Source organism: Gobio gobio, assembly GCF_949357685.1.
Source record: "Gobio gobio genome assembly, chromosome: 21".
Classification (NCBI taxonomy): domain Eukaryota; kingdom Metazoa; phylum Chordata; class Actinopteri; order Cypriniformes; family Gobionidae; genus Gobio; species Gobio gobio.
The window spans coordinates 44,775,149-44,830,576 of record NC_137117.1 but is presented as its reverse complement, the minus strand read 5'-3'; the positions used below and the strand labels follow the sequence as shown (position 1 = coordinate 44,830,576).

General features: G+C 42.7%; 2 protein-coding genes across 5 annotated transcripts in view; both read left to right on the top strand.

The window, feature by feature from the left end:
- Window positions 1–3,359: 3,359 nt before the first annotated feature.
- On the top strand, window positions 3,360–43,086 carry iqsec1a (IQ motif and Sec7 domain ArfGEF 1a). 3 transcript variants are annotated; one of them, XM_079803124.1, is made up of 13 exons: window positions 3,360–3,670; window positions 19,299–19,578; window positions 20,430–21,619; window positions 26,565–26,726; window positions 26,889–27,011; window positions 27,200–27,366; window positions 27,535–27,674; window positions 27,905–27,934; window positions 28,392–28,517; window positions 28,644–28,743; window positions 29,907–30,068; window positions 30,694–30,873; window positions 42,876–43,086. In XM_079803124.1, the coding sequence occupies exons 1-13, from the start codon at window positions 3,606–3,608 to the stop codon at window positions 42,929–42,931; spliced, it is 2,781 nt and encodes a 926-aa protein (XP_079659250.1). In that variant the 5' UTR covers window positions 3,360–3,605; the 3' UTR covers window positions 42,932–43,086. The 3 variants fall into 3 exon arrangements, with proteins under 3 accessions (XP_079659250.1, XP_079659251.1, XP_079659249.1); XM_079803125.1 differs by lacking the exon at window positions 42,876–43,086 and adding an exon at window positions 38,742–41,703; XM_079803123.1 differs by lacking the exon at window positions 3,360–3,670 and adding an exon at window positions 15,834–15,940.
- Window positions 43,087–50,595: 7,509 nt separating this feature from the next.
- The window catches only part of gp9 (glycoprotein IX platelet), a 6,214-nt gene continuing 1,381 nt past the window's right edge, over window positions 50,596–55,428 (top strand). Inside the window, exons 1-3 of one of the 2 annotated variants that reach the window (XM_079803140.1) lie at window positions 50,596–50,757; window positions 51,142–51,279; window positions 54,740–55,428. The exon at window positions 54,740–55,428 is cut by the window's right edge and continues 728 nt beyond it. In XM_079803140.1, the coding sequence (XP_079659266.1) occupies window positions 54,741–55,428 (688 nt within the window). In that variant the 5' untranslated portion in view covers window positions 50,596–50,757; window positions 51,142–51,279; window position 54,740. The remainder of the gene's footprint in view (window positions 50,758–51,141; window positions 51,280–54,739) is intronic. The other variant, XM_079803139.1, reaches the window with a different exon arrangement.

Sequence of the window (55,428 nt, the reverse complement as noted above, 5' to 3'; positions counted from 1 at the left end):
TGGAAATTTAACATCACGATTATAGTGACCCAAATTATCACGGTTATCAATATTATCACGGTTTTGTTCAAGTTTTATATTTGAAAATCAACAAACAAACTAAAGCAGCTCTATGCACTTTTTTAAGCAAGATTCTGTGGGATTTTCTTCCTTATAATGGCCGTCGTCAATATAGCAACGCATAAATAATAATAATTTCTCGTAAATATAATCTCTAATATTATCTCTGTAAATATATTCTCAAGCAATATTCTCATCAGTGTTCTATCAGACACATTTAAATCTAGCATGTTTTGTGTAAGAGCCCAAACAGTATCCTAGAGAAATAATGCATATCCATATTTCCCTATGATTTGACAGTTTATTTTATTAAATATCAAAATGATTGCATCATACCTGACACCTAGATGATCACTTTACAGCCAGTTTTATGACTGTCATTCTCTTCAAATGCTATTGAAGTCAGAAACGTGTATAACGCTACCAATGTTGTGTGTAACTTTAGAGACGGTCCCTAAATTCGCCAGCGTTATGCCAGTCACATCAGATGCGCTGTGGTTCTGCTGTGTTTGTTTGAAACTATTTTCGCTGCTGAAATAGAACAAAAACAGTCAACCTCTGTGTGATGAGTGAATCTCCTGCGTACATCACACACACATCTCTGCTTTTAGTGTAGATTTCAGCGTGTGAGCGGCGCACGCTCTGAACAAAATTCCGGCTAATCTGAACGCCTCTGATTATGAGATATTGCATTCATAAACTCAATATAAACACGTGTGAGTGGTTATAATGCGCAACGCGATTATAACAGATGGCTTTTGAGAAGACTATAATAAGTTCAACAGCCAGAGTGGCTAGTGTGCAGCCGAAATAACGTTAACTTACACCCGCAAAGGGCGGTTGTTAATGTCAAGCCCTGATTATTATCCCTTAATGTCGCCCTAGTTTTATCTGAACTTGTTCGTTCACTTCACGTTATTATTTCCCAGACGTAGTTTTGGTATTGAGGTCAAAGTCCACTTGCCTTGCGTTCGTAGTTTTGAAGTGTTTTCCCTATTACAGCGACTTTATTCTGGCATGTTCTGCAGACAGGGTGACCATCTGCGATTAAGTTTCCCTCAGGACTTTTGTAAAAGCCAAAATATGACAACGCCTCAGATTGGGTCCTTTTAGAGGCTGAACAATCCCCCGAGTGCTGTCACTGCCTTCTGCCATTTCTCCTCATTCAGAAAACAGCGGTGCGCCAGACTGACGCTGACTGGACAAGATTTACCGTGAGTTTTAAAATCGTGATAATCACATGCGGTTTTAATGATAATTAAATTTTATACGATATTACTAACCGTCACTAAATTTTACCGTGGTTTATCGTGAAACCGGTAATCGTTTCATCCCTAATATGTATGTATTAATAAGTTACTTTAAGTAGCCATCCTTCCGCTAGAAACATTGTAAATGTTAGACTAGGGTCTGTTTTATTTATTTTAACACAGTATATGATATTTCTCACACACGTGCATCTGCTTATCTTTCAGCATGAGAAAAAGTTTGTTTCCTGTCTTTTAGTTTGAACCAGACCAGCTGCACAGTGAGAGTTTGCCTAATAAGACCCCAAAAGGAAGTGTCACAGGAAGTGTCCTCATAAACCATGTTTACGCTGTAATACCCATGTCATTACACACACAAACACACACACACACACACACGTATCTCTTGCATGAGACGTTTACAGGGAAGGCCGTGGCTTCAAAATTAAAGGTGAATGACACAGACATTACGCCAACAGGGCTTACTCATACTTCATTAAATAAACAGTAGAGTTTATTTATCTGAAATACACATGGAACAGTTTTGACAGTATATTGTTTGTTTATGTTTCTATGGGTGTTGTGCAGCGGTACCAACGTTTCATTTAAAACCCGTTAACTGTCACTGGCCCACCGGTGGGCCCATTTGCCACTGCATGTTTAAAACAATTATATCCTATATTTATTCTGATCTAATGTTGACAAACTATATATCTTTCGAAAGCTTACGAACTCAAGATTCATCCTGTGAAAACTGTTTTGAAATCGGATTTTGCGTTACCATGGAAACGGTACTCTAAATTCTTCTAGCGGCTCCTCCCCTAGTGGGCGTCGTCATGTTTCATATTACAACATTTATTTTAAAACCTTTTCTAATCTTGACAAAACACATATCGCCGGAAAGGTCTGAGTCTCACAGTTCTATATCTGCCCACTGTTTTATTATATTTGGACAAAAATATATACATTTGTTACAGGAGATACAGGAGTAAAAATAAGTTAAAAAAAAGATACAGGAGTAAAAAAAATCAATGGAATTTCAATGACACCCGGTGGCTATTTGTGGTACAGCGCCTAAACAAAATCTCATGGGAACTTCAATTTTTGTGATGTCAACTTCAAATTTGGAACACAAATTGGTTAGACATTTGGCTTTTATGTGATAGTTATTTTAGAGTACAAATTTGTAACATATATATTTTACATAAAATATAAAATATTTAGTACAGTACATTTGATTAACAGTAAATTTAAACTTTCATAACTTTTTCATACTTTTATTTTTTGAAGAAGCCATTAATCTGCTGACTGTCTTCTTTAAAACGAGACCAAACTTACGTCTATATTCCAAAGCATTCTTGAATTGCAACCATTTAAGTTTGTGTAGTGCATTTTCATGTATATTTTCAAAAAGGGGGGTGACAGTTAACAGGTTAAATATCCTATTTGAAATCACCAATGAAATCTTGTCTCATAAGTGTTGTTTCTTATGCTCAAATAGCGTTAAAAAAGTATTTTTTTCCAGGCTAGATCCGCCAATGCAGCCGCAGTAACACAGCGACTTTATCAATCAGTGATTGCTCTTTTATTTATAAGACGGGATTTATTCTGCCATATTGTGCGTTGCACTTTCTCCCTTTTATAGAACAATGAGTGCACTGTCTTTCGATATGTAAAGTCTTTGGTGATACACTGATCTGTTCAGTGAAGTGGTCATAACCGTGCTTTATCCGCAATAAAACATGGCTATTGACCAATCAGCATCAAGGACTGTAATGTTTTATAAATTCACATATAAATTCAAAGAAAGGTCACTCAAGCAAGGTCAAAGTCGACTTCTCTCTAAAAGCATGCAGCATGTTTTTATACTGCAGAGAAAGAGTGTGTGTTTGTCTTTCAGAGTCTAAACACACGAAGCATGTGTGCAGCAAACGCTGGATAGTTTGAGCAGGACAATCTCTCTCTCTCTCTCTCTCTCTCTCTCTCTCTCTGAAAGGCTCTATTAATAGAGGTGCTTCCACATTTTCCCACTTGCATTCCTCTGCCGCCCGTGCAGAAGTCCGTGTTCGTCCTTCTCCCTGCTTCTTTCAGAAGTGCACCCTCTTCCCCCTAAAGCAGGGTTTGCGTTTCATCAGATCTGTTGGTGTAATTCCTCTGGGCCGCGGTGACACACAGAGCTCTCGCTGAGGGACGGTTCGCGGTTCGGTCCTGTTGTTGTGCTGAGCTCAGAGCTGAAGAGCCTTCGGATCCAGTGATGGTTGAGTCCGGTGTGTTGTGGACGTGCATTCCTCCGCAGATATGTGGTGTTTGCAGTGCAACTCAGAGAAAACACAGTCTCTGCTTGAACTGGAGCTGGACAGCTGGTAAGACTGCACTATAACTAGTGTTTGTGGGATAGTTCAGGTCTGAACTACACTTTGACAAGAAGCATTTAAGTCAAGATGATTTGTGGCTGAAGTGGTCAATAATAGTTTCGCAAAAGCAGCAGAATAGTGGAATATACAGTAATGCATTGAAACCTTCATAAGCTGTTGGTTTCTGTAAATTTAGCACCGGTTCCCTTCATTCTTCGGGCTCTGTAGCATTGGTCATGTGTCCTGACAGAGGCATTGCTCTATATTTACGAGATGATCACATTAATGTGTTTTATTTAGCCCGAGCTGAGAGAAACAGTGTTACATGACAGTCCTTCTCTAACACACGGGAAGAGTTCTTCACCAGGACAGTATGAAGCTGAATATAAATATGGGTTATTTATTAGTCCTCAACTGAAGTTATTCGAGGTGTTCGTGCAGAGGAGCACTTTAAAGGCTCATGTTATGGTTTATTTATAATGTCCACTGTTGTTGTGGAAGGTCTGTGCTTCTCTGTTAAATATTGAGGGATTCTTGGACTGTTTTTATCCTGATGGAAACCGGGGCCTGAGATGTCAGTCGTGTAGGGCTCTTGTCTAGTATTGTGTATATGTCACATGTCTGCAGTGTTGAACTAGATAACAGAGTAACACCCGGAGAGATCAGCAGGCACCGGCTGCTTCCTCTGCTGGAGGACACATCAGCCGTCTCATTTCCTGTGCCAACAGTCCCACCGTCAGCAAACTCTTTCACTCGGCAACATTGCTGGTTATTTGAGGGATTCTGATGATTGCCAGTGATTGTATCATCCAATAATTCAATGATCAATGACAAGAGGTCTCATATATAGAGGCTTCAAAGTATTAGAAAAATGTTACTGCATTAGAAAACCACTGTAAAATCCAACAGTGATTCTAACTAACACTTTTTAGTTAACTTTACTTAATGTCTTAACTTGATTGTGAAAATCTAGTAATCTGTACTATTCACATACTATTCCTTGTTTACTCAGAAAACCCAAATTAAGATTAATTGATTGGTTTGAGTGCCATTTTGTGATGGCAAAAAAAAACTCACCGTTATGGTGATCAGTGTTCACTTTGGTTGGGCAATTGGAACATTCATATTATTATAACTCTCTTTTGAAGCAGCGATGCAACAAGAAATCAGTTATTTGGTTTCAAAGAGAAGTTATAAATAGGTTGCTTTTTAAATTATTTTAAACCTTTTATTCACCTTTTAGAGTTAACCTATGTAATATTTCCCTTTATGTCATATAACGATCGTTTTCAATTTTATTGCTAACACTTACGTCATAAACACCTGTGGAACTTTTAAATGAGTTGATATAATCCCTCTATATTTGTAACAATATCTTGCAGCTGATCATGCTTGAGTCACACACACACACACTTCAGTATTCAGCATCAAAACACAACAATGGTAACAACAATGGTAGCTATACTAAGTCAAGAGTAAATCTAAAGTAAAAGATCAAGTACTCTCTACAGTTCTTTTTTAGTTACTAGAACTCTTGTGTAAGTGAACTATACAAATTCAGCATTTGTTAGCACAAAGTACTACTTCTATTTCACTTTACTTGGTTTTTTTAAGGCAATCGGTTTGCATGCTTTTTTTAAGTAAGCCTAACTAATTCGATTTTACAGTGAAGCAAGTGGCATCTGTAAACTAATTCTGCTAGAGCTTTTCTCTTTCTCTTTTCATAACCACTCTCGCAATGAGCAACTAGTGTCAAGCAGATCAGGCAGTTCATCACAACACAGCTATATATGGACACGCTCCACCAAACCAAAAAAGTGTCACAATCAGTAGCTGTGTTCACATGGACCCATATAATCTGACTGCAATCGGACCACTAGCACAGTCAGAATAGAAAAGAGTCGCATCAAATTTCATCGGGATTGTACAGGGTGGGGTTTAATCCTTTTGTAATCCGATCGAGAGGACGTGTAAACACTTGATCGGATTGAAAGTTCTGTGCATGTGCAATGATGTAGAGATGGCGTAATGAGCTGTTGTTGATGAATGAAGAGTCATTAATGAGATATTGTCATTCTGAAACTCTCCTTCTACTCATCGTCTGTGAAGTGGAGCAGGACAACGTCCCACCAGGCCTTGTTTTGGACTCTCATCTACAGACGCCTTGTATTGGGCTTGGGAAGGGGCGTTGTTACTGCTTGATGAATATACGCAGCACGGCATAACGGTTCTTGTGCTCATCGTTGCCTAATCAGGACCCGAAAGAGATCAATATTAACGGTCCCGTTTTTCCTGTGTTTTTGAAGCTTTGATTGTGATTACAGTGTGCAATATAACATGTGTTCATGTTTCGCGTGTAAAAAACACAGTATTTTTCACACAATGTACTGATCTGTATACCGCTGTTTTCACTGTCCTCAAAACGCCTCAATGATTTCCCTGTTCTATGAAGTCCCTCCTTCAGAAATACGTAACGAGTTCTGATTGGGCCAGCGGTTCCCGTGTTGTGATTGGACAGCAGCTTAGGGCACGTTGCCCGGAAAGGTCACGCCTCTAACCATAACGGGGAGATGAACGCGCTCAAACTACAGCGTCCCTGAAGGCCAAACAAAGCTGATTTGACTCCGGGATGAAAATAACAGCGTCTGGACGACATGGCGACAAACAAACTCTACAAACGCAACCGAACGCAACACTTCCTCTTCTCCACGTGGGAGAGCAACAAGACCACGCCCCCTTTTTCGCGTATTCTTGTGGGCGGAGTTTAGTCAACAAACTGTTCTACTGCCGTCATTAAAGCAGGATGTACAGGGATGTAGAACAAACCGGCTGTTCGCTGTAGGCTTTGAAAGGGAACTTCTATTAAATAAAATATCTCGCTTGGCATTGAACTTTGAGCTTTATAACTTTACAGGTATTATTTATGCTCTAACAGCAACATTACACACTAACTAAAGTTTGAAAAATGGGATCACGAAAAACAGGACCTTTAAGGCCTAATCCCAATTCTATTTTATACCCCTTCGCCTACCCTTACCCCTACCCTACTAGGGGTGAAAATATTCCCCTAAGATATGGGACAGAATTACACGTCATCATATCGCGTTTCTTTTATTAGTGCCCTGTAACATTTAACCAGTATGAACAGCAATGAAGTGCACATATCTGACAGAAATCAGGCACGAGCACGTTTACCAGATTACTCACTCCCAACACTGTTTTGCTCTGTATTTGGACTTCAGAAAACGGCGCTTGCTTTCAGATCGAAAACATACGAGCCTTCAAGTTTCCTAAGACGATACAGAACATACATGACTGGTGGAGCATCTTTCCATCGGGCCAAACTGTTCTCTTTGTTTATTAACTGTTCCAGAAATGGTTTTGTTTTCTACTGTGGTGCTGCGATAACAGAGCTCTTCGCAATGTAATACAAACGAGTCAACGTTACTTGGAAACGCAAGAGTTTATAGATGAAACGTGATGTAAACAGAGACTGCGTTATGGACGTAGTGTCCGCGACGTCACCCGTAGGTTTCTGAAGAGCAAAAGCGTAAAAGGCCCTGCCAAAATAACACACATTTTACCCCCCAAATGCCATTTTCTTTCCGGAAAGCTATTGGGCTTGTTTTAGGCTAGTTTTGAGTAGCAATTGGGCTGATTTTGTTGTAAAAACTTGGCAACCCTGCTGCACGCACGCTGGTATAAGCAACGTTAGAAGAAAAAGATGAGTGTCAATGATCTTTGCCGGTGTTGTAAAAAAAGAATTTAAGGATATGCAGAGTACTTACCAACACAATCATCATTTCTGAGAGAAATAGTAAAGGTGAATGCATATACGAACAAGTTCTCCGTTTAGGATTAGAACAAATTCAACCCAAGCGCCTTTGATGACGTGGATGATTACGTTACTGTTGATCATCTGTCCATCATCGTCTAAAGCCCGCCCTGATGATTTCATTGGTCCGAGCAGTTCCTGTTCGGGCATAATTACTCCTCTACAGATCAAGTCCAGACCGAACTGCCCGAGCTCAAATGTTGTGGGCGGGGCTAAGTCCAATGTAGATGTTCACATCACTCAAATAACACGTTTAGCAAGCTACAGAGAAACTGGCAGCCACGGTCGGTGCATGCAGGAAAACTCCTCATACCCCTTTGTTCAAAGTGTGGTCCTGAAAAATCTTCGTTTGAAGGGCTATCTGGCCCTTAACCCTACCACTCCAGCCAAAAGAGAACCGAGACACCCCTACCCTTCATCTGAACGCGCAAAACATAGGGGAAGGGCTAAGGGAAATGGGATTGGGCCAAGCCTGTAGCACTCCTGTCAGAAACTGAAGCCTCCGCGCCTCGATTGCCCCCCGGTGGCCGGTCCCAGTATAGCTCATAAACCCCACCTCTTTATGTATTCGAATGGACGCGAGACACACTAAACAATTCAATTACACTTCAAATAATTGTTTCCTAAATATGGTTTCTGTCATTTTAGGCAGTTTTTATTACGATGATTTCATTTCAAGTGTTCGTTTTTTAAATAAGCTTAGTTTTAGTTAGTTATGTGATGCTATAAAAACGGGGGGTGTGACGTCATGATTGACAGCTGAGATTGAGTGAAGTTGTCACTGAGGCACTAACAGACTTTTTTCGGGATTTTGGGGAGGAGATTGGAGCTTTAGCTTTCATTTCTACATAACTGTTTATTTCACACCAACATAATGAATTGTTCTGCATCTGTGAGAGTGTGGGTGGGCTTTTGATAATCGCGTCCCAAGATGTCAGCGCCGTGTGCGGGCCTACGAAAGCTTCAACTCTGGTCAGCGGAAGTCAATTAAGTCGGGTCGTCCATATTTTTTTACGGTCTATGGATTGCGCCAAAGCCTGCTCTTTAAAAAAGAAAATCAGCAATATAGGAGAATGGTTAGTGTGCGCAAACAGAGGGGAAACTATATTCGTGCAGTGAGCATATGTCAAAAAATCAATTCCGCTTTGAAGCTTGGAACATATAAACGCGCACCACTTCATATAGCGATCATGTAAGCTATGTTCGGATTCATCAATCGGAATGAATTTATCCGATTGAAACAAAAGGTGTCCATGTAAACGTAGCTATAGTTGGGATACGCAATCAGATTACTTAGTACTGTAGTACTGTACACTTCAGCCTGAGGCGTATTATTTCACTTCTGCTGTGAAACGGCCTTTACGTTTGCCCGAAAATTTAATTTTTTTGTTATTAAAAACAAACAAGCAAACTCAGCCCAAGTGAGAAAAAGTAATGCAAAAGTAACGCCATTTTTTAGGGTGTAATAATATTGTAATGCGTTTCTTTTTAAAAGTAATTTTCCCCAACACTGGTCACAATACTCTTTGTCAGACATTGTGAGCTGTGTATCTGTTGCTGTTTGTAGTTGTTTTCCAATCTACAATATTCTTTCTTTCTTTAATTCGTTTTTTTATTTATTATGATGTTGTGTTTGACTTTGGTACATTCTTATATCATCTACAGTGAAACTGCAAGTGGGTCATCTGGTCTGCGGTGTGTTCAGGCACATATGGAAATCCACTTGAGACAACCGGCATGCTCACACACACACACACACACACACACACACACACACACACACACACACACACACACACACACACACACACACACACACACACACACACACACACACACACACACACACACACACACACACACACACACACACACACACACACACACACACACACACACACACACACACACACACACACACACACACGCGGCTGAAATCTGCTCTTCATTAACGTGATGGACTCCCGAAACTCCCAAAGAGTTTTCTTGCCCCTTTTCTCATCCACCTTTATTCACTAGGAATGCAGGAGACCCTGTTATTCGTCAGACACCCAGTGGGGATGCTTTGACAGACACTATGTTGTCCTGCACACACACACACACACACACACACACACACACACACACACACACACACACACACACACACACACACACGTTGGGTTTTCATGTTTTATGGGGACATAGACATAATGTTTTTATACTACTGTATATTCTCTCGCCTTACACAGAACTTTCTGCATTTTCACATTTTCAAAAAACATCACTTAATATGATTTATAAGCGTTTTTTCTCAAAACAATTCCCCACAAGGACAAGGATTTCAGATATTGCCATCTTGGAGGGGACATTTTGTCCTCATATCGTAGGGTTTACCTAGACACACGTTGTGTTTTCGTGTTTTATGTAGACTTTCCATTTTTATTGGTATTTTGTATTGGTACTAGTTCATTTTAATTATAAGCAAGACAGCAGTTCCAGGGAGAACTCATTACTGTTTATGTTTTTGTTTGTTCAGTTTTCTGGTAGAAACCATGTAGTGTTCATGATGGACATTCTTGATTTACTGTAAGAAACCCCATTCAGACTGTGGGGCTTTTGTGCGTCTGTAATGAAAACCTAAAGAGGAAATTATTTCATCTTACACTGTTCTTCATTTTCTCCTCAATCACAACAGCTGTTCCTTTTTACTGTGGCCTGTGATGGGGGAATGACTTTACTGAAGAGTCATTCACTCTTAAACACACACACACACACACACACACACACACACACACACACACACACACACACACACACACACACACACACACACACACACACACACACACACACACACACACACACACACACACACACACACACACACACACACACACACACACACACATGTTTGTTTTTGTGAAATGTGAGGACATTCCATAGGTGTAATGGTTTTTATACCCTATAAACCATATTTTCTATCCCCTTACACTGCCCCTAAACCTACCCATCACACACACACACACACACACACACACACACACACACACACACACACACACACACACACACACACACACACACACACACACACACACACACACACACACACACATACACACACTGCCCCTGCCCCTAAACCTACCCAACACACACACACACACACACACACACACACACACACACACACACACACACACACACACACACACACACACACACACACACACACACACACACACTGCCCCTAAACCTACCCATCACACACACACACACACACACACACACACACACACACACACACACACACACTGCCCCTGCCCCTAAACCTACCCATCACACACACACACACACACACACACACACACACACACACACACACACACACACACACACACACACACACACACACACACACACACACACACACACACACACACACACACACTGCCCCTGCCCCTAAACCTACCCATCACACACACACACACACACACACACACACACACACTGCCCCTGCCCCTAAACCTACCCATCACACACACACACACACACACACACACACACACACACACACACACACACACACACACACACACACACACACACACACACACACACACACACACACACACACACACACTGCCCCTGCCCCTAAACCTACCCATCACACACACACACACACACACACACACACACACACACACACACACACTGCCCCTGCCCCTAAACCTACCCATCACACACACACACACACACACACACACACACACACACACACACACACACACACACACACACACACACACACACACACACACACACACACACACACACACACACACACACACACACACTGCCCCTGCCCCTAAACCTACCCATCACACACACACACACACACACACACACACACACACACACACACACACACACACACACACACACACACACACACACACACACACACACACACACACACACACACTGCCCCTGCCCCTGCCCCTAAACCTACCCATCACACACACACACACACACACACACACACACTGCCCCTGCCCCTAAACCTAACCCTCACAGGAGACTGTGCAGTTCACTTTCTGTGAAAAAAAACTCATTCTGTGATTTATAAGCATTTTGAAAAGTGAGGACATGGGGAACGTCCTCATATTTCACCCTCTTTTTGTAATACCCATGACATTATACACATTTGTGTCCTGATATTTCAAAAAAACATGCCCACTCACATATACAATATTGTGATATCATACACACAAACACATACAATCATACACACAAACACATACAATCTCACACACACACACACACACACACACACACACACACACACACACACACACACACACACACACACACACACACACACACACACACACACACACATTATTCAATCATACACACACACACACACACACACACACACACACACTTACACACACATACAATCACACACTCATACAATCATACACACAAATATACATAAACACACACACTCATACAATCATACACACAAATATACATAAACACACACACTCATACAATCACAAATATACATAAACACACACACACTCACTCACACTGTGAAAAACATATTAAAATATGATATGGCACAATATGGCCGTACAGTTTCTCCAGCTAATTTTGATATAAATGATTCCAAACTACTTTGAGAAAATGGGAAATGTCCCCTAATCCTGAGACACGCGAGATCTGTGGCACGAGGAGAGAGGATAGGAGTGTGTGAGCTGTGAAAGAGCGGAGTGTGAAGTCAGGTGAGAGCACAGGGAGTTATCACACGATCTGCATTCACACTGTGTGCATTTCAGCTCCGCTGTGCCGCTCTCATTGGAAATGAATGGTCCAGTCGCAGCAATCGCTGACGGAAGTGACAAAAGTTGGTCAGTGAATGACAGCGACTGTCAACTCAAAACAGCTAAACGATCAGCGAAATTTCCCCTAATAATTAAGGGTGCTTCCTCATTATCCTGTGCATGTTACAGTCATCTCTAAATGCGTTAGAAGTCGTCAGTAAATGCATGTTGTTTCTCCCTCTCTGATACGACATGCTCTCCAAACTGTGCGCTGGCATTGCTGTTTGAGCACTAGGCAGGAGAGAGGAGGAACGCGTCAGTGTTTGCCAGGACAGATGGTGCGTGAGATTCATCTCTAGAGATATTATGCAAGAGCTGTGAATTTCACTTTGTCAACAGCACATCTCCATGACTGCATGTACTCTGCGTGTGGACCAGGACTAGGGTTGCCACCTTTGGTGTGGCAAAATAAGGGACACACGTTCACAACCCCCGGACCCCCCCCCCCCCCCCCCCCCCCCAAAAAAAAACACGTCATGAAATTATTATTTCTACATTGACAACTTGACAGCTCAATAATAAACCATAAGAAAACATGAGATCAAGTATGTGAACTTGCAACAGAACACATTTTACATTATTTTACTTTTTGTTTTTTTGTTTTTTTTTCTAAAGAACTCTTTAGTAGCCTATTTGGTGCACTTTAAAGGGACAGTTCAGCCCAAAATAAAAATTCTGTCATAATTTACTCGCCCTCATGATGTTCCAAACCTGTATGAGTTTCTTTGTTCTGCTGAACACAAAAGAAGATATTTAGAAGAATGTTTGTAACCAGGCTTCTTTGGGGGCACCATTGACTTTCATAGTAATCTTCCTATGTGTTCAACATAACAAAGAAATGTATACATGTTTGGAACAACTTGAGGGTGAGAAAATGATGACAGAATTTTCATTTTTGGGTGAACTGTCCCTTTAAGCAGTCATTCTGAACCAGTAATCACTTTTTTGAATTTCAAAAATGTAATTTTTTTAAATTAATTTACTTAAATTATGACTATATTATCATGTAATTATTTGTCCCATTTTTATCTAAAAATTTTTAAATGTCATAAACTTTATATGACAGGATTATTGGTTATGTATGATTATAGCGTAGCTAAATTATAAATTAATAATTACATTTATTAGGCTATAATCTATTAATTAACCTGCCTAAAAAATAATAATTCTGTCTGCCAAGCTCTGATAATGTATGGAATATTATATTAATATATTATCCATTAAAAAAAAAACTATAGGCTACCTTTAGAAGCACAGATGTGTCTGTCAGCGCTGTTGCTTTAAGACAGTCAGTTGAAATGCTTCTCACAAAGTGTGCAGTTCGCCTGAGGTTCATCATGAGTTACTGGACAGACCCATTGATACCTTTTTGATATTCAGTTCTATATCTGGAGATCCTCTTGCGTTTAACCGGTGGACGCACGCGACGCGAGCTCGACATGTTTTTTAAAAAACGCGCAAGTTTACAGGCACACGGCACAGCGCATGTTCTCGAGACTCCGCCGCTATGACAACAAAGCCGCTAAAACGCAATCACGCACAAATGAGCTCCTGTAGGCCTACTACTTGTGAAATTGATTTGTTTATATTTGCTATCAGTATTCTCCACACTGCAAAATCCTTGTGTGTTTATTGAACTATGTGTGGACCTATGAAAAATACGGAACAAATCGCGTCCCGTATTGGTTTGATACGGAACGCGTCATTTTGCTTGTAAATACGGGACGATTCCGTATTTTACGGGACGGGTGGCAACCCTAACCAGGACATGCATGTGTGGACGCGGTGCTAGTCCTGCTGCTATCTGCACCCGGCTGTCCTTTTTTATTAGGCCGAGTCTGACATACGTCTGAATTAGGAATAAACAGTTCTGTGCTGTACTTGTATTGAATGAGGCACTGAAAAGTGGTGTCTGATAGCAAGCGTTGACATTTCCAAAGCACTTACCAATGCTTTTCTTATACTATAGTATGTTTATAGAAGCCATTTATTCAGCTTGGTGCCATTCTGTAAAACTGATAAAGAAAATATTAAATTGAGGACATGTAATAGACGAGTATATTTAGGGAGGATGAAGTACTGCTAGTGTGTATTTTGATTCGTTAGAACAGCCTTATGTGCAGTAGGGGCGAGTGGGGTAAGATGAGCCAGAGGGTAAGTTTATCTTGCTCCCTTTATCTGCAACTGTACACTTTTATTGCCATGTGACCATATATTTTGCTCACATGACAATCATTTTTGCCAGAATGTGAAAAAAGAAGCACATTGGAGGAGTAGAAGGCACCCATTTACTTACGGTAACATTTTAGCATAACCGATGTAATGGCTGTTGCATCAAAGCACATTTGTCCATGTCTCAAATATGGGTGATTTAGCAATGTATAAAACCATGCAAGTCATTTAGCTAAATATTTGCCTGAACTGGTGAGCTAGCTAGTTTTGCCCAAAATGACTGCTGTGGGGTAAATTAAGCCTGCATTTGAACTTACCCCACCATAAGGCACTGTAGTTGAGTTAAATCTCTGAAGTATAAACTGGGATATTTCCAATGTAATGTTACACAACTGGTTTCGTTTTTTAACTTGAGTTTATTTGATAGGAACGATGTACAAGTACACCAAATCCTGCTCTGATACGAGCCAGAAGATGCATAATCTTTCCACCTGTTGTCCCTAATGACCTAACATGTCCAATATTTCAGAAAAACTTCCATGCCAAGAACCTTTTGACTAAAATGTATTCGTTTGAGTGACATTTATTCATTCATTCAAATTTCTATTTAATTAAATGTTACACTGCAAAACTCAGTCTGTTTTTGGGAAGGTTACAACTTTGGTGTTTCAGAAACAATTAAAGATATTGAATTTTCAACTTCATTTGGTTGGTTTTATGTTGTTTCATTTAGCTTTAAGAAAAGAAATATGACTATTTGTAAATTATTAAAGAGGTAAATTATCCATTGGGTTTGAGATTCAATCAGATGGTCCATTTACACCCAGATGTTGCACCTTACTGACTCGGATCAACTTACCCCTAACCTGAGCCATGAAGCCTTTATTGTTAGAACCCTTCGTCATAGATTTATTCTGGTCATTTAAAAACATCCTGAAATTACTTTAGATACGTTGTACTAATTGTCTCTTATCTCGAGGTCGGACCACATAAGTGCTCATCTTACCCCGCTCCCCCCAGTTGTGCATACAGTGTCTCCTGTATTTCCCTTCATTGCATTAAAAGGTGTGCTCAGTTTACATTTGAGTTCAGCCTCTCCTGTCTGTTTGTACAGTGCCTCATGTGACTGCAGACACAACAGGACTTCAAACCTGAAGGGGAAGTTGTTGGAGGAACTGTTTCTTTTCTACAAGATTTGAGCAAAACAATTCTGATGCAAGCGAGCTGCATGGTTTGTAAATGATTGGTTTCATCAGAGCAGACTTTGGCTCTGTGCGGGAAACTGAACTGCCCTTTGAACTTGTGGCTCGTAATGACAGATAAACAGAAGAAACTGGACTTCTTTGGCCGGAGATCTTTCCTTGGACGACATTTACGTCGAGATGCTGTAGAGAGCAGGAGTTAGTGAGTAATGTTCTTGTGAATATGGAAGATATATGCTCTGACTGAGGTCTGTATGAGGTCAGATCTGCTGTTACTTGTGCTGGAGAGATGTGCAGACCATCAGAAAACATTCTTAACCTGATCACTTCAATATATTTAACAGAATTTGATCGAATCAGTTCTGGTTCGTCCTCTAAACAAAATGTAATTTGACCATAAATGTTTGTTTCAGTTGCTCTCTGGGATATTGAAGATTTTCAATCATGTCTGCTATCAGAAGTTTCCTTTTGGAGGTTGCTTACTGGACCAGATGCAAATAGACCCAAGCCTGAATATCTCTGGGATATTTTGGTGTGTCCATTACTCAGTTTAAGCCAGTTTTGTTCCAGGTCTGATTGCTTTGAAAAGTAACACAGCTCTCATTCACAAGCTGCATGATTTATGCTATCATCCAGGTCTATAGCACAAACAGTGCCGGACGAAGAGTGAGCAATAATAATATTGATGCTTTCCTCAGCAAGCTTTTTTATATGTTGGCTCATATTTCATATTCTTGGTCTTGGAAATCAGGCCATATGTGCTGTTCAAACATTAACAGGGCTTGAAGGCACAATATGTAAGATTTTTAAAATATCCCAAAACCACTAGAACAATGTTATATATTTTGTTGACTTATGTACATTATCCCAGATGTTTCCAAGAATGTTTAAATCTAGAGAAATAAGCGATTAATAAGCGAATAAGCTATGTCACCATTGTTGAGATTCATATGCTGATTCTTGATATCTGTGTGCATCTAAACTTTTTTCCCCTTAGAATGTATTTAAAAATCAAAATTCAGAATGCCTGATCTGTGGCAAGAAAGCATTGTTGGTGAATATCATTTATTTATAGTTTTAGTCAGTGATGAGTTCAGTCAAACATTTTTCTTCATGACAATTTTTGTTTATGGCTTCTTTTGATTTGAACAGATTATGTGTTTTGTTAACATTGTAACAAAAACCACAAACTCAAAAAAAGCCAAGAGTTAAACTGCCCAACTAAAGGAAACACCGATCGCCATAATGGTGACTATTTTCAATAAAACCAACATCTAAACCTCTGTTAATTCTCAATTAGAGCTTCTATAGATGTCTTTCACGGTTGGAGCCAAACTCTGCAGGACATCGGCTCACTAGGACCGAACTTGCCTGCCAATGGTTAATTGTAGGGGAAATTGTACCCTAAGAACCAATTGTACCTTTAAAGGTACAGTTATACGTTTTGTTCCCTAAGGAACAAAATTGTACCTCCACTGTACCTTTTTTTCTGATAGTGGAGCGGTGAAAAATTACATATTGTGGCTGTAATGAAATATGCATGTATTTGTGCTTAAAACCTGTGTTTGTAATATCTTTAAGCTGGAAATCATGAATATTAATAAGTAATCAGCAATAATCTCTTAAATTTTGAATATGAACACAACCTAATGTGATGTTTTTTAGCATGTCCATGCTCTTAATAACATCTGTAGTGGCTGGCAAACCATCAGAACACTGCATCTTATATTCTACAAATACGGAGGAGGATTGTATTGATCAGTGAAGCATTAAACAGCATGATTTCTCTAACTACCCTTTAATTTTGATGGAATAGTTACATTGCAGATCTACTGACTGTTCCACCATGATCGTGTGAGCACAAGTGTTAACATTTTTTGCTGTTTACAAATATACAAAGATCCGATCTGTGACAGATACCAGTGGAAATACTTGGTTAACAGTCTAAATATACAGCCTAATGGCCAGAATATCAGGCGTATGCGTCAGTTCTGGCAGGTCAAGTTAGTCAAGCTCGCATCAGCTGACTGTCAGCTGATCATGTCTACCTATAGGAATACGACGTCTATCACAGCATGCACATATAAGCTCCTTCAGTACTATCAGCAGCTATCGCATTTCTCCAGAGCTCATTTACCCTCCTCCATCCCCAGCTCCTCCTCTCGTCAGTCAGGATTTGGCATTCTGATTCCCCTTGAATAAGACTAATTTCCCTGACTTTAATGATATCTGCAAAACATTATGTTGGTTCTGTTCTGTTTACCCTAAGGGGGGTTATTGCTGCTCTCCTTGTTCTTGCCTAGAACAGAACCATACCGCCAATCCAGACTGTATGCTAATAGTCAATCGTCATTGACGGTTCCTGACAGAAATGGGTTTTTTTTGCATTCCGCTGCTCTGCTTTTCCATTGTTTTTCTATGTAAACATGTGCTAGATGGACGTATTTGACTGTTGTGCTCACATCTAGTGTCTTTTGCATGACATTGTGTTTAGGGAAAAACGCGGTGCTCAAGTTACAAAAAGTTCAACTTCTCTAGACACATCTCTAGACCTTGTTTTTTTTTTTCATTCCACTGCCAAGTGTTATGCGCAAAAAGGGGGCTGTTCACACAGAATGAGCTCTTGCATTACACTCACTGTTTTCTATTTTAACGCTGGCTGGACGTGTCTGATCATCCCAAAAATCGCAGTTAAATGAATTATAAACCAAAACAGGTTCAGTGTGAATGGCCTCTAAGTCATGACAGCTCAATATGGAATAGGTTCAGCATGAAGATGCAATCACAGAAGTATATTTAGTATATTTTTATATCTCAGCTGGTATTAGGAATGGGACACTTGGTTTAACTTGGAGTTCTTGGGTAAGAGAGCATCTTTAGAGAGCATAGACCAGTGTTTGCCAACCCTGATCATGGAGACACACCAACAGTACACATTTTGGATGTCTCCCTTATTTAAATCAGCGATTTCAGGTCTTGGAGTCTCTACTAATGAGCTAATGAGTTGAATCAGGCACGACTGATCAGGTTTGAAAATGTGTACAGTGGGTGTGCCTCTAGGAACAGGTTTGGCAAGCACTACTAATGACAGTACACAATCATTTAGAACTGGATGGATTCATCAACATTAGAAAGGGTAAGAAAAAAGGGTTCACGTTATTTTGATGGTCCACTTTAGACATTCTACTATAAGTAGATTTGCAACCACATGTCAACTAACTCTCATTAGAGTATTAGACTGTGGTAGACTGTTATTTTAGGGTACAGGTTCAGGTTAGTGAATAAGCTGACATGTAGTTGTAAAGTTACTTCTAGTCAGTAGTCTGTTGAGAAGCATCACAATAAAGTGTCTACTAACACTCTAATGACTGCTTGTTGACATGTTGTTACAAAGCTACTTATAGTTAGTAGAATTTTGCCAGAAAAAATGCTTGCACATAAGCACATGTTCTGGAGCCAGCAGAACGTTTGCATGAGAACCTTACAAACCTTGTTAGTGAATGAAATCCATTATACCATGTCAATGTGTATGACATGTTTTGCTTTCCTGTCTTGTCTAGTGTGGAGGGGAATGTTCAAAACAGTGAGCCTGGCCCTTCCTTGGACACCAGCATAGGATATGGCCGTGGCCCTGTCACACACAGTTCTTCCTTGAGTCCTGACCAGTTTGAAGGCTCAGTGTACAGCCATAGCATCCAACCAGGCCCACAGCGCCCTCAGCGACCCAAACTACAACACTCTCAATCTATCCTCCGCAAGCAGGCAGAGGAGGAGGCCATCAAACGCTCACGCTCCCTCTCTGAAAGCTATGAGCTCTCCACAGATCTTCAGGACAAGAAGGTACAGTGTCATGGACAAGAAGTTTGACCTAACCTATATAACTGCATTTTGTAGTTTCCGCAGTCATGAGTATCACTAATGTCATCTCGTTTAAAGGGTTAGTTCACCCAAAAATGAAAATTCTGTCGTTAATTCCTCACCCTCATGTGGTTGGACACCCGTCAGACCTCCGTTCATCTTCAGACACAAATGAAGATATTTTAGTGTAAATCTGATGCTGAGAAAGGCTTCAGATAGGCCTCCATTGGCATTCAGTACATTTACACTCACAAGACCCATAAAAGGCACTAAAAACGTCGTTACAAAGTCCATCTCACCACAGTGACTCTACAATAATTTTACGATGCGACGACAATAGTTTTTGTGCGCAAAAAAAAAATCAAAATACCACCTTTATCCAGCTTGTTCTTGTCTTCCGTGTGTGTCTCCACGACAAGAACAAGTTGGATAAAGGTGTTATTTTGATTTTTTTTTTGCACACAAAAACTATTGTCATCGCATCGTAAAATTATTGTAGAGTCACTGTGGTGAGATGGACTTTGTAACGACGTTTTTAGTGTCTTTTATGGGTCTTGTGAGTGTAAATGTACTGAATGCCAATGGAGGCCTATCTGAAGCCTTTCTCAGCATCAGCTTTACACTAAAATATCTTCATTTGTGTCTGAAGATGAACGGAGGTCTGACGGGTGTCCAACGACACGAGGGAGAGTAATTAATGACAGAATGTTCATTTTTGGGTGAACTAACCCTTTAACTCTAAACACTATTGTTTATATGTGTTGTACCCCCTAATTACACCTAATCACTTTGTTGTGATTTCATCTAAAACAAATATTTCCTGGTTTTCCCAGGTGGAAATGCTTGAGCGGAAATACGGAGGCCGTTTCATAACCCGCCATGCTGCACGCACCATCCAGACAGCTTTCCGCCAATACCAAATGAACAAGAACTTTGAACGTCTCAGGAGTTGTATGTCGGAGAACCGCATGTCCCGCAGGATTCTTTTGTCCAACATGAGGATGCAGTTTTCCTTTGAAGGATCTGAGAAAGTCCACGGCTCTGTTTTTGAGGGGAAGCAAATGTCTTTCCTGGACGATGCCAGCCAAGTAGGAGCCATGGTGCAGGCCGGAGAGATGGTCCCTGTTATTTTGGAGGCCCCAGAACCTCAAAACGATTTAACAGATACAATCACAGAGCTAGAGGACACTTTCTCAAGGCAAGTAAAGTCATTGGCGGAGTCAATTGATGAGGCACTGAACTGCCGTAGTCTACGCAAAGAAGAGATCCAGCCTGAACAAGCAGTTTGTCAAGAGGGCCTGCAGCAGGAAGATGAGCTCCCTCAGCCAGATGAGCACCACAAGCTAAATGAGATCTGTGATGTGACTCTCTTTATCGATGAAGAGGAGCTCTCTCCACCGGTTCAGCCTTCCTGCTCCACTAATCAGCCATCCAGCACTGACTCTGAGCAGCGCACACAGTCCGTCCGCTCCTCGCAAGAGTACTGGTCCATGGAGGCCAAAGATGACAAGCTGGACACGGACACTAGCTACAGGAGCACTCCGTCCCTCGAGGGCCAGGGGCCGCAGCTCTGTATGGACTTACCCCTGTTGACCATTGAGCCTCCTAGAGACAGCTCAGCAGATATAAGCCATCGCTCTGAGCATGGGTTGGGCCAGCCACAAAATATTCACGAAGAAGGACCACAGGCCAGTCCCAAACAAATCTCACATGGACTACCTCCAAGAGGTCCCTCGCTTTCTCGAGACGAAGAGCCACTTAAACACCGGCAGGTGGAGAGCCATCTGGCCACCAACGGCAACCGACAGAGCAAGTCAGAATCAGACTTTTCAGATGGAGACAATGACAGTATCAACAGCAATTCAAATTCCATTGACACAATAAACTCAGAATCCTCATCTAGAGATAGTCTCAGCAAGCAGACCTACCACAAAGACACTCGCAACAGCTGGGACTCTCCAGCGTTCAGCAGTGACCTCATGCGCAAGAGACAATACCGCATTGGCCTCAACCTCTTCAATAAGTATGTATTTCAATGCCATTATACACAAAATACACACTTTATCACCAGAAGAACTGGGTATGAAGGGCTCTGCTTTGAGGTGCATATTATTTCCGTTTATTTTATTCTAGTATCTTTATTATATTTATTTTATTCTCATCCCACACATTGTGGATCTGCATTCAAAGGTTTTCTTTTTGCAATGGGATGCTTTCTATGCTATTAATGCAGGGGTTTTCAGTCTTTTAGGACCCCCAAATATGATCATCCTTGTGTGATGGACCCCCATCCTAACATTTATGGCATCTATATAGTTTTGTGTATAAAGACCCAATTTATTCTGTAAAAATTATTTGGAAATATTTTCATTTCTATTAAGTTACATTATCATGTTTCTTTTTCTTCTCGTTATAGTACTGTACTATTAGATGTATTATTTATTTACTTATTGTGATATTGTTTATTTAAGAACTCCCTTGCAGTCCACTGGGAACCCAGTTTGAAAACCCCTGCTATAATGTATTTCTATAATAAAAATAGATATGTGATATATCTTACCTTTCAAGCAATGTGGAAACATAATGACTAAACATAAAAAAAATTAACTTATATAGCCATATTATCTTTGCAAGCACAGACTGTGTAACATGTACGAACACACAATTCAAAGATTAATTAAAATACTATTTATTAAACAAAGAGAATACGCTAGGGGAAAGATACAGCAAATACACATTAACATAAACAAGGCTGAACAAAGAATGGAGGAAACTAAGGGCTTAAATACCAGGGAGAGATGCGGGATTAATAATAATATATATATATATATTAGGGCTGTCAAAAATTAATCGCGATTAATCGCATCCAAAATAAAAGTTTGTGTTTACATAATATATGTGTGTGTGTACTCTGTTAATTATTATCTATATATAAATACACACACATGCATGTATATATTTAAGAAATATTTGCATGTATATATACTGTATATAAATTTATATAATCTATAATATATATAAATATAAATGTTTTATATATAAAAATAAAAAAAAATTCTTAAATATATACATGCTTGTGTGTGTATTTACATATAAATAATAATTAACAGAGTACACACACACATATATTATGTAAACACAAACTTTTATTTTGGATGCGATTAATCGCGATTAATCTTTTGACAGCCCTATTTTATATATATATATATATATATATATATATATATATATATATATATATATATATATATATATATATATATATATATATATATATATATATATATATATATATATATATATATATATATATATATATATATATAAATATTAAAGGAGACATATTATGCCCCTTTTCACAAGATGTAATATAAATCTCTGGTGTCCCCAGAATGTGTCTGTGAAGTTTCAGCTCAAAATACCCCCTAGATCATTTATTATAGCTTGTCAAATTTGTCCCTATTTGCGTGTGTCCCTTTAAATGCAAATGAGCTGCTGCTCCCCGTGCCAAGCTTCAGATACATACAATGTCAACAATAAAACCAATCTCACTCAGCAAAAATGTCAGAAATAACCAGTTGTGGAATGCAGCCTTACATGTTTGAACCAGAGTTGGATACCGATGGGGATCTCAGGAAGAGGCTGACACTTTTAGACGCACCTGGATGTTTCTGAATGGTTAGTGGATAAATGTATGTAACGTTAGTTGCTGTGGAGTTACGCTGATTCAACTCATTGACTAGCATGTACCTACCATCATGTTATTGTTACTATATAAATTGTTGTATTGGTGCTAGTGTGGGAACATAAGAAAAGTCTGTCACCTGACTATACATTGCATAATAAATGTGCATTTATGAATTATGCAGACGGTGAGAGTTTTCGGGATAAAACTAACGACACAGCTCTAGTCTCTGTGAATACAGTCAGAGACTATGGTAACTTTAGCCATATTAGCCGTCCAGCATTCTAGAAAGCTCTAGAAAGGAAATTTGCAAACATTCAAGAAATATGAAGTGACATACTTACTTGTTCAGGATATGAAGTTAGAGCACGAAACGTTGGTGTTGACCCATCTTTCAGAAACAAATTTTTCTCCAATCCAGCGTTGTACTGACCACATTTCCTTCAAAAATGAACTTCACCCACGGTTTTCTCAGTGCCTCTGATGCTGGGAGTCTAAGGAGGCTCATATGTTCGTTGGTACATCCAACAACATAACATTAGTAATGTTTTTGGCGCAGACATTGTAATACTCAAGCTAGCTGATACAGCGAGTAAACAGAAATGGCAGTATCTGTGATGGTGGGAAGAGCCAGGGAGGAGAGGAAACCAGGAGAAGCCAAACGGGGACCCAGATCACAGTCCAGACTAGGGCCACAGCAGAGTCGAAGGAGGGATGGGGGGCATGGTGGAGACTTGGCTGGTAGACCCAGGGGAAGACATACTTAGATGGAACCAATGAAAGTACACACCTAGGCGGAGCCGAAGACCACGCGACACCATTATGGCTGGAGACAGAGAAAGAGCCACAACGTTGAGCATTCAAGGTGGAGCCAGGCTGCCAGAGGACAGAGGCGAAATCGGTGGGACTAAGGACCAAGGTGGAGTCGAAGAGCCCGTCTGAGCTGAAGGGGTTGAGGGGAGAAGTGCGACAGAGCGATAACTTGACCAAGGCAGAGCCAGAGATGTGGGAGCCCTGTGGAGCCGTAAGGACGATAGTCGCAGGTGGAGCCAAGGGAGAGAGGAGCTGGGAGTGTAGGCACAGCTCCATTCCATCCTCCTGAACTCTACGGGCACACTCACTGGCGCAGAAAATGTAGCCGGCTCACACTCTTGGTCAGACACTCCATTGGGCTCGGGCTTTGTGTCTGCAGTGGGCTCTGGCATAGACTCTGCGCAGGGTGTGAGGGGAAACAGGGAAAACTAAACCAAAACACACTGAAACTTATCTAAACAAAACCAAAGCATAGTTAGTTTAATCAATATTTATTTTTTATTAGATAATTAGCATCAAACAAACAAAATATCATAATTATTTACAGTGATTAAAGATTAAATAAAAAGATTGAATAATGATTGCATAATGATGGACTAATGTGGCGTTCACACCGGATGCGATTCGCGCAAAGGTGGACGCGTGTACATTTTGAGTTTACTCGCGTGAATCGCGCGTGAAATTCACTGCACAACAGACGCGAATTCGCGTAATGGGCGGGGCTTCCGCCAGCAGCTCGTCTCGTTGAGAAATGGCTGACATGGGCTGTGTTTACATGTCTTTTTTTTGTTAAAATCTACTGTTAATGTGTGACAAAACGTAGTTTTAAGACTTTTTCAGTCGATAATGTAGTTGTTTAAAGCTCAAATCTGTGGTTTATTTATATAAAGAGTGCCTATTTGAACATGTGATCTGCCGTTTTCGGAGTTGTGAGCTCCAGCAGACAGCGGCGGTCAGCGCACGTCAAAGCCAGCGAGGGCAACCTTTCCTCAGCCAGTCCTTCTGCCGCTGGCTCTGATGTCTCTGTGGCGTCTCGAGCTATAATTCGTCTTGTAACGGCCGATATTTGGTCTCATGGATCTATAATTTGTTCCCTGGCAAATCGTTTAGGCTGAGGGCAAAGATAAGTTTCATTACTTTATATTTTTAGGCTATAACTGTACGTTGCAGTTGTAACGTTAGCCTACTAGCACTGACTTTGAATGTTTGACTGCATTGTTTGCTTTATTTCATGTATAGCTTGTTATACATTACGTATACTTTTGTATTATTGATCATACATAAACTTGCATTTAACAAAAAGAGACTGCGTTGTGTTTCATGTCATTTAATGTTATCACAGTGATAATCATATTGTCTGAACCAGATATTAATATACAGATTTTCCCCTCATTGTTGTCACTACTAGAGCAAGCTCCTGATTGGTTAACGCGGCGCGAAATATCCGCCAAAGTTCAGATTTTTCAACTTGAGTGATTCGCACGTTCAAAACGCTCAATTCGCGTCGTTCGCGCCGCCTCAATCGCGTGAATCGCGCGGCAGAATGTCATTTGCGTCTCTGCATTGACTTAACATGTAAATCACTCGCGCGAATCGTGTCCGGTGTGAATGCACCATAAGAATGTAAATCAACATTAAACAAAAGAAGAAGAAGCATCAGTTTCCATGGTGACTCGTTGATTCGCCACTCTTGTGTGTTTACTGTGAACATATGTACCAGGTGCGGATACGTTGGGTGGGTTTATTATAAGCGAGACAGCGTGTAGTTATTCATGACACATAGCAATTCAGCAAAAAGTATTCCTAATATGTTGGACCTTTCATTGCCTTCACAATCTCCCGTGAGAGCTGTGATAGTGATGTTGAGTCGGGGGAAGCGCTAAAGGGGCGTTTGCAAAATATTTGTTATTCTGCTAAGTGTCACTAGAGTCACAGAAACGACATACTATACCTTTAAAAGATAAAAAATAAACATTTTTACATATTTTTGCAGTCAAATTTCTCAATGAACTTCAAGTATCCTGTTGATTATTTCAGTAGTAAGTCAAGGACTGAGAATGTTTCCATTGTACAAATAATGACAGAAATCAAGATGGAAACATGCTTGAGTACTTGTGTGTGTGTGTGTGTGTGTGTGTGTGTGTGTGTGTGTGTGTGTGTGTGTGTGTGTGTGTAAGGTGTTTAGTTGTTAGCGCAGCTCAACAAATAAAACCTGTCTTTTTTTAGAGGGAATCAGAAGTGCTGTCTCTGGTTAGATGTAGCATAATTTCTTTTGTTGTATTTAGCAATATTATTCGGCTACTTTTCACACAAAGAGCTCTTCTATACCTTTTATAGCTCTTGTTTTTAAAATTATGTTTTGCACTGAATTTCGGTTTCCTTTGTAATGTCCAGTATTGATTAAGATGTAGACGGATTTTGAGTTTTCAGTAGGATAAGACATTAACTTCCGCTGTTCATCTGCTTTCAGAAAGCCAGAGAAGGGAATCCAGTACCTGACGGAGAGAAGCTTTATTCCCGACACGCCCGTGGGTGTGGCCCACTTCCTGCTGCAGAGGAAAGGCTTGAGTAGACAGATGATTGGGGAATTTCTGGGGAACAGACAGAAACAGTTCAATAGGGATGTTTTAGAGTAAGTATTTGCATTTTCTTTCTACTCCATACGCTTTTGCTACCCATTGTGTTATTAGATTTTTTTAAAACCTTATATTATGTTTTTTTTTTGTACCCTGTTCCTGCAAAGTGCCAATAGTTGTATGCCACAGGCATTTGAAGTCATGTGTGTCTGTTGCAGCTGTGTGGTGGATGAGCTGGATTTCTCAGGGATGGAGCTGGATGAAGCTTTGCGGAAATTCCAGGCTCAAATCCGGGTTCAGGGGGAGGCACAGAAGGTGGAGCGCCTGATCGAGGCTTACAGGTGCTGTCACATCACCAAACATTCATCCACTACACTGAAGCATTCAATATTTATCTCTGAAATCATGAAGTAACTCAGAAACGACAAATAAACAATGTAGAAAGATAATCAATAATGCTACAGCACTATTTGTAGAAGATAATTTTCATTGCATCCGATAGACTGTTCTGTGATGTGTCTTTGTTTAGCCAGCGTTACTGCATCTGTAACGCTGATGTGGTCCGTCAGTTCCGAAACCCTGACACCATCTTCATCCTGGCATTCGCCATCATCCTCCTCAACACAGACATGTACAGCCCCAACGTCAAGCTGGAACGCAAGATGAAGCTTGAGGACTTCATCAAGAATCTACGAGGTTTGGATTGAAACACACTATTAAATGAGCTGACATTCACATCCGTAAATCGCATCCGTCAAGGATGAGTCCATGGCTCAGTTGGACTTGATACATGATCACAGAAGAGTCGACATGACATGCTAATTTAGTAGCTGTAATGTGTGCCTTGTATGTGTATGTTGAAAGGGGTTGATGATGGAGAGGACATCCCTCGGGAGATGCTGGTTGGGATTTACGAGCGGATCCAAAAGAAGGAGCTCAAAACAAATGATGACCATGTGTCTCAGGTGCAGAAGGTGGAGAAACTCATTGTGGGCAAGAAGCAAGTAAGTTTATCGCACTCTACGTTTATCATAATGCTGCTCTCTGGAGTCCATGAAACTGCACTAAAGGTTGCTAAAAGATACAGACTTCCCCAGATACAGAATCCCCAGATACTGTCCATGTAATTAATGAAGATAATGAGAGTTTACCATTTCTCAACAATTCTGATACAACAATTTTGAATCATGAACAGTGAATTGCGTGATTCACCAATATATCTCTTGCATTACAGATGGGATCGCTTCACCATGGCCTTGGATGTGTAAGTATACTTCATGATGTGTGTGTGTGAGTGTGTGTGGTCCTGGTAAAACCTATGTTATGGAGACAAAATGTCCCCACAAAGATGGCAATATCTGAAATCATATCATATAAATCATATGAAAGAAAGTTGTGTGTGATCTGTAGGTTTAGGGGTAGGGTTAGTGTGTGCGTGATGTGTAGGTGTGTGTGAAATTAGCTACATTTTGGTGAGTAGCCAACAGTCCTTATGAAAATAATGGCTTAATAAAAATAGTTCACTTCTTTAAAAATGCAAAAACACAGTTTGTCTGTGGGTTGCGTTTACAGTAAGGGCATATCAAATATTATAGTTCAGTATAAAAACAAAGAAACATCTGTGGAATGTCCCCACCGTGACAGAGCAACCAACCAACGTGTGTGTGTGTGTGTGTGTGTGTGTGTGTGTGTGTGTGTGTGTGTGTGTGTGTGTGTGGCAGGTGCTGTCGCAGGCTCATCGCAGGCTCGTGTGCTACTGCAGACTGTTTGAGGTCCCAGATCCAAACCGACTGCAAAAACTCGGGCAGCATCAGCGGGAGATCTTCCTGTTTAATGACCTCCTGGTGGTGAGAGAACGCATAACAAATGACATCACCATGTGTATTAAAGATAATACGTTCTGTAATGTACAGATATCAACAGATGTGCTGATGCGGCCACTGACCACTGTGATTGTTGCATTTTTGTGACAGGTTACCAAGATCTTCCAAAAGAAGAAGAATTCAGTGACATATAGTTTCAGGCAATCTTTCTCTTTGTGCGGGATGCAAGTGATGCTCTTTGAGAACCAGTGTAAGAAATATATACGCAATCAGAAATTAATATGAAATACAACAAACGCTTGTCATTTAAAGAAGGAATCAGTTATCAATGCATTATTGTCAATACATAAATCACAGATAGATAAACAACAAGTCTAGTTTCTGCAGCATGGAGACTGTATGTGATACATTTATGTAGTTTAATTCAGTGATTTATTGACATTTTTGTTTTTGGCTTAAAGGATTAGTTCACTTTTAAATAAACTTTTGCTGATAATTCACTCACCCCCATGTCATCCAAGATGTCCATGTCTTTCTGTCTGCAGTCGAAAAGAAATTAAGGTTTTGGATGAAAACAGTCCAGGGTTTTTCTCCATATAATGGACTTCAATGGGCTCCAAACGGTTCAAATGACAGTTTCAGTGCAGCTTCAAAGGGCTTTAAACGACACCAGATGATGAATAAGGGTCTGATCTAGCCAAACCATCAGCTTCTGAGAGAAACCCAGCAGTATTTATGCTATTATTTTACCTCTTAACAGACGAACGTGATCATCTCTGAGCTCCGCCATAACTTCCAGAAAGTGAGGTCAAATTAGATTGTGATCATAGATATATCGATAGTAGATGCCTCATTCTACTGATCCGTGCAGTCGCTAATGAGGCATCTACGTATACATCTATGACCACAATCTAATTTGACCTTACTTGCCGGAAGTTATGGTGGAGCTCAGAGATGATCACGTTCGTCTGTTAAGAGGTAAAATAATAGCATAAATACTGCTGGGTTTCTCTCAGAAACTGATGGTTTGGCTAGATAAGAGCCTTATTCATCATCTGGTGTCGTTTAAAGCCCTTTGAAGCTGCACTGAAACTGTCATTTGAACCGTTTGGGTCCCATTGAAGTCCATTATATGGAGAAAACCCCTGGACTGTTTTCATCCAAAACCTTAATTTCTTTTCGACTGCAGAAAGAAAGACATGGACATCTTGGGTGACATGGGGGTGAGGAAATTATCAGCAAAAGTTTATTTAAAAGTGACCTAATCCATTAATAAAAAATAATGATATTTTATTCCTTCATTTCATGGCACTCTCGGCCCTGTATGCGTGTACCATAAGAGTCTATGTATAAATATATCATTGATATATGTTTTTCTTTTTTAGTAAAATTATGTTTTCTTATATTTCTCAGACTATCCCAATGGTATCCGGCTGACTTCAGCCATTCCGGGTGCTGACTTCAAAGTCCTGATCAATTTCAATGCTCCCAACATTCAGGACCGCAAGAAATTCACCAGCGACCTGCGAGAATCCATCGCTGAAGTCCAGGAAATGGAAAAGTACCGGATAGAGTGTAAACAGACCTTTATTCTTCCTGATCCTCACCTTTTCCAGACTAGGTTTTGTGAGCGGCCCCTGCAGATTTCAGACATCTCTGAGCATCTGGCTCTTTACAGAGAGTACGAACAGATGCACAATTATATTTGTTAGGATTAAATAGAGAAGAGCCAGGGGCTCATTAACATAAGACTGTCCACAGTAACATATTTTCTGCTTTGATGGAATGTCGTTACTCGTTTCACATGCGTCGAGGCCATCCAATCATACTCAATGTCATTTGCATGTTTGATTGTAAGAGGCTTCGTTCCACTGTGTTTCAAATGTGAAAATCAATCAGATATGCGTCGTGGCTCCTGGATGAATATCTGATCGCAATTCATTTTTTACATTCATCCTAATTTCTAGCTTGGCTTCGACTCAAATATTTCATTGCAATGATATGTTTTTGTAGTGAACGTGTTACACTAACTTTGTTGTTGTTGCCTTCATTTCTGATGGACATGCCAGGGTTGTTTAGATTTGTATGGGAAGATGATTTTGAGGCATGACTATCCGCTAAAGCAAACAGCTCTTTCTCGGTGCCCATGTGGAAGTGTATGCTCTGTGTATGACATGTGTGTGTTTGTTGATGTCTGTAGCCGAGCTGGAGAAGCAGAAAGGGCTGGTCAGGCCCAGTATGTCTCAGAGCATGTCTGGCCTAAAGAAAGAGACGGGAAATGGCTCCATGGGCCGCACTAGTCTGGATGACACGTACGCCATGGGAGAGGGACTGAAGCGCAGTGCACTCAGCAGCTCCTTGCGTGATCTTTCTGAATCAGGTGAGTTCATCTGATGTGCAGCAAAACCAGAAAGTGAATAAACTGTACATAAACATGGTAAATATGAGCAAATCTGACCATGAAAATTAGATTTTGCAATTTCTCCTCTTAGTCTTTCATACGAAATATTCACAAAAATCGTTTAATTAAAGTCAAATAGGTGAAAGAAACAAATTAAACTATTCAATTACACTCTGAGAAAAAAGGTACAGTGGAGGTACAATTTTGTTCCTTGGGGAACAAAACATAACCTTTAAAAGGTACACAATTGGTACAATTCTGCCATTGTTTTCCTCTACTTAGAGCAGGGTCAGGCAAGTTCGGTCCTAGTGAGCCGATGTCCTGTAGAGTTTGGCTCCAACCCTGAAATACATCTATAGAAGCTCTTTTTGAGAATTAACAGAGGTTTAGATGTTGATGTTTTATTGAACATGTGTTAATGGTCATCATTATGGTGATCAGTGTTTCCTTTAGTTGGGCAGTTTGATTCTTGGCTTTTTATTTGAGTTTGTGGTTTTTGTTACAGTGTTAACAAAACACATAATCTGTTCAAATCAAAATAAGCCATTAATAAAAATTATCATGAGAAAAATTTTCATCACTGACTAAAATATTCATAAATAATGTTCACCAACAAAACTTTCTTTCCACAGATCAGGCATTCTGAGTTTGGATTTTAAATACATTCTAGGGGGAAAAAAGTTTACACGCACACAGATATCAAGAGTCAGCATATGAATCTCAACAATGGTGACATACTTAATGCTGCAATGCATGCTGGGAGCCATGAGTTTTATACTGTGGTGGGTTAGTAGGGTTGGAGCTAAACTCTGCAGGACATCAGCTCTCTAGGACTGAACTTGCCTACCCCTGACTTAGAGGTACAAAAATGTACCCTTAAGGGTACAACCCCAGTGACGGACACTTGTACAATTTACAATTTACTTGTGCCACTTGTGTAAAGGTACAATTTTTTTTTTTTTTTTTGAGAGTGTACGATCTTATAGCCATTTCATGATTTGTTCAGCCTTCTGTCACACATCATGGCTGTATTCTCAGGTCTTTCCCACAGTGATGGACGACTATAGGAAGTTGGTCTGTGTCACTTCATATTTAGAGCCCAGTGAAACAGGAAGTCATGACTTATCACTCAAGTGTCTCATAGTGATCACTATGGTAAACTTAAAAAATGCCATATGAATGGGAATGTACTTCAGGTAGATTTTTACTCATGGAATTTGTATGGGTTTCCTATAATTGTGGAACATATACATATTATTTTGCATTTAACTTTATCTTTAACTGTATGATGTAGAACCGCCGTTTAGGAGCCACGATGGTCATCTTTCGTCTTGAACAATCCAAAATCATACAATGTGTACCGGGCATAAGAGGAGAAATTGCACACAAAAAAATCATAGTCAGTTTTGCTGTAGTTTTGTACTCAGGGTGCCAATATTTGTGGAGCCCACTGTATGATTTGGTTTAGTTTGTTTGATTCCCTGTGTAGAATGAGTTGTTGAAGTTTAAGGGGTTAAGCTTTATATTTTCACATATTAATATATAACAAATAGCATTGTGAGTTTCACTGGTAAATTTAGATGAGTGCAGTTTGATGGGTCCTACACAGGTCCTGGCCGTTCGTATTCACAGACCCAAGAATGTTGGTGTGAAAAGTTCAGCCGTGATGTGAATATGCCCATAGGAATCCACTGTTTGTATTCTAGATCTTTTTTCACTACTAAAATTTGTGTCAGTGCTCCTGGCGGTCTGCAGAAAGTGGAGCAAGGGTCATTCACAATCCTGCTCAACTGATGTATTATTAAAATAATATTCTGGGTTCAATACAAATTATGTTCAAAGGACAGCATTTATGGCATATTGATTGCCACAAACAGAAACGAGCTGAAATGTGAAGTGTATAGCTTTATAAAAGTGCTTACATTATTTCTTGTGGTATAATATTATAAATGTGTATTATTTGAGCTGTAAAGTTGTTTGGGATGAATTAGAGCGGAGACTGAGAGCCAGGCCTTCTCGTCCAACATCAGTGCCGGACCTCACAAATGCGCTTCTAGAAGAATGGTCAAAAATCCCCATAAACACACTCCTAAACCTTGAGGAAAGCCTTCCCAGAAGAGCTGAAGCTGTTAGAGCTGTAAAGGGTGGGCCAACTCCATATTAAACCCTACAGATTAAGAATGGGATGACATTAAAGTTCATGTGCATGTAAAGGCAGGCGTCACAAAACTTGTGATTGACAGATGATAGTTATGGTAAAACTAAGACATCTTTCAAATTTGACTAGGAAATGGTTTTAATTTCACTACGATGTAGCATTCTGCTGTCAGACACTGCTGTTATATAATCCAGACCAGTAATAGTGCACTAAATCATTAAGCAGATGAATAATTTATCAATATACAATGTCACGAGTTCACATGTACATGTAATCAGATAAAGTATGCCCTATATTTGGCGTGCTGTCCAAGGGAAGGGTTCCGAGCTCTGAATTTGGCCCGAACTCAGAGTACTCCCCCCATCCTGAAGTGGGATGGGACGCAGCCAAGAGTGAGGAGTGGTGAAGGGATGCTGCAAGAGTGTCTAGGGACAGAGTTGAGGGATGACTATACAGGTGCTGGTCAAATAATTAGAATATCATCAAAAAGTTGATTTATTTCACTTATTCCATTCAAAAAGTGAAACTTGTATATTATATTCATTCATTACACACAGACTGATATATTTCAAATGTTTATTTTTTGTTAAATTTTGATGATTATAACTGACAACTAAGGAAAATCCCAAATTCAGTATTTCAGAAAATTTGAATATTACTTAAGACCAATACAAAGAAAGGATTTTTAGAAATCTTGGCCAACTGAAAAGTATGAGCATATCCAGCACTCAATGCTTAGTTGCGGCTCCTTTTGCCTGAATTACTGCAGCGATGCGGCATGAGGAGATCAGTCTGTGGCCTGAGGAGATCAGTCTGAGGCCTGAGGAGATCAGTCTGTGGCATGAGGAGATCAGTCTGAGGCATGAGGAGATCAGTCTGTGGCCTGAGGAGATCAGTCTGTGGCCTGAGGAGATCAGTCTGTGGCCTGAGGAGATCAGTCTGTGGCCTGAGGAGATCAGTCTGTGGCATGAGGAGATCAGTCTGTGGCCTGAGGAGATCAGTCTGTGGCCTGAGGAGATCAGTCTGTGGCCTGAGGAGATCAGTCTGAGGCATGAGGAGATCAGTCTGTGGCCTGAGGAGATCAGTCTGTGGCCTGAGGAGATCAGTCTGTGGCCTGAGGAGATCAGTCTGTGGCCTGAGGAGATCAGTCTGAGGCATGAGGAGATCAGTCTGAGGCATGAGGAGATCAGTCTGTGGCCTGAGGAGATCAGTCTGTGGCCTGAGGAGATCAGTCTGTGGCCTGAGGAGATCAGTCTGAGGCATGAGGAGATCAGTCTGAGGCATGAGGAGATCAGTCTGTGGCATGAGGAGATCAGTCTGTGGCCTGAGGAGATCAGTCTGAGGCATGAGGAGATCAGTCTGTGGCCTGAGAGTCTGTGGCCTGAGGAGATCAGTCTGTGGCCTGAGGAGATCAGTCTGAGGCATGAGGAGATCAGTCTGTGGCCTGAGAGTCTGTGGCCTGAGGAGATCAGTCTGTGGCCTGAGGAGATCAGTCTGAGGCATGAGGAGATCAGTCTGTGGCCTGAGGAGATCAGTCTGAGGCATGAGAGTCTGTGGCCTGAGGAGATCAGTCTGTGGCCTGAGGAGATCAGTCTGAGGCATGAGGAGATCAGTCTGAGGCATGAGGAGATCAGTCTGTGGCCTGAGGAGATCAGTCTGTGGCCTGAGGAGATCAGTCTGAGGCATGAGGAGATCAGTCTGAGGCATGAGGAGATCAGTCTGTGGCCTGAGGAGATCAGTCTGAGGCATGAGGAGATCAGTCTGAGGCATGAGGAGATCAGTCTGTGGCCTGAGGAGATCAGTCTGTGGCCTGAGGAGATCAGTCTGTGGCCTGAGGAGATCAGTCTGTGGCCTGAGGAGATCAGTCTGTGGCATGAGGAGATCAGTCTGTGGCCTGAGGAGATCAGTCTGTGGCCTGAGGAGATCAGTCTGTGGCATGAGGAGATCAGTCTGTGGCATGAGGAGATCAGTCTGTGGCCTGAGGAGATCAGTCTGAGGCATGAGGAGATCAGTCTGTGGCCTGAGGAGATCAGTCTGTGGCCTGAGGAGATCAGTCTGAGGCATGAGGAGATCAGTCTGTGGCATGAGGAGATCAGTCTGTGGCCTGAGGAGATCAGTCTGTGGCATGAGGAGATCAGTCTGTGGCCTGAGGAGATCAGTCTGAGGCCTGAGGAGATCAGTCTGTGGCATGAGGAGATCAGTCTGAGGCCTGAGGAGATCAGTCTGTGGCATGAGGAGATCAATCTGAGGCCTGAGGAGATCAGTCTGTGGCATGAGGAGATCAGTCTGAGGCCTGAGGAGATCAGTCTGAGGCCTGAGGAGATCAGTCTGGGGCCTGAGGAGATCAGTCTGTGGCATGAGGAGATCAGTCTGTGGCATGAGGAGATCAGTCTGTGGCCTGAGGAGATCAGTCTGAGGCATGAGGAGATCAGTCTGTGGCCTGAGGAGATCAGTCTGTGGCCTGAGGAGATCAGTCTGAGGCATGAGGAGATCAGCCTGTGGCCTGAGGAGATCAGTCTGTGGCCTGAGGAGATCAGTCTGTGGCATGAGGAGATCAGTCTGTGGCCTGAGGAGATCAGTCTGAGGCATGAGGAGATCAGTCTGTGGCATGAGGAGATCAGTCTGAGGCCTGAGGAGATCAGTCTGTGGCCTGAGGAGATCAGTCTGTGGCCTGAGGAGATCAGTCTGTGGCCTGAGGAGATCAGTCTGTGGCCTGAGGAGATCAGTCTGTGGCATGAGGAGATCAGTCTGTGGCCTGAGGAGATCAGTCTGTGGCATGAGGAGATCAGTCTGAGGCCTGAGGAGATCAGTCTGTGGCCTGAGGAGATCAGTCTGTGGCCTGAGGAGATCAGTCTGTGGCATGAGGAGATCAGTCTGTGTCCTGAGGAGATCAGTCTGTGGCCTGAGGAGATCAGTCTGAGGCATGAGGAGATCAGTCTGTGGCCTGAGGAGATCAGTCTGTGGCATGAGGAGATCAGTCTGTGGCCTGAGGAGATCAGTCTGAGGCATGAGGAGATCAGTCTGTGGCATGAGGAGATCAGTCTGTGGCCTGAGGAGATCAGTCTGTGGCATGAGGAGATCAGTCTGTGGCCTGAGGAGATCAGTCTGTGGCCTGAGGAGATCAGTCTGTGGCCTGAGGAGATCAGTCTGAGGCATGAGGAGATCAGTCTGTGGCATGAGGAGATCAGTCTGTGGCCTGAGGAGATCAGTCTGTGGCATGAGGAGATCAGTCTGTGGCCTGAGGAGATCAGTCTGTGGCCTGAGGAGATCAGTCTGTGGCCTGAGGAGATGAGGAGATCAGTCTGTGGCCTGAGGAGATCAGTCTGTGGCCTGAGGAGATCAGTCTGAGGCATGAGGAGATCAGTCTGTGGCATGAGGAGATCAGTCTGTGGCATGAGGAGATCAGTCTGTGGCCTGAGGAGATCAGTCTGTGGCATGAGGAGATCAGTCTGTGGCATGAGGAGATCAGTCTGTGGCCTGAGGAGATCAGTCTGTGGCCTGAGGAGATCAGTCTGAGGCATGAGGAGATCAGTCTGTGGCCTGAGGAGATCAGTCTGTGGCCTGAGGAGATCAGTCTGTGGCATGAGGAGATCAGTCTGAGGCATGAGGAGATCAGACTGAGGCATGAGGAGATCAGACTGTGGCTCTGCTCAGGTATTATGAGAGCCCAGGTTGCTCTGATAGTGGCCTTCAGCTCTTCTGCATTGTTGGGTCTGGCATATCGCATCTTCCTCTTCACAATACCCCATGGATTTTCTATGGGGTTAAGGTCAGGCGAGTTTGCTGGCCAATTAAGAACAGGGATACCATGGTCCTTAAACCAGGTACTGGTTGCTTTGGCACTGTGTGCAGGAGCCAAGTCCTGTAGGAAAATGAAATCTGCATCTCCATAAAGTTGGTCAGCAGCAGGAAGCATGAAGTGCTCTAAAACTTCCTGGTATACGGCTGCATTGACCTTGGACCTCAGAAAACACAGTGGACCAACATCAGCAGATGACATGGCACCCCAAACCATCACTGACTGTGGAAACTTTACTCTGGACCTCAGAAAACACAGTGGACCAACACCAGCAGATGACATGGCACCCCAAACCATCACTGACTGTGGAAACTTTACTCTGGACCTCAGAAAACACAGCGGACCAACACCAGCAGATGACATGGCACCCCAAACCATCACTGACTGTGGAAACTTTACTCTGGACCTCAGAAAACACAGCGGACCAACACCAGCAGATGACATGGCACCCCAAACCATCACTGACTGTGGAAACTTTACTCTGGACCTCAGAAAACACAGTGGACCAACACCAGCAGATGACATGGCACCCCAAACCATCACTGACTGTGGAAACTTTACACTGGACCTCAAGCAACGTGGATTGTGTGCCTCTCTTCTGTTTCCAAAGGAAATGCAAAATTTACTTTCATCAGAGAACATAACTTTGGACCACTCAGCAGCAGTCCAGTCCTTTTTGTCTGTAGCCCAGGCGAGACGCTTCTGACGCTGTCTGTTGTTCAAGAGTGGCTTAACACAAGGAGTGCGACAGCTGAAACCCATTTCTTGCATACGTCTGTGTGTAGTGGTTCTTGAAGCACTGACTCCAGCTCCAGTCCACTCTTTGTGAATCTCCCCTACATTTTTGAATGGGTTTTGTTTCACAATCCTCTCCAGGGTGCGGTTATCCCTATTGCTTGTACACTTTTTTCTACCACATATTTTCCTTTCATTCGCCTCTCTATTAATGTGCTTGGACACAGAGCTCTGTGAACAGCCAGCCTCTTTTGCAATGACCTTTTGTGTCTTGCCCTCCTTGTGCAAAGTGTCAATGGTCGTCTTCTGGACAGCTGTCAGGTCAGCTTCTTCCCCATGATTGTGTCGCCTACAGAACTAGACTGAGAGACCATTTAAAGGCCTTTGCAGGTGTTTTGAGTTCATTAGCTGATTAGAGTGTGGCACCAAGTGTCTTCAATATTGAACCTTTTCACAATATTCTAATTTTCTGAGATACTGAATTTGTGATTTTCCTTAGTTGTCTGTGTGTAATGAATGAATATAATATGCACATTTCACATTTTGAATGGAATTAGTGAAATAAATTAACTTTTTGATGATATTCTAATTATATGACCAGCACCTGTATATACAGGCCCCTGTAAAGACCTTGTCAACACAACAGCAATTGGCACAGATCCTCAGAAAAATACACAAGAAAAAGACAACAGTTTGCGGCCGATCCTGGACTTGCATTTGATTAACCTGATCTGAAGGATACCTATTCCATTTTCAGATAGGGGCAGGGGTATTGAGTTCAGCTGCAACCCCAATCAAACACATCCCAAAGCAGCCAATCGAGCCCTGCATCTCAATGTGAGAGCCAGACCTTCTCGTCCAACATCAGTGCCGGACCTCACAAATGCACTTCTAGAAGAATGGTCAAGAATCCCCATAAACACACTCCTAAACCTTGTGGAAAGCCTTCCCAGAAGAGTTGAAGCGGTTATAGCTGCAAAGGGTGGGCCAACTCCATATTAAACCCTACGGATTAAGAATGGGATGACATTAAATTTCATATACATGTAAAGGCAGGCGTCACAAAACATTCGGCAATATAGTGTAGTTGACTGTAGGCTGAATGTCTTTAATGTTGTTGTTGTTGATGTTTGGTCCTTGTCTCTCTCCTCGCAGGGCTCCACCTTTAGCAGTCCTCCTCTGAGCCAGAGAGAACCTTCCGCCCAGGAGCATCTGTTTCCTGTCAGACACGGCGCTCCACCTCCACCTCCTCCACCTCTCCCTACCCACCCCACCTTCATATCCGTGCAACTTGCACCACACAGCACACCACTCACAGCAATGTCACTTCCCCCAGGAGCCTCCACCCTGTCTCCACCACCTGCTAGCACACATCTCTTCAGACAGCTTTTACAGGCCCTAACCTTCAGCACATGATCAGCAAACACAGACGCTGGGATGAGCCTAACTTTACACGGACACGCAACCCAGCCAAACCCCAGCAGTGCGGAAGCAGCCTCTGTCTCTCATACTAGTGGCATTCTGCCTACGGGGAATGACACAAGATTATAATTAAAGGGTTAGTTCACCCGAAAATGAAAATTCTGTCATTAATTACTCTCCCTCATGTGGTTGGACACCCGTCAGACCTCCGTTCATCTTCAGACACAAATGAAGATATTTTAGTGTAAATCTGATGCTCTGAAAGGCCTCCATTGGCTCAATGCACGGTTCACTCTCAAGACCCTTAAAAGACACTAAAGACGTCGTTACAAAGTCCATCTCACTACAGTGGCTCTACAATAACTTTATGAATCGGTGACAATAGTTTTTGTGCGCAAAAAAACCCTAAATAACGACTTATATAGTGATGACGATTTCAAAACACGGCCTCATGAAGCTTCGAAGCGTTATGAATCAGTGAGTCGATTCATGATTCGGATCGCGTGTCAAACCGCCAAACTGCTGAAATTTGGCGATTCAAACTGCTGAATCGACTCACTGATTCATAACGCTTCGAAGCTTCATGAGGCCGTGTTTTGAAATCGTCATCACTATGTAAGTCGTTATTTAGGGTTTTTTTGTGCACAAAAACTATTCTCGCCGCTTCATAAAGTTATTGTAGAGCCGCTGTAGTGAGATGGACTTTGTAACGACGTCTTTAGTGCCTTTTAAGGGTCTTGAGAGTGAACCGTGCATTGAGCCAATGGAGGCCTTTCAGAGCATCAGATTTACACTAAAATATCTTCATTTGTGTCTGAAGATGAACGGAGGTCTGACGGGTGTCCAACCACATGAGGGTGAGGAATTAATGACAGAATTTACATTTTTGGGTGAACTAACCCTTTAAGAAATTATATTTTGCATAAAGAAAATCAAGGACCATTAAGATCTAATGTATTGTGACATATTTTCATGACACATTTTAAAGTTATTATTATTAACACTTCATTTCAATGGTGAACTTTAGGCATTCAACTCACTATAAGTAACTCTGCAACTACATGTCAACTAACTCTCACTAGTGTTAGTTAGGGTTTGGGTAAGTAGAATAAGTTGACATGTAGTTGTAAAGTTACTTACAGTTAATAGAAAGTCTAAAATGAACTATCGATATAAAGTGTTACCTTATTTTTTTTATTGCCATCGAAAGTGATTCTCATGAGATAATTGTAAAAATATCTTTTTTTAAATGAAAGCATACATAAAAATACGTGAAACAAATATTGCCGTGCTTTATACATATGTTTTAATTCAAATAATATAATTCGAATAGGATTCACAAGTTATTAATATAAGTTATTTATTTTGAGAATTTAGAAAGTGTGCAAAATCGTGCTTAGCATATGAATCTTCAAACAATCTTAATGGTCCTAAAATAGGCTTTGTTGCCTTTATGCAGAATATTTTCTTTGCAGGATTCTTGATGATCTGGATGGGTTCTGTTCGATTCAGAGCACATAAACACAAACTACGAAACTGCCTGTTTTCAGACGTTGTGTTTTTGAGACGGACATTCATTCAGACTAGCAGAATGACAGAGTAGATGTTCTATATTTGTTGTAGATGACAGCTCTATATGTTGTCTAACAATCATAAATGAACGTGCCAATGGCCATTGCACCCGTCAGCTCTGTGTGTGTGTGTGTGTGTGTGTGTGTAGTATTATAGTACAGTAGTGCAACTGAAACCATTGTAAGCAAAAAAGCGATGCTATTGAACACTGTAAAAAATGTATTCAGAACTTTTTAAGATCAATATCTTGGTCAGTTTGAGTCCTATTTAAAGAAGTATGCTACTAGAAACCTTCCATTGCGAGCCGATATAAGGTGATTTTGAAGCACAAATGCAGTATGATGTGGCACTTTCAGCTGCTCACATGAACAATCTCACAGATTTACAGTAACGGGGTTTGAGGAGATGTGAAAATATGTTTGCATGCCTTTAACTGGAGCTAGATTTTTTTGAAACAAACTTTTTTTCCGATTTTCCCCCATATTTTCTTTTGCTTCGGAGTTACGCACAGGACTTCTGAGGGCCAGTGACTGGATTGTTTTTCTGTCTATTAAAGATCAGTCTTGTTTCTTCATAAGTGCAATATGTCGGTCATGAAGACGTGGTCATGGCTAAAGCATCTTCACTATTATTCAGCATAGTGGCGTGTAGATCCTCATTAGACCAGTGTTTTCCATCCCACGCAACGTCCAAGTGATCGGCTAGGCTTTAACTGTGATTTGTTATCGATGTTGTTCTTGGGTGTTTATTTATTATAGAAAATAAACCAGTGTTACCATGGCAATGAAGTGCAATCTTGTAAAAAGTACTTTTGTTTTTCTCTTCTTTTTTACTTTTAAACAACCAGGAGATTGTTTCAGGTGAATATTCTGCGATATTATGCAAGCGTCTGTATGTTTATCTATAGAAATGAACGTGTGGTCTGTGAAATTCAAATGAAGCTGTTGTTTCTGATCAGATATATAAGCTGGAAATCTGAAGAACAAGTTTTTTTCAGTATCAAAATGTTGTAATCATGTTTCCATGACCCCGAACCAAAGCATTATGTTTTCATTTGAACATATCACACATCTTGAGTGCAATATTCATTCTGGTGTAATAAAGTCAACATGAACCCGAAACTCACCCGTTTGACTTTCTAAAGGCGCTTATTGTGCACGGTTTATTGGTGCACATTCAAGAAAAAAAATATTTGTCTTCATAATCTTTCTAGTTTAAAGGAACACGCCGACTTTTTGGGGACTTCACCCTAACCCCCTCGAGTTAGATAAGTCCATACCATTCTCAGCTCCGTGCCATAACTCTGTCTGACGCACACACCGCTAGCCTAGCTTAGCACAAAGACTGGAGGTAGATGGCTCCAGCTAGCCTAGCTTAGCACAAAGACTGGAGGTAGATGGCTCCAGCTAGCCTAGCTTAGCACAAAGACTGGAGGTAGATGGCTCCAGCTAGCCTAGCTTAGCACAAAGACTGGAGGTAGATGGCTCCAGCTAGCCTAGCTTAGCACAAAGACCGGAGGTAGATGGCTCCAGCTAGCCTACTGCTCAATACGTGACAAAATAACGCCAACATTTTCCAATTTACATGTTGTGATGTTTAGTTACATTGTGTACTAAGACCGACGGAAAATAAAAAGTTAAAGGGGGGGGTCAGACAGAGTTATGGCATGGAGATGGGAATGGTATGTATGGACTTATCTAACTCTGGGGGATACGGTGAATAAGCTAAAGTCCCCAAAAGTCGGCATGATCCTTTAAACAAATACTTGCGTGACACACACACACTCATGTTTAATATCTGTTTCATTCACAATGAAGTAAAATGGGTTTGTGAACGTCGTTTCATGTTGACTTTAACAGGAAATTTAAGAGCTTTTGTATTTATAATATTACTTTCCAAAGATTTTTTTTTTCCTGCATAGGATGTTAGCTTAATAATAATCTGATTGACAGGCGAGACCCCAACAATGTGCACTGAAGGTTCAAACACTGAACTCTATATCTCACTTTCTTATTATACTGTATATTTTTACTCTCCCCTTTCATGTTTCATCGGAGCATCCTGTCATCCTGTGTCGTGTGCGGATCATCGCCCCACTCTTAGCCCATGTAGAGAGGGCTTGTAAAGACACATTTGAGCAGTAATGAATATATTAGGGGACCACATTAGGAGCTAAATAGTGTGTATATAGTGTGTACAGTATCCTGTCTCGTCTGTTTTACTGTGCGTCACTCAAACACACGGTCTGTGTGTGTGTGTGTGTGTGTGTGTGTGTGTATGTTTCTCTCCTCACAGGCTGCTATCATCATCATCACACTGTCCAACTCCACCACTCCCACAAACGGCTATAGAAACGGGCATTGTTTTATTTAGTTGTTGTAGAACAGAGAATGCTTGTAATTTGAGATATTTTTTTTTATGTAATGGTTATCTATGTCAGTGTACAGTCAATGTAAAACTCAAACTGTGACGACATTCAGAGTATAAAATAAAATGAATATATGATGCTGTGTTTTTATTTTAAAACTATTCATATATAGACTATAGGCATGACTTATTCCGTGATTATTTTGTCATATAGTGCGATTTGATGAGCTATGACTTCATTTCATACAACAATGTCTAAAAATGCTACTGTTGAGACATCCAGACACATACAATTATATTACATAAAATCATTTAATTTTATTACCTAATATAAAGTGGGACCAGTTTCATAGAATCAGTCACTGCTGGAATACTTCAGCGCTTGCGGACTGCTATAAAAAAGTGTATATATATTAATCAATAATTGTTCATTTTTGATTTCATGGTGACTGAAAAATCTCTTAATTCACAACACATGCGCCAAGATGTTAGCAGCAGATCCTTTAAGTCCTGTAAGTTGCGAGGTGGATCCTCCATGGATCGGACTTGTTTGTTCAGCTCATCCCACAGATGCTCGATTGGATTGAGATCTGGGGAATTTGGAGGCCAAGTCAACACCTCAAACTCGTTGTTGTGCTCCGTAAAACCATTCCTGAAGCATTTGTGCTTTGTGGCGGCGCATTATCTGCTGAAAGAGCCACAGCCACCAGGGAATACCGTCTCCATGAAAGGCTGGACATGTTACATGTCAAAGTCACATCCACATGATGGAGGACCCAAGGTTTCCCAGCGGAACATTGCCCAAAGCATCACTGCCTCCGTCGGCTCGCCTTCTTCCCATAGTGCACCTGGTGCCGTGTGTTATATGCCGCCCCATACACAACACACTGAGATGCTCTGTGTATTCTGACACCTTTCAATCAGAACCAGCTTTCACTTCTTGAGCAATTTGAGCTCCAGTAGCTCGTCTGTTTGATCGAACCACACAGGCATCAATGAGCCTTAGCCGCCCATGACCCTGTGGCCGGTTCTCCACTGGTTCTTCATGACCCTGTGGCCGGTTCTCCACTGGTCCTCCATGACCCTGTGGCCGGTTCTCCACTGGTCCTTCATGACCCTGTGGCCGGTTCTCCACTGGTCCTCCATGACCCTGTGGCCGGTTCTTCACTGGTCCTTCATGACCCTGTGGCCGGTTCTCCACTGGTCCTTCATGACCCTGTGGCCGGTTCTCCACTAGTCCTTCATGACCCTGTGGCCGGTTCTCCACTGGTCCTCCATGACCCTGTGGCCGGTTCTCCACTGGTCCTTCATGACCCTGTGGCCGGTTCTCCACTGGTCCTTCATGACCCTGTGGCCGGTTCTCCACTGGTCCTTCATGACCCTGTGGCCGGTTCTCCACTGGTCCTTCATGACCCTGTCGCCGGTTCTCCACTGGTCCTTCATGACCCTGTGGCCGGTTCTCCACTGGTCCTTCATGACCCTGTGGCCGGTTCTCCACTGGTCCTTCATGACCCTGTCGCCGGTTCTCCACTGGTCCTCCATGACCCTGTGGCCGGTTCTCCACTGGTTCTTCATGACCCTGTGGCCGGTTCTCCACTGGTTCTTCATGACCCTGTGGCCGGTTCTCCACTGGTCCTTCATGACCCTGTCGCCGGTTCTCCACTGGTCCTCCATGACCCTGTGGCCGATTCTCCACTGGTTCTTCATGACCCTGTGGCCGGTTCTCCACTGGTCCTTCATGACCCTGTCGCCGGTTCTCCACTGGTCCTCCATGACCCTGTGGCCGGTTCTCCACTGGTCCTCCATGACCCTGTGGCCGGTTCTCCACTGGTTCTTCATGACCATTTGGCCGGTTCTCCACTGGTCCTCCATGACCCTGTGGCCGGTTCTCCACTGGTCCTTCATGACCCTGTGGCCGGTTCTCCACTGGTCCTCCATGACCCTGTGGCCGGTTCTCCACTGGTTCTTCATGACCCTGTGGCCGGTTCTCCACTGGTCCTTCATGACCCTGTCGCCGGTTCTCCACTGGTCCTCCATGACCCTGTGGCCGGTTCTCCACTGGTTCTTCATGACCCTGTGGCCGGTTCTCCACTGGTCCTCCATGACCCTGTGGCCGGTTCTCCACTGGTTCTTCATGACCCTGTGGCCGGTTCTCCACTGGTTCTTCATGACCCTGTGGCCGGTTCTCCACTGGTCCTTCATGACCCTGTGGCCGGTTCTCCACTGGTCCTCCATGACCCTGTGGCCGGTTCTCCACTGGTCCTCCATGACCCTGTGGCCGGTTCTCCACTGGTCCTCCATGACCCTGTGGCCGGTTCTCCACTGGTCCTCCATGACCCTGTGGCCGGTTCTCCAAAGGTCCTTCTTGACCCTGTCGCCGGTTCTCCACTGGTCCTTCATGACCCTGTGGCCGGTTCTCCACTGGTCCTCCATGACCCTGTGGCCGGTTCTCCACTGGTCCTTCATGACCCTGTGGCCGGTTCTCCACTGGTCCTCCATGACCCTGTGGCCGGTTCTCCACTGGTCCTCCATGACCCTGTGGCCGGTTCTCCACTGGTCCTCCATGACCCTGTGGCCGGTTCTCCACTGGTCCTCCATGACCCTGTGGCCGGTTCTCCACTGGTCCTTCATGACCCTGTGGCCGGTTCTCCACTGGTCCTCCATGACCCTGTGGCCGGTTCTCCACTGGTCCTTCATGACCCTGTGGCCGGTTCTCCACTGGTCCTCCATGACTCTGTGGCCGGTTCTCCACTGGTCCTCCATGACCCTGTGGCCGGTTCTCCACTGGTCCTCCATGACCCTGTGGCCGGTTCTCCACTGGTCCTCCATGACCCTGTGGCCGGTTCTCCACTGGTCCTTCATGACCCTGTGGCCGGTTCTCCACTGGTCCTCCATGACCCTGTGGCCGGTTCTCCACTGGTCCTCCATGACCCTGTGGCCGGTTCTCCACTGGTCCTCCATGACCCTGTGGCCGGTTCTCCACTGGTCCTCCATGACCCTGTGGCCGGTTCTCCACTGGTCCTTCATGACCCTGTGGCCGGTTCTCCACTGGTCCTCCATGACTCTGTGGCCGGTTCTCCACTGGTCCTCCATGACCCTGTGGCCGGTTCTCCACTGGTCCTCCATGACCCTGTGGCCGGTTCTCCACTGGTCCTTCATGACCCTGTGGCCGGTTCTCCACTGGTCCTTCATGACCCTGTGGCCGGTTCTCCACTGGTCCTCCATGACCCTGTGGCCGGTTCTCCACTGGTCCTCCATGACCCTGTGGCCGGTTCTCCACTGGTCCTCCATGACCCTGTGGCCGGTTCTCCACTGGTCCTCCATGACCCTGTGGCCGGTTCTCCACTGGTCCTTCATGACCCTGTGGCCGGTTCTCCACTGGTCCTCCATGACCCTGTGGCCGGTTCTCCACTGGTCCTTCATGACCCTGTGGCCGGTTCTCCACTGGTCCTCCATGACCCTGTGGCCGGTTCTCCACTGGTCCTTCATGACCCTGTGGCCGGTTCTCCACTGGTCCTCCATGACCCTGTGGCCGGTTCTCCACTGGTCCTCCATGACCCTGTGGCCGGTTCTCCACTGGTCCTCCATGACCCTGTGGCCGGTTCTCCACTGGTCCTTCATGACCCTGTGGCCGGTTCTCCACTGGTCCTTCATGACCCTGTGGCCGGTTCTCCACTGGTCCTTCATGACCCTGTGGCCGGTTCTCCACTGGTCCTTCATGACCCTGTGGCCGGTTCTCCACTGGTCCTCCATGACCCTGTGGCCGGTTCTCCACTGGTCCTTCATGACCCTGTCGCCGGTTCTCCACTGGTCCTCCATGACTCTGTGGCCGGTTCTCCACTGGTCCTTCATGACCCTGTCGCCGGTTCTCCACTGGTCCTTCATGACCCTGTGGCCGGTTCTCCACTGGTCCTTCATGACCCTGTGGCCGGTTCTCCACTGGTCCTTCATGACCCTGTCGCCGGTTCTCCACTGGTCCTCCATGACTCTGTGGCCGGTTCTCCACTGGTCCTCCATGACCCTGTGGCCGGTTCTCCACTGGTCCTCCATGACCCTGTGGCCGGTTCTCCACTGGTCCTTCATGACCCTGTGGCCGGTTCTCCACTGGTCCTTCATGACCCTGTGGCCGGTTCTCCACTGGTCCTCCATGACCCTGTGGCCGGTTCTCCACTGGTCCTCCATGACCCTGTGGCCGGTTCTCCACTGGTCCTCCATGACCCTGTGGCCGGTTCTCCACTGGTCCTCCATGACCCTGTGGCCGGTTCTCCACTGGTCCTTCATGACCCTGTGGCCGGTTCTCCACTGGTCCTCCATGACCCTGTGGCCGGTTCTCCACTGGTCCTCCATGACCCTGTGGCCGGTTCTCCACTGGTCCTTCATGACCCTGTGGCCGGTTCTCCACTGGTCCTCCATGACCCTGTGGCCGGTTCTCCACTGGTCCTCCATGACCCTGTGGCCGGTTCTCTACTGGTCCTCCATGACCCTGTGGCCGGTTCTCCACTGGTCCTTCATGACCCTGTGGCCGGTTCTCCACTGGTCCTCCATGACCCTGTGGCCGGTTCTCCACTGGTCCTCCATGACCCTGTGGCCGGTTCTCCACTGGTCCTTCATGACCCTGTGGCCGGTTCTCCACTGGTCCTTCATGACCCTGTGGCCGGTTCTCCACTGGTCCTCCATGACCCTGTGGCCGGTTCTCCACTGGTCCTCCATGACCCTGTGGCCGGTTCTCCACTGGTCCTCCATGACCCTGTGGCCGGTTCTCCACTGGTCCTTCATGACCCTGTGGCCGGTTCTCCACTGGTCCTCCATGACCCTGTGGCCGGTTCTCCACTGGTCCTTCATGACCCTGTGGCCGGTTCTCCACTGGTCCTCCATGACCCTGTGGCTGGTTCTCCACTGGTCCTCCATGACCCTGTGGCCGGTTCTCCACTGGTCCTTCATGACCCTGTGGCCGGTTCTCCACTGGTCCTTCATGACCCTGTGGCCGGTTCTCCACTGGTCCTCCATGACCCTGTGGCCGGTTCTCCACTGGTCCTCCATGACCCTGTGGCCGGTTCTCCACTGGTCCTCCATGACCCTGTGGCCGGTTCTCCACTGGTCCTCCATGACCCTGTGGCCGGTTCTCCACTGGTCCTCCACTTTTGATAGAGTCTGGCCACTGCAGACCAGGAACACCCCACTAGAGCTGCAGTTTTGGAGATGCTCTGACCCAGTCGTCTAACCATCACAATTTGGTCCTTGTCAAACTCGCTCAAATCCTTACGCTTGCCCATTTTTCCTGCTTCTAACGCATCAACTTTAAGGACAAAATGTTCACTTGCTGCCTAATATATCCCACCCACTAACAGATGCCGTGATGAAGAGATCATCAGTGTTATTCACTTCACCCAGTCATAATGTTATGCCTGATCAGTGTATCACATACACAAAAAGCACTTTCTCTGTGCAGTCTTGTAAACATATTGAGAAGACATATTTCATCTTAACAGAGAAAGTGCTTTTTGCGTACCAGTGGATTCAACTGTTTAAATTGTGTGTACATTTAGAATAAATTTTAGTTTGTTTTTGGTGAATTATGATTTGTTCATGAAAACGTTTACGCAGATTTCATGCACAAATGTGCTTATTAAATTATAATAATAATTTTATTACAACAAAACTGCAGCTCTGGTGGGGTGTTCCCAGTCTGCAGTATTCAGTCTCTATGAAAAGTGTTCATGTTAATGCTCTGTTTGGTTTGGTTTGTTTTGTTTAAGGGTTAGTTAATTCCTCACCCTCATGTCGTTGGACACCCGTCAGACCTCCGTTCATCTTCAGACACAAATGAAGATATTTTAGTGTAAAGCTGATGCTGAGAAAGGCTTCAGATAGGCCTCCATTGGCATTCAGTACATTTACACTCACAAGACCCATAAAAGGCACTAAAAACGTCGTTACAAAGTCCATCTCACCACAGTGACTCTACAATCATTTTACGATGCGACGACAATAGTTTTTGTGCGCAAAAAAAAATCTAAATAACACCTTTATCCAACTTGTTCTCGTCTTCTGTGTGTGTCTCCACGACGCATGCGTGAGAATATGAGCAGATCCGGCGTTTTGGTTCCTTGCCTTGTTTTGGTCGCCTTTGGCTTGGCTTGCTCAGTTGGGGACACTCAACTAAATTACTGATCTGCCCGCATTGTCACTCTATGATCATTGAAATGACATGATAACATCACTGTTAACATCACTTTTTACCATTGAGATGACTTGGAAAAAGTGTCCCTATCAACCTGAATTCATTCCTAATAAAAAAATGATTAACCTTGGAAACAAATGGCTTAAATGGTCCTTTACACAACATCGTTTTCAACTAAAAACGTTTGGCCATTCGTTTAAATGACAACAGTGTTTAATGTAAACTTTTGAAAACAGGTTTCAAAGTGCAAGTTTCTGAAAATGATACCATTATATTTTTGTGTAAACTAAAAATATTGTTCAGTCTATAGGTGCGTATTTTCTTTACAAAGTGCCATCGCCATCTAATGGCCTGAGAGCGGAATACAGCACTTTTAGTCATTTTCTCAGATCCGTGTGAACGTACCCTAAAGCAAAGAACTAAATAAAAGTGAAATAGTGAGATATTGCCACATTTTGCCTTTTTAGTTTGGTTCTCTGTACTTAAAGTAATTGGCCAGCTCCTCACGAAGCCCTCGTTTGGGAAACCCTGCAGTAGTCTATCTTCATCACATTCAAATGATATTTGCAATACAAAGTCATGTGAAAAAGTTTGGACACCCTATTGAATTCCATGGTTTTATGTATCAGAACATAATCAAAAATCATCTGGTCGTTACAGGTCTTAAAATACAACCTCAGATGAACAACAACACGTGACATTTATCATACTGTGACACATACTGTGTCATTATTTATTTAACCAACATAAAGCCAAAAGGGAGAAGCCATGTGTGACAAACTAAGTAGCCTACACCCTATGATTCAGTAGCTTATAGAGCCACTTTTAGCAGCAATAAGTTGAAGGAATCATTTTCTGTGTGAAAGTGTTAGTATCTTGCATCGTTCTGGAAGAATTTGGGGCATTTGTTTATGCACAGCTTTCTGAAGGTCCTGTTGGGATGAGGTCTGGACTTCAACTGGGCCATTGCAAACCCCTGAATCTAATTTCAAATTACATTCAGCCATTCTGTGTTTCTTTGGGATCATTGTCCTGTTGCATTACCCAATTTTGTTGAGGTTGTATTTACCTAAGACCTGCCAAAGACCAGATGGTTTTTTATTATGTCCTGATTCATAAAAGCATAGAATTCAATTGGGTGTCCTTGCTTTTTCACATGACTGATATATTTACATTTAAGAGGGTTTTTAGCTTTTTATTAAGTAATAATGAGTATGATATGTAATGACAGTCATGTAATGAGAGTCACTTCCGCTTTTGTGGCATGTACGCATTGCTAAACATTTCTTATTCATCATGTACTTTTTAGTAAGTTATTGAGTTGTCAATGTTTTTTAACTTATCTCAACTACAGAAATGAACACGCAGGGCATTTCTAATGTGCTCTTGGCAGATAGTCTTATCCCCTGTGATGATCACATGACCCACCACACTCCTAGAGCTCTCATTGGTCAATGGAAACTATCAGACATAGGGCAAACATTTCCAGCGGTTTAAGGTTTACAGCACCAGTGATACCCATATTAATATAAAAAAACAAATAACATTTGAAAGAAGAACTGTGGATGTTGCTCTCCGCCTACAGGCAGGAAGCATTTTAGACACCCTCACATGTTGTCAATCTAAAAGGTAAGTTTTACATCCATTATACATACACAAGCCGGCCTTTTTACACTTTTTTAAGTGTGACTTACGTGTCCAAATAAGGTACATGTTGTTGTTACAGTTTGTGTTTGTAGAATATGGCTTGTAGAAAATGAGGAATCATGCAAAATGCAAAATATTTTACATAAAATATGTTTACATACAGTCCACAAGACAAAACAATAGACAAAACTAAAGTTTACACACCCTTGACTGTGTGTCGTTCCCTGATGATCCACAGCTCTGTGTGTGTGTGTGTGTGTGTGTGTGTGTGGTTCCCTGATGATCCACGGCTGTGTGTGTGTTTCGTGATGTTTGTTCTTGAGTCTCTTGTTTGTCCTGAGCACTTAACTGACCCACTTTCTTCAGAAAAATCCTCAAATTCTTCAGTTTTCCAGCATCTTTTGCATATTTGAACCCTCTCCAGCCGTGACTGTATGATTTTGTGATCTGAGGACGATTGAGAGACTCAAACACAACTAAAACTTTTTGAGTTTGAAGATCAAGGTAAATTGTACTTAATTTGTCTTCCGGGAAACATGTAAGTCTCTTCTGTTGCTTCTGAAGGGCAATACTATATGAAAAAAAAATATAGATATTTAAACAAAATAAGAAAAATGTGGACATCTTCATCCTGCTCAAAAGTTTTCACCCCCCAGCTCTTAATATAGATAGACATCAGTTCAGTTAAAACGTGTGCTGTTGAGAGAAATTTGCACTTAAACCTGGAACGTTTCTTGTACTGTTTATAAATACTGATATAGCCATATTCATGAACAGACAGGTCTTTCCCATCAGCCCAGTGAATCAGAGGTTATGAACCCAAAGACAAATGAATGACGTGGAAACTTCTCAGACCTGTAGGATTTTTATTGCATAATTAGTTGGGATAATGTTAAAGACCCCTGAAAATCATGTTTGTAATATTTGTTTATATGTCTATGTGGTGTTATGAATTTACACATGGTTTGTGCATATTAAAAAGTCAACACCATTGCAAGTATTTTCTCCTTAAAACTGCAGTGAACCAAAGACTCGGTTATAAAATCGCTGGTGTTTCTGACGTCACAAACTACCTTGTAACCAATCACGTCCCGAGGGGGGCATATCATTAACTATCTCAAGAGAACCAAGTTATCCCGGGATATTTTTCTGTTGATATGAAAAATGGAGCAATATAGCAGGTGAATTATGTAAAAGATGTATATTATGATGAACTATAAGGAGTTGTTCAGAGCATTTCTAAGGATGCTGATTTATAAAGGCAGACTGAGATGGCGAACAGGAACATGGTGACATTAGCAACACATTATTAGCTGTTTGATAACGTAGTAAAGCAAAAGGCTAATCATATTAATTTCTGTCATGTGTCCAACGTTGTAAAGAGCGATACATAAAACGCATTGCCATTCTTAAATTGTATAATTCACTCTTCCTCTTCTTCTGAATCAGCTTCTGGTTTCACCATATATGGCTGAATTAATCCAGTATTTCCTCTTGTCATTGTACATCGTTTACCTCAGTAAAGTTGAGCGAGTGGATCTCTGAGCTGGTGTGAGTGAGTGGAGGCGGGGCTCATTTACATATTCATAAATCCTCGTATAGAGACAGAGCGACACGCGTCATAATCTGAAGGCCACGCCCACCGGGGGGAAAACAATCAAACCGTCTCCATTGACTTTGCATTGCGTGAAGCTGCATCCTTGTCATTTCGGACTTATAACTAAAAACTGAACTATGTCTAAAAGCTGATATGTGACAAAGTGTACAGCAAACAAGCTAAACAAAACCCAGAAGCAAAAACCCAGACGTTTTTTATAAGCTGTTGACCCAAAAAACAAGCGTTTAAGGACAAAAAAGTGGATTCAGGCCATTGAGACAGAGCGCGCGGGCCATATTACACTGAGAACTACACACACTAGAGAGGAACGTCATCAGAGACAGGAAATATCATATATAAAACGGACATTTGGATATTTGACTTAACAGTGACTAAATGTTTACTGCACACACAGACATATTGAGGCATACTGAGTGTCAGGATCCCAAAATTGACCCATTCTTCAGCTGAAGCTTCACTTCGTATTGCCTGTATCCACTTTTATCTTCATAAGGCCTGTACACACCGGGACGAATATCGCGCGCGCTTATCGCCAGCGTTTTTCGTGCCGTTTTTCGGCGCGTCTTGAGTGTTCACACCCAAGCGATTTTCACTGGCGCTGCGCCGAGTGAACGTGCACATTCAGTAGATGCGCTCCCGGTACACAAGATGGTGCTGCGGCACTTTACGCCTCTGACACTCGCTTGTCACACAGAAGGAGAAGAGAGACAGTATTTACGTGCTTGCCAAAACCATAGACATATTATGTATATGGACAAAACCATTCACACACTTTTTGCTAACTGGCAAGCAGCATTAGCAGTTCATCTTCTTCTTTGTCTACTTACTACTTCTTCGTCGTATCAATGTGTGCTCGGCAAGACCGTTTTGTGCTTGAGCGCCACCAAGTCGTGTTTTACTGTCACTTCAGCAACTCCAGGCACGTGAACAAAAGCGCTGATCTCATTGGTCGGACAGTTTTTTACGCGCCGCGTCAAAATAAAAAAACGAACCCGAGGCGTTTTTTTTAAAAATTACGCTTTTACGCCTGCCGTTTTGCGCGTCGGTGTGAACACTCACATTGGCGCTCATTGTTTAGTCCCGAGGCGTTAAACGTCGGCGTTAAACGCGTGCGAAAATCGTCCCGGTGTGAACAGGCCTTTAAACGCTCGTTTTTTTGGGTCGACAGCTTATAAAAACTTATTTCTGTGTTTTTTAGCTTGTTTGCTGTACACTTTGTCACATATCAGCTTTTAGACATTGTTCTGTTTTTTGTTATAAGTCCGAAATGACAATGAGGCAGCCTCACGCAATGCAAAGTCAATGGAGAGCGTTGGGTTGTTTCCCCCCCGGTGTGGGCGTGGCCTAAATACGCTCTGTCTCTATACTAAATGAAGCAAGGGTGCAGAGTTATATTCAAGCTATTTTAAGTCATGAAGAAATTAAACGTTTAAATATGTCAATTTGGTGATCAAAGATGAGTTTTAAGCGATAAGATTATTGACCACAGGGGGACTTTAAAGGGTTAGCTCACCCAAAAATGTAAATTCTGTCATTAATTCCTCACCCTCATGTGGTTGGACACCCGTCAGACCTCCGTTCATCTTCAGACACAAATGAAGATATTTTAGTGTAAATCTGATGCTCTGAAAGGCCTCCATTGGCTCAATGCACGGTTCACTCTCAAGACCCTTAAAAGACACTAAAGACGTCGTTACAAAGTCCATCTCACTACAGTGGCTCTACAATAACTTTATGAAGACGAGAATAGTTTTTGTGCACAAAAAAACCCTAAATAACGACTTATATAGTGATGACGATTTCAAAACACGGCCTCATGAAGCTTCGAAGCGTTATGAATCAGTGAGTCGATTCAGCGGTTTGAATCGCCAAATTTCAGCAGTTTGACACGCGATCCGAATCATGAATCGACTCACTGATTCATAACGCTTCGAAGCTTCATGAGGCCGTGTTTTGAAATCGTCATCACTATATAAGTCGTTATTTAGGGTTTTTTTGCGCACAAAAACTATTCTCGCCGATTCATAAAGTTATTGTAGAGCCGCTGTAGTGAGATGGACTTTGTAACAACGTCTTTAGTGTCTTTTAAGGGTCTTGAGAGTGAACCGTGCATTGAGCCAATGGAGGCCTTTCAGAGCATCAGATTTACACTAAAATATCTTCATTTGTGTCTGAAGATGAACGGAGGTCTGACGGGTGTCCAACCACATGAGGCTGAGGAATTAATGACAGAATTTTCATTTTTGGGTGAACTAACCCTTTAATGAATTTTAAATATGTACACACTCCCTGCTTCTGAAGTTCCGTCTAACTGTTGTCAAATCTGTGTGGTTTCTTGACACACAGGATGCTCTTCTATCTCCTTCTGTGCTCGGTCTTCGCACCGGTCAGCGGCGACTCCTGCAGGTGCATGACTGTCCCGTCTAAAGGTGTGAGGGCGAACTGCAGCTCGCAGGGCCTGACAACCGTCCCTCATCTTCAGGCCGGCATCACAGAACTCCTGCTGCAGAATAACCTCCTGACCTCCATCACGCCGGGGCATTTAGACCTGCTGGACAACCTGCAGCTGCTCAACCTGTCCGGGAACCCTTTCCACTGCGACTGCAGGATCCTCTACCTGAGACAATGGCTGAAGAGAAACAAAGCCGTGTCTGTGATGCCAGTGTGCGCCAGTCCTTCAGAACTAGCCCAAAGGTCCATCGATGAGCTCACTGATGCCGATTTCCCTTCCTGTGTCTCTGATTTCTGCTCTGGGTGGGGTTATAATGCCATCTTATGCTTAATGCTTTGCTTTCTCATTGGTTTGCTTCTGTGGTGCATGCAACTAGCAAGAAACTCAACCTTTATTCTGGGAATCGATGAGCGACACATTGGATTTGAGGCAGAATCTCTTCGATCACGCAAACCCAAACACAGAGCGAGGATGAGATGCAGTTTTGGGTCATTGAGCACAGGAGCTGATGACATGGACAAGCCTTTACTCAACATGGACATTCTCCCTCAGATACTGGACGTCCTGCACAAGCAACACAACA

What these genes read in the sequence shown, in the direction of transcription:
- iqsec1a (XM_079803123.1), top strand. Translation starts at nt 15,849, where the DNA reads ATGACAGATAAACAGAAGAAACTGGACTTCTTTGGCCGGAGATCTTTC. An exon ending in GGCCTCAACCTCTTCAATAA is followed by an intron (nt 21,620 to 26,564) that starts GTATGTATTTCA and finishes ATCTGCTTTCAG; the next exon opens with AAAGCCAGAGAAGGGAATCC. An exon ending in GATGCTCTTTGAGAACCAGT is followed by an intron (nt 28,744 to 29,906) that starts GTAAGAAATATA and finishes TATATTTCTCAG; the next exon opens with ACTATCCCAATGGTATCCGG.